Here is a 65,173-nt window from a genome sequence, read left to right as displayed (position 1 = left end):
TAAGGGCATCCTGAAAGAGGGCTCGAGAAGCACCTATGCTCTCAGAGACCTGGCCACATGGTTGGAGGTGAAGGCAAAGGCGAAGAGCATCGCTCACCAGGCCACAATCTCCGCCATAGCCACAGGGGGAAGGAAGGAGTTTGAACGCCAGCAGGGACAGAACAGGCCAAATCCCACTACCATGTACTTAAATAGTGAGGCCGGGGAGGAACCCGGGAAGAAGACCCCTCTCAAGAGCAAGAACATCAAATTCCAGCCTTACTGCCCATATTGCAATAGTAAGGGGCACTTCCTTGGCTCATGCCCCAGAGTAAAAAAGCTCACTCAAACTCAATTGAAGGCCTGGATCACTTCAGGCGAGCGATGCTACAAGTGTGCCCGTAGCCATAAGGTGGAGACCTGCACATTGAGGAAACCCTGCAACCGCTGTAAAGAAATCCATCTCACCGTGTTGCATGATCTATTTCCCCAAGCAAAGAAGGAGCAGAGTATGCTCATGGTAGGAGCTGCAAAGGAGCTGTATCTCGACCAGCAGAACCGATCTCCAAGGGTCATGTTGAAGGTGGTCAAGGTCACTCTGCAAAGTGAAGGGAGAAGCATTGATACATTCGCCATTCTAGATGATGGGTCAGAAAGAACAATCATTCTCACAGCGGCCACCCGTCAGCTTAACCTGGAAGGGACCCCCGAGACCCTTAATCTCAGAACGGTGCGACACGATGTTATCCAAATGAAAGGCTCTGCTGTAACCTTCAGCATTTCACCTTCAGGAAACAGGGGCGTGGCCTATAACATCACCAATGCCTTCACGGCAGATGGCTTGAATCTCGCAGAGCACTCCTGCCCGGTAAGTGTTCTACAGAAACAATATCCTCATCTACGAGGATTGCCTCTTCCTAACCTGGCCAGAGTAGCACCACTTATCCTGATTGGGTCAGACCACCCACATCTCGTCACCCCGACTGAGCCTATACGAGCTGGACCAGAAGGAGGACCCATTGCTGTCCATACATCCTTGGGTTGGGCTGTGCAAGGTCCATCCCATCTACTTCTCTCCACCCAAGCTGTACAGTCACAGCAAGTCCTCTTCACCAGAAGCAATCCAGATGCAGCCACTGACCTCCTTCGGAATGTTGAGATGCTATGGAAGATGGACACCTTCTCCAACCGGAAGCTACAGGAGGTCACTCGCTCGAAAAATGACTCCTATGCATTAGACCTCCTGGAGAAGAGCACCAGCACCACTGAAATGGATGGAGTTCGCAGGTATGCAACCCCACTGCTACGGGTGCCCAACCATCCTCCTCTGGCAACCACGACACGGGCTGTACTCCCACTACTGCGTGGAACAGAGCGACGCCTGGTGAAGAATCCTGAGCTTGCAGAAGTTCATAACCGAGAGATTCATAACCTTGTGAAGGCAGGCTACGTCACTGAAGTGACAGCTCATGAAGAGGGAAACGCACTCCGTGAATCCTGGTATCTCCCTCACCATGTTATCCAGCAACATGGTGGGAAGTATAGACTTGTCTTCAACTGTTCATTCCAAGCAGCTGGTCAAAGCCTGAATGACTGTCTACTCCCCGACCAACCTTAGGTCCTTCCTTGCTCGGTGTCCTTCTCCGGTTCCGGCAGCACTCTACAGCCATCAGTGGAGACATCAAAGCCATGTTTCATCAGATTCGTTTACTGCCTTCCGACACCACACTGCTCCGGTTCATATGGCGAAATATGGAACGAGATGCAGAGCCCACAATCTATGAATGGCAGGTACTCCCATTCGGCACCACCTGCAGTCCTTGCTGTGCCATATACGCTCTGCAGAGACACGCACGGGAGCATCCAGACAGTGACCCAGAAGTATTGGATTCAGTGGAAAATGCCTTCTATGTGGATAACTGCTTACAAAGCATCCCATCCACGGCTGAAGCGAAATCACTCCTTGATAAAGTGCGGAATCTCCTGTCCAAAGGGGGATTTGAGGACCGACAGTGGGCTAGTAACAGAGCGGAGGTTATCCAGCACCTCCCGCCACAAGCTAGGTCCAGTAGCAGTGAACTATGGCTAACGCAGTCTGGTGCTAACCCAGAAGAGCCCACTCTAGGACTGAGGTGGAGCTGCCTACCGGATACCCTGGGGTATAAGCACCGCTCATCCCCGAGTACCGAAACCCCCACTCTGCGCACCGAAACCCCCACTCTGCGCACCATCTATCGGACCCTGGCCAGTCAATACGATCCCCTTGGGTATATCCTGCCATATACAACACGGGCCAAAGTCTTAGTCCAGGAACTGTGGCAGACCAAGAGGGACTGGGATGAACCAATCCACCCAGCTGACCTAGTGGAACGATGGATCTGTTGGGAAACTGAGTTAACGGAGCTCTCTGATGTCCAAATGCCAAGATGTTATGTACCATCCTGTGTTGACCAACTGGGATCATGCCTGGAACTGCATGTGTTCTGTGACGCTTCGGAGCGAGCTTATGGGGCGGTTTCCTATCTTAGAGTGGAGGATAAGGCAGGCCACACCCATGTCTCCTTTGTCATGGCCAGGTCCAGGGTCACACCCAAGAAGCAGTTGTCAATGCCTAGGCTGGAACTTAGTGCTGCCCTTTCCGGAGCCCAGTTGGCCTCTACCTTGCGAGCCGAGCTCACCTTGCCAATCCAAAGGATCATCTACTGGAGTGATTCGACCACTGTATTGACATGGCTCAAGTCGGAGTCCTGCAGGTATAAGGTGTTTGTCGGGACTCTCATTGCGGAAATCCAAGACCTAACAGAAGTCCAGGACTGGAGGTATGTTGATAGTATAAACAATCCTGCTGATGACATTACTAGAGGTAAAACCCTTAAGGAATTGGCTAAACCCCATCGCTGGAGCTTGGGACCACCATTCTTGTCCCAACCAGAGAACGAGTGGCCGACAGCCCCCAGGCGTGCGGCCCTCCGCAACCAACTGAAGCTCATGAGTTAAGGAAGTCTGCCCAATGCTACAGCATTTCTACGGAACCAACAACAGCTCTCCCTGACCTAACACAATCCCAAACACTGCCGGATCTGATCACAGCCACAAACCAGACCTCAGATGGGGTGGCTTCTATACCTACCTCCCTCGCAGCAGAGACACTACTCCTCCAGCAAGCACAAGCAGTTAGCTTCCCTGAGGAGTTAAAAGCTCTGAAAGCCGGTAGGGAAGTGGCTAAGGGCAGCCGTCTTCTCTCTCTTGCCCCAGAATATGATCCAATCCTTGGAGGGATCAGAGTTGGAGGGAGGCTGCGCCAAGCGGAGGTTTTGGACCCAGATGCTATCCACCCAATTATCCTCGACTCCAGACACCCTCTTACCAGGCTCCTCATCAAGAGTTATGATGAGCGGCTTCTCCACCCAGGGCCAGAGAGGGTCTATGGGGAGATGAGGCGGAAGTACTGGATAATTGGAGGACGAGGAGCCATTCGTAAGCACCAATACGCCTGCGTAGAATGTCAGAGATGGCGGGCCGGAGCTACGGTGCCCAAAATGGCAGATTTACCCCCTGCTCGCTTGCGCCTCCTTAAACCACCCTTCTGGTCAACAGGAGTAGATTGCTTCGGCCCCTTGATGATCAAGTTAGGTCGTCGTGTGGAAAAGCGCTGGGGCATTCTATTCAAGTGTATGACAACCAGATGTGTCCACCTGGACCTACTGGAGAGTTTGGATACGGAAGCCTTCCTCATGGCCCTACGGCGGTTTATCTCCCGACGGGGAAACCCTACGAGATCCTGGCTGACAGAGGTACGAACTTCAAGGCAGGAGAAGCCAGGTTGGAGGAAGCCTTCAAAGCCATGGAACCCAGCTTCCAGGATCAGCTGATGGACCAACAAATCTCATTCAAATTTAACCCTCCAGGCGCTCCTCATTTTGGAGGAACATGGGAGCGAGAGATCAAATCTGTAAAGACGGCTTTACGAGTCGTACTAGGGGACCAAACTGTCACTGAAACGGTCTTGAGGACTGTCCTGATAGAGGTGGAAGGGATTCTGAACTCCAAACCCTTGGGATATCTCTCTGCAGACATTGCTGACCCCGATCCGGTTACACCGAATATGCTCTTGATGGGACGCCGAGATGCGTCACTTCCTCAAGCCATGTATGCTGATACCAACCTCGTAGGCAGACGCCGGTGGCGACACAGCCAAATCTTAGCTGACCATTTTTGGGCCCGATTCATTCGGGATTACCTACCAAGTCTACAGCACAGAGGGAAATGGCGGAGAGAAATGGCCAGCCTGGAAACTGGCCAAGTAGTAATGATGGTGGACCCTCAGCTGCCTCGAGCCTCCTGGCCGGTGGGCCGTATAACTAAGACCATGCCTGGGACCGATGGTCGTGTTAGATCAGTGGAAATCCAGGTGAGGAACCGGACATATATCCGGCCAGTTGCCCGACTGATTCCTCTCCCTGAGATGACAGAGGATGGGGAGCAATGAGCCTTTTTGAGGAATGTGGAAATTAACAAATTTCCGGGGTGGCTGTAGAAAAGGCCCATGGAGTTGGTGGAATACTCCTTTAATGAATTGCCATTTACTCAGCTGGGCCAGGGGCGCTTTAATTAGGTCAGGTGGAAATGTCCTACAGATCTCAACTCTATAAAAGGAGGAAATTGCCATCGCCTGATCTCGCTGCTTTCTCTTCCCTAAATCCATCTGATCCAGAAGTTCTGTGCGTCCATGAATCCACGTAAGTCCACCGACTCTTACCTTTCATCAGAATGATCTGTGGTGATCGGGAGAGTGGGCCATTCAGTTATTGTTTATAGTTATCACCGCGGGAGCGCGGCTTGGAGCGCACGCTTGAAACATATTGTGTAATGTGAATTGTTAATAATGACTGCTATGATTTGATCTTTGATTATGAATTTGATTGTATACATGTTATTTGTTTCCTTTGTGATGCAGCACAGACTACCAGTAAATATACCACTATGGTTAAAGGAATTCCTGCCTCAGTCTCATACATTCCTCTGTCACCTGACACGTGACCACCTGTTCACCTTCACTGTCAGTCATCCTACCTGTCCAGCACCCACACAGATTCCACTAATCTTTCAGTGATGGCTTTGTTGTGGAAGGTTTGGGAATCGCTTCCTTTTAAGTGGTTATAGAATTTAACGGCTCTTTTCTGGATTTTGATAATTAGTGGGTATCGGCCTAATTCTGCTGTGCATGCATTATTTGGTGTTCTACGTTGTACACTGAGGATATTTTTGCAGAATTCTGCGTGCAGAATCTCAATTTGGTGTTTGTCTCATTTTGTGAAGTCTTGGTTGGTGAGCGGACGCCAGAGCTCACAACCATAAAGGGCAATAGGCTCTATGACTGATTCAAGTATTTTTAGCCAAATCCTAATTGGTATGTTGACATTTATGTTCCTTTTGATGGAGAGAGAGAGAGAGAGAGAGAGAGAGAGAGAGAGAGATTTTATAAAACCTTTATTTTTTACTCAAGTGTTAACATAAAAACAAATGACACACTGCCCTTTCAGAAATGAAAAAACAAATGTAATTCCTAAATAAAAATAAATACATAACATATACATTCAACTTATTTCATCGACAAAAAATAATTTCCCCTCTTCTACAAAACAAAGCGCTCTTTCGTAGGCCCACTTCTCCTCAAATAATAGGAGATCTTTTACAGCTGAAAAGAACTCAAAATCTACTTTTATTCTTGCTTTTACTAATCCTTTAAAAACACATCTTACATCCTGCCCATATCCCGTTTCTATCTTGTGTTTTCTACTCAGAAAAATTGACATCTTAGCTTGTCCCAAAATAAAATTTAACATTTTCTTTTCTGTTGTTTACTATATTGAAACCCCAAAATAAAAACCGTGTTATTGAAAAATTCCCCTACAGCTTTAAACAAAGATTCCAGCATTTCCAATAGAGGTTTTATCCTCTCACACTCCATAAAACAGTGAAAAATGGTTTCTCTTATATTACAAAAAGGACATCCATCTCTAACATCTGAATTAATAACAGATACAAAAGCATTAACTGCAATGATGCCATGTAAAACCCTCCATTGCATATCTCCAGTACCCTTTTGTAACGGTGGTTTGTACAGTGCTCTCCATGCTGGCTTTACCTTGTCATCAATGCCCAATTTTACCCTCCATGGATTGTCTTTTCTATTTTTCAATTTATCTTTATTCAACACCTTGACACACCCCTATACAAGTCCTTCCCATTCACCTCATCCAAACCCACCTCCTCCAACCCTCTCAAATCCAGCAATAACGCCTTTCTTTCTGACTCTGGGATATTTGGTGTAATCCCTAGTCTTGGAAATGAGACGTCTTCATCTTGTACCTTCTTCTTGTGACTACTAAGCATACCCCATTCTTCCGCTGACAGAGCCTTCCTACAGCTCCCCAGCATTTGTCCGACAATCCTTTCCGACCTCATCCCCAAATGTTCTGCCACCCGTCTTCCATCCATTAAGGCGGGCCCAGCTATGGCCATTAACTGTCTTAAGGTGATGATTTTCCCCTTCACCAGAATCTTGGAGAAATGTGGAACAGCTGCAGTTGTACAATCCAGTCTTGCCCCATACACCAGAGGTTCCTCCAACAGCCAATGCACTGACTCCGCTGAAGTTCGTCTGGACACCTTCATTATGCTCCATACTCTGAGAAGTCCTCTGTAAAACGGAGGTACTCTCTCCCTAGAAATCTGGCTACTATCAACCAGAAATAAAGCCTTCTTTAAACCTAATCCTCCAACCCGTTGTAATATAAGACCTGCCACCCCTCTCCACACCACATTTTCCGGTCCATAAAGCAACCTTTGAATAAACTGAAACCGGAAAGCAGCAGCCCTACTAGCAAGATGTACAAGACCTTGTCCCCCTCTTCTTTTGACAAATACAAAACACTTTGTGGAACCCAGTGATATTTATCCCAAAAGAAATCCACAATAATTGCCTGTATCTTAGCCAGAAGGCCAGATGGTGGTTCTAAAACTGACAACCGATGCCACAGTGCAGATGCAATCACATTGTTAACTATAATAGTGCGCCCCTATATGACATACGAGATAGTAACCAACGCCATCTCCTCATCCTCCCTTCCACCATTTCAACCACCCCACTCCAATTTTTTTCCATAGTCCCCTCATCTCCTAAGTACACTCTAAGATACTTAAAACCTCCCTTACACCATTCTAGCCCCCCTGGCAAAGCCATGATCCCTCCAGACCATTCTCCAATCTGTAACGCACAACTCTTTTCCCAATTTACCTTTGCAGAGGATATTCCCCTAAAACGATCAACAATTAGACTCAAGCTATCCACCTCCGCTTGATTTTTCACTAGCACAACTACATCATCAGCATAGGCTGAGAGACGAATAGGAGGAATATCCTCTGAAAAGCACACCCCTGCAATGCGACTTCTAATGCTATTTAGTAGTGGCTCTATAGCAATGGCATATAACATTCCTGACATAGAACATCCCTGCCTAATACCTCTACACACTTTAAAAGGAGCACTCAAACCACCGTTAACTTTCAATACACTTTCAATGTCACCATATATCACCTTGATCATGGCAATAAAACCAGAGCTGAACCCAAACGCCTCAAGCGTGTGCCATAAGTATTGATGTTCAACTCGGTCAAATGCCTTTTCCTGATCAATTGAAATTAGACCAGCATCCAACCCAATATCCCTAGAGACGTCCAAAAATCACGAATCAGAGAAATGTTATCCCCTATCTGCCTGCCAGGAACACAGTAGGACTGATCCGTATGTATGATTTGCCCCATCACCTCCCTCAGCCTGTTGGACAAAGCTTTTGACAATATCTTATAATCAGTGCACAATAAAGCCACCGGCCTCCAGTTCTTCACCTCCCTTGTCACCCTTTTTGGGCAGTAGGGTGAGGACAGCCCTTCTGCAGCTTATTGGTAGTAACCCTCCGGTTAAACTATCATTAGCTACTTCTAACCAATCCTCTCCCAACATAGCCCAAAAAGACTTAAAAAAGTCAACGGGAAGCCCATCAATGCCTGGTGCCCTTCCATTTTCCATGCCTTTTAATGCAGTGTATAAATCCTGCAAAGACAATGGTTGCTCAAGCTCAACCTGAACTTCTGCAGCCACCTTTGGGAGCCCATCAAAGAACTGCTGTGTCACTGTTTTGTCCTCTTTGTACTCACATTTGTAGAGCTCAGCGTAGAACTCTACTGCCCTCTTTCTAATTTCACTAGGGCTAGTGAGCTCTTGTCCAACAGCTGATTTGAGACAATGAATAATTTTTCTTTGTCCATTCTTTTTCTCTAAACCAAAGAAAAATTTGGATGAGGCATCCATTTCAGATATTCCCTGAAATTTACTTCTCACCAGTGCCCCCTGTGCTCTGATACCCAGCAGGTCTGCCAATGCAGCTTTTCTCCTCTGATGGCCTGAGTATGGCCTCGATCTCCTGTGGTCTCAACCAATGTCATGAGTTCCACTATTTCAATCTCTAGGGCTTTCATTGATCTGGTGATATCTTTAGTGACATTCCTCGTGTATTGATTACAAAATTGTTGAATCTGGATTTTCCCTATATCCCACCACTGTTGAATGGATACAAAACTGGCTTTTTGAGATCTCCACCTCTCCCAAAAAAAACTGAAACAGTTTCTGAAGTGAGCATCACTCAATAAAGTTATATTAAAATGCCAGTATGCGCTTTTGGGTTTTACATCGTTAATGAACACCACCTCTGTTATTAAACAATGATCAGAAAACCCCACTGGAGTTATCACACTTGATTTACAGACCTGAGATTGATGCTCAAAAACATAAAACCTATCTAACCTGGCCATAGAGATGATGTTCTCTCTCACATGCGCCCAGGTGTACTGCCTTGTTCCTCCATGTTGACTCCGCCAAATATCACACAATTCATTTGTTACAATGAGGCGTTTTAAAAACATCCTTGAGGCTATATGAGGTTCTTGGTGATTTCTATCTAAATCACTAACTGTGCAGTTAAAATCCCCAGCAATAAACAAATAATCTTCTTTGTTACATTTCTCAATGGTATTTGATAGTGTCTCTAAAAAACATACCCTCTCAACTGTCATCACTGGGGCATATACATTTATCAGACACATAGTGATGTTTTCATACCTTGCTCTAACTTTTAATAACCTCCCCTCAACTACCTCTTCAACCTCATATGACAACGGCAAAAACCCTTTTGAGAACAAGATAACCACACCCCCACTTTTTGAGTTTTTATGACTACACACCACTGTCCCCCCCCCCCACTCCTGTTGCCACAACTTCATTTTCCAAATTACTATGCGTTTCTTGTAAAAAAATTATGTCACTTCCCTTTCCCCTAATTAACTCATACACCATGGCTCTTTTTTTTACATCTCTTGCCCCATTACGTTTAAAGAAGAAATCTTAAAACTGCTCATGGATAAAAAAATATATATACAGAGGACGATCCAGCCACCACATCTCTTTACAGAGTTAAGACTGCAACTGAACTCTTTCATTTTCTTTAGAATTTACATCACTTATCACTCTTGTGACCACTTTCTTGAGTCTAGCAATTTCAGGGGTTTTCAAACTTCCGCCTGTAATTTTTGACATCAGAAATTTTGCTGATTCAATAAACAATTCACGTTCAGGGGAAAAAATCAGTTACATTGTAATCTTGCATATATTTCTTCCCTTTTGTCAACTTCAAAAATTGACGTATCCTCTCGATCCCATACCTCCCTTCCACCCCATTTATCTCACTATATTGTTGTGACGCGTCAGATGACTCACTCTCACTATCCTCCCCAGAAGAATACTCCACCATCTCTACACCTTGTTCATCTTCAATTGATTTATTAAACTCTACCTTTCTCTTAGAATTAGACCCTTCACCATCCCTTACATTCTTCCTTTTACTCCTCGGTATTTTGAAAACATCCGCTTCCTTTTCCGTTATTTCAATCTCCTCTTGACCTCCAATTTCATTTTCCAGCACCACCTCAGCGACGGCAGTCGCAATCTCGCCTACTGTTTCCCCTCCCTCTTTGTTCTGATCTACCACAATTGCCCCCGTATCCACACTGCCTTCCTCTCCTGCTTTTCCAACCACATCTGCCCACCTTCTCTCTTCTCCTGTACCCTTAGCATGTTCATCCCTTCGCGGTGGTGCGTTAGTTGTACTCGCACTAAAACTACTACCAGGCTCAGCGCGCTCATTTTCGGGACAATTACGCACCAAATGCCCCTCTCTTCCACAGCCAAAGCATTTCATTGATTCAGTAGATGCATAGAAGACATAATCAAATCCATCAATCTTAAAGCTAAACGCTAAATCCAGTTCATCTCCTTCCTTTTTTAAAATCATATGCACTTGTCTCCTATGAGACACGACATGTTTCAACAACGGAGATTTGCATCCAAAAGGAACTTTCTTTATTGTAGACACTATTTGACCATGGCGCGATAACTCTCGCCATAACACTTCATCTCTAACAAATGGTGGCACGTTAGAAAGCATGACTTTCTTCGCCGGATTCATAAGCGGAAATACCGACGTCTGTGTTTCTCTCAACACGACACCCATCTCAACTATTCTATTCACCTTTTCAATTGAATCTAAGAATATCACTACAGCGCTATTCATCCTTGAGGCTGATTTGATGCTATCATACCCAATGATAGCACCCACAGCCAAGCTACATTCTTCCACTGAACACCCTGTCGCAGCAGGAATCTTTACTCCATGCCTCCGACTAAGTTTTTCAAACTCTCCATTTCCACGAGTGGCCATAACAACCAGCCCCACCCGCTGGTTGTGCCCTCGCGAAAAACCAACCTCAAAGATCCCACCACCCCTATACGTGCTTAGTGATAGTTTAAACAAGATACCCTTAAAACAACTAACCTAATCAATATATATATATATATACATACAACAACCCGATAGAGTGAAAAAGAAAAACCATTCGCTCTCACAATCACTCCTGCTTGACGACTCACTCCCAGCATGCACTCCGATGAGAGAGAGAGAGAGAGAGAGAGAGAGAGAGAGAGAGAGATGCAGCTTAAGCCCCACCCTCTTCAACATATATATCAATGAATTAGCGCGGGCACTAGAAAAGTCTGCAGCACCCGGCCTCCCCCTGCTAGAATCCGAAGTCAAATGTTTGCTGATGATCTGGTGCTTCTGTCACCAACCAAGGAGGGCCTACAGCAGCACCTAGATCTTATGCACAGATTCTGTCAGACCTGGGCCCTGACAGTAAATCTCAGTAAGACCAAAATAATGGTGTTTCAAAAAAGGTCCAGTCACCAGGACCACAAATACAAATTCCATCTAGACACTGTTGCCCTAGAGCACACAAAAAAACTATACATACCTTGGCCTAAACGTCAGCGCCACAGGTAACTTCCACAAAGCTGTGAACGATCTGAGAGACAAGGCAAGAAGGGCATTCTATGCCATCAAAAGAAACATACATTTCAACATACCAATTAGGATTTGGCTAAAAATACTTGAATCAGTCATAGAGCCCATTGCCCTTTATGGTTGTGAGGTCTAGGGTCCGCTCACCAACCAAGACACCAACACCAAATTGAGACTGCACGCAGAATTCTGCAAAAATATCCTTCGTGTACAACGTAAAACACCAAATAATGCATGCAGAGCAGAATTAGGCCGATACCCACTAATTATCAAAATCCAGAAAAGAGCCGTTAAATTCTACAACCACCTAAAAGGAAGCGATTCACAAACCTTCCATAACAAAGCCATCACCTACAGAGAGATGAACCTGGAGAAGAGTCCCCTAAGCAAGCTGGTCCTGGGGCTCTGTTCACAAACACAACCACACCCTACAGAGCCCCAGGACAACAGCACAATTAGACCCAACAAAATCATGAGAAAACAAAAAGATAATTACTTAACACATTGGAAAGAATTAACAAAAAAACAGAGCAAACTAGAATGCTATTTGGCCCTACACAGAGAGTACACAGCGGCAGAATACCTGACCACTGTGACTGACCCAAAATTAAGGAAAGCTTTGACTATGTACAGACTCTGAGCATAGCCTTGCTATTGAGAAAGGCCGCCGTAGGCAGACATGGCTCTCAAGAGAAGACAGGCTATGTGCTCACTGCCCACAAAATGAGGTGGAAACTGAGCTGCACTTCCTAACCTCCTGCCCAATGTATGACCATATTAGAAAGACATATTTCCCTCAGATTACACAGATCCACAAAGAATTCAAAAACAAATCCAATTTTGAAAAACTCCCATATCTACTGGGTGAAATTCCACAGTGTGCCATCACAGCAGCAAGATTTGTGACCTGTTGCCACGAGAAAAGGGCAACCAGTGAAGAACAAACACCATTGTAAATAGAACCCATATTTATTTTATCTTGTGTCCTTTAACCATTTGTACATTTTTAAAACACTGTATATATATATAATATGACATTTGTAATGTCTTTACTGTTTTCAAACTTCTGTATGTGTAATGTTTACTGTTAATTTTGGTTGTTTTTCACTTTATATATTCACTTTGTATGTTGTCTACCCCACTTGCTTTGGCAATGTTAACACATGTTTCCCATGCTAATAAAGCCCTTGAATTGAATTGAAATTGAATTGAGAGAGAGAGAGAGCACACCGATACTGGTTATAATGGATAGATGACATTAATGTGAAATGGAATGAAAAGAAAAAGAAGAAAGGATATAATCCCTTTATGATATTTGTAATTAACATTTTGTGGTCTGTGGAAAATGTAAAGAAATGCTTCATATAGGATACAATGTATTACTTGACTCTGATTCAGAGAGTTTGGGCTAAATGCGGTAGACACATTTCAGTTGAATGCATTCAGTTGTCCAACTGATAAGTTGTCCCATTTCACTTCCCTTTCATATGTAGGCTACGTGATATTTCATTTGACTCTCTCCTGGCATTTAGTTAATGCAAGCTCTCTAGCTATCAGGTGTTACTTGATGTAGCCTATAGCCTATATATATTTGTATTGTTTAGTTGTAATGAATTACCTGTAACAAAGTAGCAGTCTGTTTCAATAGTTTTTGTTGTCTTACGAATTAGAACTACAACATGCTTCTACTGCATTCACAAAACCGATATGAACTTCCATGTAGAAAATCTTGTTTGTTTATAAATATTTTATGTTTTTCATGTAGGATTTTCTGTGATGCTTTTAGGTCGAATTATTTATCAATGTTCAAATAATTAACGGTAGGCTATGTCATTATTATTTCTGTCACGAATAAGCTCTTTGTCCAGCCAATATGCTTTCTTTTCTCTTGTCCATAATTCCCAAGTCACCTCTCCCTAAAAGCGCGTGTGTGTGCGCGCGTGTGTGTGTGCGTGTGCCCGCCCGTGTCCCGGGGGACGTGGCAGACGGATGGGTGGTAATGTGGTTGTCTCGGCTCGTCTGGAGGAACACCTGCCCGGTCCGTGGGGAGAGCGTCTGTCCACCGAACACGGAGGGAAGCTCCGGCTCGGACACTGGCCCAGTGCCCCAGACCTCGCCTCTCCAATCTGGAGAAAATATGAAATACCCTGGCGTCACCCACATCGTTAGCAGATTTTTTTGTTTTTCGAAATTCCACCTGAACGTCTATCTATTCAGAATGTCCATACAACACCAAACATTTAAGAATATTTTAACTTAAAAATCTGTTTATTTGATTGAACAAATTCTGTTTATATGTTTCATATCCATGGGTTACTATGAAAGGACGCCCTGAAATGTTAAGCAATCTTTGGAAAGCAGGTATTGGCTACAGTAAACTATGGAGTTTTTGTCACCCAAAAAATGTTAGTCTAACAAAAGCACGAAACCAACAAACTTCGGGACAATCGAAAAATCGAACAATTAAATTATCAGCCTAAATCTGAGACTGTCTCACCATACTAAACGAAATATTGCAATTTCCCTTGCAACCTTTGGACTTAAACAAGGATTTCACATTTTTTGGGGAAAATGTTAAACAGATCAAATCTGATAAAAACTGCAATTAAAGAGCAACAATATCCATATGCATGTGCAAACACCAGACATAAGACATGACACAATGTAAACATTCATTGACAAATAAATAACTTACTAGGCCTAATCCACAACCAACAATGAACACAATATAAAACAACTACTTTCTGTAAATAAGTGCCCAGTTATATTATATTGTGAACATCAGTGCTGATTTCAGCACGTCTCTGCAGCTATAGGTCCTTTAAATCAGCCCTGTCCATGGAGAGAAGTTTGGCCCTGGCAGTAAAGTCTATAAGCTAACAGTACTATACCTTTCAATATTAGGAACATGGGCCTACAAGAAGTAGGACAACCCGACATTATTGCATTTTCTGACACAACAAATTTGGATTGAGGTGACTCAGCAGCAGCACTGAATAAGTCTGTGGGGAAGTCCAGAGGGGCAGCAGTTTCTTTCCATCACAGCACTGTGAAAGACAGAGAGACATTAGGTCCTGCTTTATTATGTGTCCCTGGCCCAGTGGCACCACACCAGGGGACTTCACAGACACAATAGGCACGACAGGGCTCCGAGGCCAGATATGTGGCAACAATGTCCATCTTTCTCGGTCTCCATGGGAAGATTTCAATTACATACTCCTTGCGTCCTCTCTCCTCTCTCCTTGTCTCCTTTTCAAAACCCATTGGAGGAGACGGTCAGAGAGGAGGATCCTCTGGTTTTCTCATCCAATTCGTTTTGAGAAGGAGTAGAGAAGAAAGGAGAGAGGATGCGAAGAGTATGCAATTGAGATCTTCCCCATGTTCAGTCTTCTCTCCTTCACTGACAGATGTCCATCCCTAACGCCTGCTCTATGCGTCCAGCACATGGTTGAGGTAGGTGATGTAGCAGATTGCCAGCCGGAGGATCTCAATCTTGGACAGCTTCTTGTCTGGCGGAAGTGTCGGGAGAAGTTTCCTCAGCTCGGCGAACCCAACGTTGAAGGCCTCAACGCGAATGCGCTCTCTCGTGGCGTGTGCGGACCGGTACTTGTCTGTGGCACGCCGCCGCCTCCTCTTCTCCTCCCTGCTGAGGGAAGGCATGGACAGAGATCGCGCCTTGCCCTGGCCTTCTGCGGGCTCCGCAGGCATGGGGGCACACTCCATCTTGATGCCGTTCAGCAGGGTCTCTGTGGGCAGCCCGGCATCTGGCTGGTCTGGACTTAGCATCATCTTCAAGCAGTCCGTTCTGTGATCAGTTTTCAGATCAAAGGTTCAACAACCCCTGTGTGAGAGATATGGGTTTAGTCTTATAACAGAGGAGAGATCAGGGGTGAGAATATGTTAGGTTTCTGTGGACAATTAGATTTTTAAAAGTGAGAGAATATTTTGGTGAGATGCATGTTCGCACTCCTGTTGTGAACTGTCCTTGGTGCTGATTCTAACAACTCACTTAATTGTCTAGGCCTATTAGGCAGCTCAATTCTGATATTTTTCTGGCCAATCAGATCAGCTCTGAAAAAGATCTGATGTGATTGGTCAAAAGAACAATTAGTGGCAAAAATATCAGAAGTGGACTGCCTGTGTAAACACAATCCATATGGATTGTCTTATCTGGATTTTTAAAACGCGCTATGTAGTAGGGTCTATCGAAATAGCCTATTAGCCTACTACTCATAAAGTTGAGCAATTCTGGCTAGTCTGCCCATTTTAAAATAGTCTCGTCTGGCCATTTCATGGGAACAAATGTCCACAGGCTGCATTCGATTAAAACCGATAGCTGCGAACATACATCACATAACACAGCAGACACGAATTAAGACTTAATTGAAATTAATTATTGGGAGAGCTCTGAATTCACGTGAGCAGCTGACCATCTGTCTCGCAGACGATTCGCGTGCTGTGTAGGCTATGAATGGATGACGCGCGTCTGGAATATGCTGATATACAAACGAGATATCCTTTATGCGCGTTATATAAAGGCACAATATTTATCATGTTACTTTTAGTTTAGAGGGGATAACATAAATAATTATACAACACTGGAATTATTTCCATATCAAAATAACATCATCATATGAAAATGGAAACAGATAGGCCTATAAAACGTTCTTATGTTCTTCCAAAAATGTTTGTTTCAATTGTAGGAATGTTTAAACTCACCTTATACATTTGTTGAACTTTATCCAAGAAGGGTGTACCGCTGAGGAGTTATTTCCACGTTAAAAACTGTGACTCTTGTTGGTTTCTCTAACGATCAAACATTTCCAACCCTTCTCATCAACATTTCACGTTCGAGAAAAACTCAATTTAAAGGTGATGCCATCAAAGGTCTTCAAATGAGATGTTTGACTATTCAAAACTATTTTACGAGCCTATTAACTAGGCTATAACCAGGTGTTAATGTTTTCTTTCACTTTTTCGCAGCATCACTTGATTGTCTGAGGATAAAGATCTTCAGAAGTGTTGTCTCTTGACCTCTGCTAAAGGAAAACAAAGAAAGTTGTCGTCAGGACAGGGTGCGCTCGTGGACAGAACGACTGCTCCTGTAGTCCGTCTTGTTTTTCCGTGATATTATGATCATATCAGATGCACTATAGTAAACTGCATGCCAGGGGCCATTCTTCTGTGAGGGGACCGATTACAGGGAAACCTTCTGCCTCCTCTAGACTTGTCTCTCCTTCACACGTGCTGACCCTCTTGCGCGTGCCATATCGTGTGAGAGATAAGACGAGCGGACCCCTAATAAAGCCTCCCGCGGAGTGACGGCACAAGAAGCAATACATGTGGAATTGTATTGTCTGCTTTTCTCTTCTTACACCCTCCCTCCTTATTTCCTCTGCAGGGATATATGGACACCAATGGTGACATATGGTAGTGTGTATTGGACAGATCCCGGTTCTGGACACACACTTTAATCATTTGACTAAATGTGTTCCTGAGATGATCATGATGTCCATAAGTGACAGGACACCATCTTGATAAATCAGTTTTATTGATGTAATGCAACTGTTTGGTAATGATTTTCGTCTGTTTCTGTGCCTGGTGTGGGGGCACTGTGTGCTTAATTTGTTGTATGTGTTATTGTATGTATGTTTCGAACTGCTTTGCTTTATCTTGGCCAGGTCACAGTTGAAAATGAGAACTTGTTATCAACTGGCATACCTGGTTAAATAAAGGTGAAATATAAAAAAATAAAATGAAAAAATGTGTATCAATATGTCATCTCCAACACACAAATCAACTCCATTACTGAATCAACCTGAAACAGCTGCTATCTTACTGGCCCATCCACTCACACGTAGCTGACCACCACAGTCAAAGCAGATAGCCACCAGCCTGTTTTAGGAGCACCTTTAGTATTGAATAAGTCAAACGGTCTAATGGTCTGAGGCAGCCCAGCCTTGGTGAACATGGTCCTGGTGATGAAAAATGCAGGTTTAACAGCTCAATACGCTCATAGACGGTCTGGGAGCAGTAAAGGAGGAGAGAAGATAGGGTTTTGTCACCTCAGATGCTGTAAAACGACAGAATTACACCTGCTCTGCTATCACTGTCACTTTAATAGGACTGGGGAGTTAATGGAGCTACTCTACAAGGTTTGTAGGGTGAGGTGGAGGAGAGATGGAGGATATATTGGAAGTCACGTGTTTCACTGTATAACCAATGAGAGACGTAAACAGACCAACAGCAAGCTCAATAAACGTTACTCTATTACTTGGACCAGTTTCCTCAAATATCATTATATTAAGCTCATGCTACCACAATACATGTACAATATGCCCACTCACACTCAGAAAAACAAGCAGACTCGAATAAATGAATGAAACCGCATAGATGAGAAAGGAACATAAGGCACCATGGTGTGGCCCCATCCCAGTCAGACTGTGTAGGGGTGTCGTGGGAATAAAGAGGCCATAGGTCCAGCAGCCATACTGCCAGAATGAACACACACTGTCACAGGGGAGGGGTGTGTGTGTGTGTGTGTGTGTGTGTGTGTGTGTGTGTGTGTGTGTGTGTGTGTGTGTGTGTGTGTGTGTGTGTGTGTGTGTGTGTGTGTGTGTGTGTGTGTGTGTGTGTGTGTGTGTGTGTGTGTGTGTGTGTGGGTGTAGGTCAGAAAAAAAGTGTGTGTGTGTGTGTATAGTGCGTGTCCCACAGTAAAACAGCTGTTTACAGTAATTGGAACTTACAGAGGGTAGAGTACTGCACCTCTCACCTTGGCTCATAGGCCAGGGGTGAAGTAGAACAGGACCGAGCCAGACTGAGGGGTGTCATACAAGGCCAGGGGTGAAGTAGAACAGGACCGAGCCAGACTGAGGGTGTCAAACAAGGCCAGGGGTGAAGTAGAACAGGACCGAGCCAGACTGAGGGGTGTCATACAAGGCCAGGGGTGAAGTAGAACAGGACCGAGCCAGACTGAGGGGTGTCATACAAGGCCAGGGGTGAAGTAGAACAGGACCGAGCCAGACTGAGGGGTGTCATACAAGGCCAGGGGTGAAGTAGAACAGGACCGAGCCAGACTGAGGGGTGTCATACAAGGCCAGGGGTGAAGTAGAACAGGACCGAGCCAGACTGAGGGGTGTCAAACAAGGCCAGGGGTGAAGTAGAACAGGACCGAGCCAGACTGAGGGGTGTCAAACAAGGCCAGGGGTGAAGTAGAACAGGACCGAGCCAGACTGAGGGTGTCAAACAAGGCCAGGGGTGAAGTAGAACAGGACCGAGCCAGACTGAGGGTGTCAAACAAGGCCAGGGGTGAAGTAGAACAGGACCGAGCCAGACTGAGGGTGTCAAACAAGGCCAGGGGTGAAGTAGAACAGGACCGAGCCAGACTGAGGGGTGTCATATAAGGCCAGGGGTGAAGTAGAACAGGACCGAGCCAGACTGAGGGGTGTCATACAAGGCCAGGGGTGAAGTAGAACAGGACCGAGCCAGACTGAGGGGTGTCAAACAAGGCCAGGGGTGAAGTAGAACAGGACCGAGCCAGACTGAGGGGTGTCATACAAGGCCAGGGGTGAAGTAGAACAGGACCGAGCCAGACTGAGGGTGTCAAACAAGGCCAGGGGTGAAGTAGAACAGGACCGAGCCAGACTGAGGGGTGTCATACAAGGCCAGGGGTGAAGTAGAACAGGACCGAGCCAGACTGAGGGGTGTCATACAAGGCCATGGGTGAAGTAGAACAGGACCGAGCCAGACTGAAGGGTGTCAAACAAGGCCAGGGGTGAAGTAGAACAGGACCGAGCCAGACTGAGGGGTGTCATATAAGGCCAGGGGTGAAGTAGAACAGGACCGAGCCAGACTGAGGGGTGTCATATAAGGCCAGGGGTGAAGTAGAACAGGACCGAGCCAGACTGAGGGGTGTCATATAAGGCCAGGGGTGAAGTAGAACAGGACCGAGTCAGACTGAGGGGCCAGGGGTGAAGTAGAACAGGACCGAGCCAGACTGAGGGGTGTCATACAAGGCCAGGGGTGAAGTAGAACAGGACCGAGCCAGACTGAGGGGTGTCAAACAAGGCCAGGGGTGAAGTAGAACAGGACCGAGCCAGACTGAGGGGTGTCAAACAAGGCCAGGGGTGAAGTAGAACAGGACCGAGCCAGACTGAGGGGTGTCATACAAGGCCAGGGGTGAAGTAGAACAGGACCGAGCCAGACTGAGGGTGTCAAACAAGGCCAGGGGTGAAGTAGAACAGGACCGAGCCAGACTGAGGGGTGTCATACAAGGCCAGGGGTGAAGTAGAACAGGACCGAGCCAGACTGAGGGGTGTCAAACAAGGCCAGGGGTGAAGTAGAACAGGACCGAGCCAGACTGAGGGGTGTCATACAAGGCCAGGGGTGAAGTAGAACAGGACCGAGCCAGACTGAGGGGTGTCAAACAAGGCCAGGGGTGAAGTAGAACAGGACCGAGCCAGACTGAGGGGTGTCATACAAGGCCAGGGGTGAAGTAGAACAGGACCGAGCCAGACTGAGGGGTGTCATATAAGGCCAGGGGTGAAGTAGAACAGGACCGAGCCAGACTGAGGGGTGTCATATAAGGCCAGGGGTGAAGTAGAACAGGACCGAGTCAGACTGAGGGGCCAGGGGTGAAGTAGAACAGGACCGAGCCAGACTGAGGGGTGTCAAACAAGGCCAGGGGTGAAGTAGAACAGGACCGAGCCAGACTGAGGGGTGTCAAACAAGGCCAGGGGTGAAGTAGAACAGGACCGAGCCAGACTGAGGGGTGTCATACAAGGCCAGGGGTGAAGTAGAACAGGACCGAGCCAGACTGAGGGTGTCATACAAGGCCAGGGGTGAAGTAGAACAGGACTGAGCCAGACTGAGGGGTGTCATACAAGGCCAGGGGTGAAGTAGAACAGGACCGAGCCAGACTGAGGGGTGTCAAACAAGGCCAGGGGTGAAGTAGAACAGGACCGAGCCAGACTGAGGGTGTCAAACAAGGCCAGGGATGAAGTAGAATAGGACCGAGCCAGACTGAGGGGTGTCATACAAGGCCATGGGTGAAGTAGAACAGGACCGAGCCAGACTGAGGGGTGTCATACAAGGCCAGGGGTGAAGTAGAACAGGACCGAGCCAGACTGAAGGGTGTCAAACAAGGCCAGGGGTGAAGTAGAACAGGACCGAGCCAGACTGAGGGGTGTCAAACAAGGCCAGGGGTGAAGTAGAACAGGACCGAGCCAGACTGAGGGGTGTCATACAAGGCCAGGGGTGAAGTAGAACAGGACCGAGCCAGACTGAGGGTGTCAAACAAGGCCAGGGGTGAAGTAGAACAGGACCGAGCCAGACTGAGGGGTGTCATACAAGGCCAGGGGTGAAGTAGAACAGGACCGAGCCAGACTGAGGGGTGTCAAACAAGGCCAGGGGTGAAGTAGAACAGGACCGAGCCAGACTGAGGGGTGTCATACAAGGCCAGGGGTGAAGTAGAACAGGACCGAGCCAGACTGAGGGGTGTCATACAAGGCCAGGGGTGAGGAGTGGGGAGGTTCAGTGCTATCATGTAATTAGGCTGTTTCTCTGTCAAACCAACTTCCCCCTCCCCCACACACACAGACACTGTCACCACTCATCACAGACTCACATATAAACACACTGTTTCCCTGTAACTCTACAATGCATAATATGACAACGGTACCACATGAAAACTAACTTATGAAGTAATTTACTATTAATGCTTGAAAAATACTTGCATAACGAAGCCCAGAGGTTAGGGTTATGGGAGGAGTCATGTTGTGTACTATGAAAAGGAAGTGGCTCAGTTCAGTGGGGATGGATTCTACCAACTTGTGCTCTCTCCAGCGTGCTGTAGCCTACCAACCAGTTAGCCACCCAAACAATGGACCATTATGGGAAGCCCTCATTGTATAGTACAACAGTAACAATATGGCAAATTTATTTTCAAGTATATTTCTGTATGGATAAACCAAAGTAAGACTCTCCCCCTTCTCTTCTTCCTCTGCTCCACTCTCTCTCATTCTTTCCCTCTCTCTCTTCTGGGTACCCCAGGTCTGCTCCACTCTCTCTCATTCTTTCCCTCTCTCTCTTCTGGGTACCCCAGGTCTACTCCACTCTCTCTCATTCTTTCCCTCTCTCTCTTCTGGGTACCCCAGGTCTGCTCCACTCTCTCTCATTCTCTCCCTCTCTCTCTTCTGGGTACCCCAGGTCTGCTCCACTCTCTCTCATTCTCTCCCTCTCTCTCTTCTGGGTACCCCAGGTCTGCTCCACTCTCTCTCATTCTTTCCCTCTCTCTCTTCTGGGTACCCCAGGTCTGCTCCACTCTCTCTCATTCTTTCCCTCTCTCTCTTCTGGGTACCCCAGGTCTGCTCCACTCTCTCTCATTCTTTCCCTCTCTCTCTTCTGGGTACCCCAGGTCTGCTCCACTCTCTCTCATTCTTTCCCTCTCTCTCTTCTGGGTACCCCAGGTCTGCTTCACTCTCTCTCATTCTCTCCCTCTCTCTCTTCTGGGTACCCCAGGTCTGCTCCACTCTCTCTCATTCTTTCCCTCTCTCTCTTCTGGGTACCCCAGGTCTGCTCCACTCTCTCTCATTCTTTCCCTCTCTCTCTTCTGGGTACCCCAGGTCTGCTCCACTCTCTCTCATTCTTTCCCTCTCTCTCTTCTGGGTACCCCAGGTCTGCTCTCATTCTCTCCCTCATTCTGCTCCCTCTCTCTTCTTTCCCTCTCTCTGGGTACCCCAGGTCTGCTCCACTCTCTCTCATTCTTTCCCTCTCTCTCTTCTGGGTACCCCAGGTCTGCTCCACTCTCTCTCATTCTTTCCTCTCTCTCTTCTGGGTACCCCAGGTCTGCTCCACTCTCTCTCATTCTTTCCCTCTCTCTCTTCTGGGTACCCCAGGTCTACTCCACTCTCTCTCATTCTTTCCTCTCTCTCTTCTGGGTACCCCAGGTCTGCTCCACTCTCTCTCATTCTTTCCCTCTCTCTCTTCTGGGTACCCCAGGTCTGCTCCACTCTCTCTCATTCTTTCCCTCTCTCTCTTCTGGGTACCCCAGGTCTGCTCCACTCTCTCTCATTCTTTCCCTCTCTCTCTTCTGGGTACCCCAGGTCTGCTCCACTCTCTCTCATTCTTTCCCTCTCTCTCTTCTGGGTACCCCAGGTCTGCTCCACTCTCTCTCAATATCTCCCTCTCTCTCTTCTGGGTACCCCAGGTCTGCTCCACTCTCTCTCATTATCTCCCTCTCTCTCTTCTGGGTACCCAAGGTCTGCTCCACTCTCAATTCAATTCAATTCAATTCAATTCAATTCAAGGGCTTTATTGGCATGGGAAACATGTGTTAACATTGCCAAAGCAAGTGAGGTAGATAATATATCAAGTGAAATAAACAATAAAAATTAACAGTAGACATCACACATACAGAAGTTTCAAAACAATAAAGACATTACAAGTGTCATATTATATATATACAGTGTTTTAACAATGTACAAATGGTAAAGGACACAAGATAAAATAAATAAGCATAGATATGGGTTGTATTTACAATGGTGCGTGTTCTTCACTGGTTGCCCTTTTCTCATGGCAACAGGTCACACATCTTGCTGCTTTGATCGCACACTGTGGAATTTCACCCAGTAGATATGGGAGTTTTTCAAAATTGGATTTGTTTTCGAATTCTTTGTGGATCTGTGTAATCTGAGGGAAATATGTCTCTCTAATATGGTCATACATTGGGCAGGAGGTTAGGAAGTGCAGCTCAGTTTCCACCTCATTTTGTGGGCAGTGAGCACATAGCCTGTCTTCTCTTGAGAGCCATGTCTGCCTACGGCAGCCTTTCTCAATAGCAAGGCTATGCTCGCTGAGTCTGTACATAGTCAAAGCTTTCCTTAATTTTGGGTCAGTCACAGTGGTCAGGTATTCTGCCGCTGTGTACTCTCTGTGTAGGGCCAAATAGCATTCTAGTTTGCTCTGTTTTTTTGTTAATTCTTTCCAATGTGTCAAGTAATTATCTTTTTGTTTTCTCATGATTTGGTTGGGTCTAATTGTGCTGCTGTCCTGGGACTCTGTAGGGTGTGTTTGTGAACAGAGCCCCAGGACCAGCTTGCTTAGGGGACTCTTCTCCAGGTTCATCTCTCTGTAGGTGATGGCTTTGTTGTGGAAGGTTTGGGAATCGCTTCCTTTTAGGTGGTTATAGAATTTAACAGCTCTTTTCTGGATTTTGATAATTCGTGGGTATCGGCCTAATTCTGCTCTGCATGCATTATTTGGTGTTCTACGTTGTACACGGAGGATATTTTTTGCAGAATTCTGCGTGCAGAGTCTCAATTTGGTGTTTGTCCCATTTTGTGAAGTCTTGGTTGGTGAGCGGACCCCAGACCTCACAACCATAAAGGGCAATGGGCTCTATGACTGATTCAAGTATTTTTAGCCAAATCCTAATTGGTATGTTGAAATTTATGTTCCTTTTGATGGCATAGAATGCCCTTCTGGCCTTGTCTCTCAGATCGTTCACAGCTTTGTGGAAGTTACCTGTGGCGCTGACGTTTAGGCCAAGGTATGTATAGTTTTTTGTGTGCTCTAGGGCAACAGTGTCTAGATGGAATTTGTATTTGTGGTCCTGGTGACTGGACCTTTTTTGGAACACCATTATTTTGGTCTTACTGAGATTTACTGTCAGGGCCCAGGTCTGACAGAATCTGTGCATAAGATCTAGGTGCTGCTGTAGGTCCTCCTTGGTTGGTGACAGAAGTACCAGATCATCAGCAAACAGTAGACATTTCACTTCGGATTCTAGTAGGGTGAGGCCGGGTGCTGCAGACTTTTCTAGTGCCCGCGCCAGTTCGTTGATATATATGTTGAAGAGGGTGGGGCTTCTCTCTCATTCTCCCCCTCTCTCTCTTCTGGGTACCCCAGGTCTGCTCCACTCTCTCTCATTCTCTCTCTCTCTCTCTCTCTCTCTCTCTCTCTCTCTCTCTCTCTCTCTCTCTCTCTCTCTCTCTCTCTCTCTCTCTCTCTCTCTCTCTCTCTCTCTCTCTCTCTCTCTCTCTCTCTCTCTCTCTCTCTCTCTCTCTCTCTCTCTCTTCTGGGTACCCCAGGTCTGCTCCACTCTCTCTCATTCTCTCCCTCTCTCTCTTCTGGGTACCCAAGGTCTGCTCCACTCTCTCTCATTCTCTCCCTCTCTCTCTCTTCTGGGTACCCCAGGTCTGCTCCACTCTCTCTCATTCTCTCCCTCTCTCTCTTCTGGGTACCCAAGGTCTGCTCCACTCTCTCTCATTCTCTCCCTCTCTCTCTCTCTTCTGGGTACCCCAGGTCTGCTCCACTCTCTCTCATTCTCTCCCTCTCTCTCTTCTGGCTACCCCAGGTCTGCTCCACTCTCTCTCATTCTCTCCCTCTCTCTCTTCTGGGTACCCCAGGTCTGCTCCACTCTCTCTCATTATCTCCCTCTCTCTCTTCTGGGTACCCCAGGTCTGCTCCACTCTGTCTCATTATCTCCCCTCTCTCTCTTCTGGGTACCCCAGGTCTGCTCCACTCTCTCTCATTCTCTCTCTCTCTCTCTCTCTCTCTCTCTCTCTCTCTCTCTCTCTCTCTCTCTCTCTCTCTCTCTCTCTCTCTCTCTCTCTCTCTCTCTCTCTCTCTCTCTTCTGGGTACCCCAGGTCTGCTCCACTCTCTCTCATTCTCTCCCTCTCTCTCTTCTGGGTACCCAAGGTCTGCTCCACTCTCTCTCATTCTCTCCCTCTCTCTCTCTCTTCTGGGTACCCCAGGTCTGCTCCACTCTCTCTCATTCTCTCCCTCTCTCTCTTCTGGGTACCCAAGGTCTGCTCCACTCTCTCTCATTCTCTCCCTCTCTCTCTCTCTTCTGGGTACCCCAGGTCTGCTCCACTCTCTCTCATTCTCTCCCTCTCTCTCTTCTGGCTACCCCAGGTCTGCTCCACTCTCTCTCATTCTCTCCCTCTCTCTCTTCTGGGTACCCCAGGTCTGCTCCACTCTCTCTCATTATCTCCCTCTCTCTCTTCTGGGTACCCCAGGTCTGCTCCACTCTGTCTCATTATCTCCCCTCTCTCTCTTCTGGGTACCCCAGGTCTGCTCCACTCTGTCTCATTATCTCCCTCTCTCTCTTCTGGGTACCCCAGGTCTGCTCTAGCCTGGAAACCATCTGTTCCATCATGTAAAAGGATGGAGGGAGCCCCGAACCTTATCTCTCATCTGTCTGTGTTTGTGGAACCAAGTAAATCTGTGGCCCTTAAAATATCGGTCCTTCCTAGGGACATTTTATGAGTGTTGTTATTTTCTATTTTACTGTTGGTTCGTCAAAAAGAGTGTGGAATCAGTTGTTTGGAATGGTAATTTCTATTGAGTATTTATCTAGAAACCACCTTGCTGTTTTGTGATTGGTGGAATGTGGGTGTCAATTTAAAGAGAGAACAGGAAGTAGCTGAGTTCCTGCATGACTGTATCTGTGTGCAGTTGATGATTAAATCTACAAAATAGTGATCAGTCTCATCCCAGTTTATGTCCTCTGTAGAGTCATCCATCCACCATTGAAAGAACCATCAAAATACATATGTGTCATTGTGGAACCAAATAAAATATTCAAGTGTGTGTGTGTGTGCGTGCGTGTGCTCTCCCTGTCTCCCTTGAGTCTAGAGTGTTTGAGGAACATCTGTTACTTTCTATTAAGCCTTCTTTTTCCTTCATTTCACCATTCCTTCTCTTTCATCCCTCTCATCTTCCCTCTCTTCCTCCCTACAGTGTTTTCTTGTCCAAGGTATCGCCAAGGTCTGTATCGCCAAGGTTTTGAAGCCGTCCCATTTCTCTCACTCATATTCTGACTGTTTGCTTGTCTCTGTATCTTTCATTGTTTGAGTGGAGACTCTCATCCACTGCAGATGGTGAAGTACCATGATTGACCAACATGCAGAGTGAAACTCAGTTCAATTCTCTGTTCTCTGTTTTCTCTCTGTCTGGTTGCCATCTGCTGTCATCTTTTGTTTCTGGTGGTCTGGAATCAGAAGGCATCTAATCGATCACCTTTGTAACCATGGCTACTGGAAGACAGGAGAGGAAGGGCATGAGGGATGGAGTGAGAATTCCATTGCTTCACACACACACACACACACACACACACACACACACACACACACACACACACACACACACACACACACACACACACACACACACACACACACACACACACACACACACACACACACACACACACAGTCTGTGCGCAAAAAAACAAACATAATAGTTTTAAAAAATGATAATAATAAATCCTTTTTGCTGTATGTGTGTTGAAAATAATTTGGGTAATAATTCATCCCCTGCTTTTTGGTTCATGCTGAGACAGACTGAGCTCAGGAAAGATGCCTGCAGAAATCAATACAAATTATTCCAAGGCTTTCCATGTTATATTGATCCGATTCGGATTGTAGTTTTACAGGCAGAGGTATTTTATTTATGGACTAATACTAGCCCACCTGTATGGCTGCTAGATGTCACAGACATACACACATTGTGTGTGTGTGTGTGTGTGCGTGTCCCCACAAACTTCCCTTTAGTCATCTCCTCTCACCTGAAGCAACATTCCCCACCCCTCTGACTAAGAATGACAGGAATACAATAGAATATAGAAAATAGTACAATACAATACTGTACAGTAGTCCATCCATTCCATGTTAGCTTTGAAATCCACTCCAGTTTTTCACCCAAGCTTCCTTCCACTTAATTCCCACACTGAACAGTGATTAAAAGACAAGCAAGAAAAAACAACAACAAATCAGCAGAAAAACAAACGCTTAACAAATGTGTAATTGGTTCGGAGAAGGGTGAATGGAAAAGGAGAGGAGATGTATTCGCTGTGGGCAGAACCACACCTGAGACTGAGAGCATCACTGCTGGGCATCCCCATGTATGCATGACTGTTGGTGAAATGCTAATGTTAGCTTCCCCATTAAAAAATCCATCCACTTCAATTAGCGACGCACGCTAAGCTGCTAAATGCTACGCAAATCTCAGTGATGTATTGAAATAGGCATCAGACAGGACACCTGTTTCTGGTTTACAGGGTGTTCAGGAGGGAACTGGATGGGTATGTCAATGTCACAGGGGTTCCTCTGAACTGAGACCTGTAATCAACAGGAGAGAACTGGATGGGTATGTCAATGTCACAGGGGTTCCTCTGAACTGAGACCTGTAATCAACAGGAGAGAACTGGATGGGTATGTCAATGTCACAGGGGTTCCTCTGAACTGAGACCTGTAATCAACAGGAGAGAACTGGATGGGTATGTCAATGTCACAGGGGTTCCTCTGAACTGAGACCTGTAATCAAAGTGAGACCTGTAATACACAGAAATGGAGAAAGAGAGAGTGAGGAGAGAGAGAGAGAGAGGTTAGAAAGAGAGATTACCACTTGCCTCTATCCAACCATAATGACCCATAGTGTCACAAGGAGTGACTCTGAACAACATATGTCAGGATCAATGAACTAGTATATGGTAGATCTGTAACATGCTACTGTAATGTACAGACCCACACAAGATACTTTCACCAGAATGTCTATTATAAACACCCTCTGTGTTGGAGCTCTCTCTGTTATGGATGAGTGAACATCACTTCAGCCCCTTGGCCCTGTGGGATTATGGGTAAAGAAAACAGAAAACATCCAAAGATGGGTGCCCAATCATCCTTGAGAGGAGAAGAAAAAGGCAGAGAGGAGTGAAAGGAGATGTAGGGAGGAGGCAGGAAAGGAGTGAATAGGAGAGGAGAGGAGTAAAGCAGAGGACAGGAGATAAGGAGAGTAACACACTCCCTTGGAGGATGTGAGTGACCTTTCCACTATACGACTATGCAGTAAACTCAGGGTCTAATGCATTTATTCAGTCCTGACTGTGACACACTGTGCTCTGAAGGTCGTCACGCAGCTCAGTATAATCTATACAGGCTGACATCACTTACCGTATGTGTGCTGCACTGGGACATGCAGAATGTGTGTGCGTGAATGTGTCTATATATATGTGTGTGTGTGTTTATATATATATGCGTGTGTGTGTGTGTGACTGTGCAACAGGACCACTCTTGTCTGTTTGCTCACTTCCACAGATGTGTGTTTGCCTGTAAGCTCTGAGTGAGTCTCTGAGTGAGTCTGTTGTGTCTCTGTCTCCATAGATGCTCATCTCTCCCTCTAGGGATCTATCCAATTTTCCAGACACTGATTAAGCCTAGTTTAGGACTAAAGCATTGAAAGAGCTTTTTAGTCCAGAACTTCACTGAACCTAAATGGTTCCATATAGAACACTACATGGTGCAATTTATGAATTATGGCTACTACTATAAAATAGTCATATTTTGAGCTAAGAATGTATTCTAATAAACAAATAATGGACAAATGTACACCAGCATAGTTTTCAGAAGTTATTGTCATTACTTGCGTTGGTGGCTCGGGGGGAATCTCTTTGTTTGAATAATGGCCCTCGTCAATACATGTTGGTCATTAGTTACAGTGAACAGAAATGTATCTTCTGCTCATTAGTTGCCCCAATCTAGTACTGGGTCAAACCCCCTTTGCCTGCAGAACAGCTTGAATTTTTGGGGGGAATGGAAACATTGCTGAATAGGTATTAAGAGACCTTTCCTGTGCCAGGAAAACTTCCCCACACCATTACACCACCACCACCAGCCTGTACTGTTGACACCAGGAGGGATGGGGCCATGGCTCATGCTGCTTACGCAAAATTCTGTAACAGGGATTTGTCAGGCCAGGCAATGTTTTTCCACTCAACTGTCCAGTGTTGTTCTTCTTGTTTTTAGCTGATAGGAGTGGAACACGGTGTGGTCGTCTGCTGCAATAGCCCATGTGTGACAAGGACCAACGGGTTGTGCATTCCGAGATGCTGTTCTGCACAACACTGTTGTACTGCGCCATTATTTGCCTGTTTGTGACCCACCTGTTAGCTTGCACGATTCTTGCCATTCTCCATCGACCACTCATCAACAAGCTGTTTTTGCCCATAGGTCTTCTGCTGACTGGATGTTTTTTGTTTGTGGCAGTCTCAGTAAATCCTAGACACTGTCAGGAGGCCGGCCGCTTCTGAGATACTGGAACCGGCTCATTAGGCACTGATGAACAAATCACGCTCAAAGTCACTTAGGCCACTAGTTTTGCCCATTCTAACATTCAATCAAACAGTAACTGAATGCTTCAATGCCTGTCTGCCTGCTTTATATAGCAAGCCATGGCCATGTGACACTGTTTGTAGGAGCAAACCATTTTGTGAACGGGTGGTATACCTAATAAACTGGCCACTGAGTGTCTATATATGAACCTTTTTTAGTAGTGTTCTTTAATCCCATCCAAAGAACCAAAAGGTTAGAATCCCACAAAAACGGTTTTCTAAGAGTGAATACACTATTTTCTGGGCTTAACCTGTTGCTAGGTAACCCTGGGTCACAGCTGTTGGCTAAGTCAGACCCTTATTCTTCCATTATGGTAAATCTGGGCCTAATGTATTAGTCTGATACAGGCAGGATGAGCCAGGATGAGCTTGTACAGGAGTAGGGCCTTGCAAAAAGCTACTGCACAACTCAATGCTATACCCAATTTCTGCTGCATTTCTTATGAAACTGTAAAGACATTCTATTTAATATGGACTATTTATGGAGATAAATTGGACCTTCTACCTGTCTGACGAGGACCTAAAGTATATCTGCATATCTGTCTCACCCAGCAGTCTGCTTTAGACCGACTCCCATGGTGATGTTGTTAGCAAGATTCGATGTTTGTGACATGGGGAAACAGGGCTTCGTGCCCTCTTCTATCTCGATTGTCTGTGTATAATTTACACACATAGGCCTACCACAGGACGATTGATTATGGGATGATGAGGTCACACTAACCCGAGGGAGCGCCAAATAATTCATCCCCATGGACAGCACGCAGTTATTGGCTCTACTGAAAGATTGACGAAAATTGAGCTCAAAATCAGCACCATGGACGAGCATTGGTGTGGCTCCACGAAGCTGTCCATGGTCTTGAATTGTAGTTTAAATTGACAGCTCTTAAAAGTGTCCTGCTGTGACATCCATCAATTTGAGGTTTGGACATATTTGGTAGGACAAAATGTCATGAACACTATTAAGTGGTGGAACCAATCAATCCTCCCGTTTTAACTCCATGATTTAATTAGAGAGCGTGGATGCTCCAATTAAGTAAACACGCTTTTGAGAAGTTGCTCTTCTGGTGAGAGGATCGTTTTTTTGATGCTTTAAATCTCGGACAGTTCTGCTAGGCCGTTTTTGATCAAAACCCAACGCACCTGCACTTCTAGAAACAGTCTCTCCCTCGAGACCCGGGGGCGTAGTCTCCCCTGGCTTGCGCCTCAACCTAATTACGCGCCATCTGCCCATCTCCTCGCGCCTCCACCAAAGCCGTGGCTGATTGTTATAATATTATACGGAGCAAAGGGATGCAACTGGGGGACAGGGAATGAAGAGTGACGGAACGGGAATTAATCGAATCTAGCAGCAGAACCCGAGCCATTCCCTTCAAGGATGGATGGACGGACCCGAACCTGCCCAAAAACCAATCCCATTATTTATAAACCCACAGCTGTTGACCGAAGGATGGAAAATTAGGGTTTGTTTGGACATTTTAACTGTTCTTTTTTCTTGGGAAGTCCACACACTGTGGAATAACACATGCAAATCGATTGCTCAGTTTGTGCGTTGAATGTGATTTACCAGGTCTAGTGACAAAAAAATGTGTTGAAGTTAACTATAGGACAAGAAAATCTCATGGTTCCCTACCATGCCTAGCCAAGATATAGGCCTACATACAGACCTCATAGGCAGCTTTTTTTGTCTGCTCGTAAGCCTACATTATTGGATGGTGTCACGAGAACAGAAGGATTTATACTGAACAAAAATAAAAACGTAACATGTAAAGTGTTGGTCCCATGTTTCATGAGCTGAATAAGAGATCCCAGAAATTGTCCATACTCACAAAAAGCATATTTGTCTCCAAATTTGTTCACATCCCTGTTAGTGAGCGTTTCTCCTTTGCCAAGATAATCCATCCACCTGACAGGTGTGGCATATCAAGAAACTGACTAAACAGCATGACCATTACACAGGTGCAGCTTGTGCTGGGGACAATAAAAGGCCACTCAAAAATGTGCAGTTTTGTCACACAACACAATGCCACAGATGTCTCAAGTTGAGGGAGCGTGCAATTAGCATGCTGACTGCAGGAATGTCCACGAGCACTGTTGCTAACATCGTTTTAGAGAATTTGGCAAGACATCCAACCGGCCTCACAACCACAGACCACGTACAACCACGCCAGCCCAGGACCTCCACGTCCAGCTTCTTTTCCTGCGGGATCACCTGAGACCAGCCACCTGGACAGCTAATGAAACCGAGGAGTAGTTCTGTCTGTAATAAAGCCCTTGTGGGGAAAAACAAATTCTGATTGACTGGGCCTGGCTCCCCAGTGGGTGGGCGTATGCCCTCCCAGGCTCACCCATGGCTGCACCCCTGCCCAGTCATGTGAAATTAAAAGATTAGGGCCTAATGACTTTATTTAAATTGACTGATTTCCTTATATGAACTGTAACTCTGTAAAATCGTTGAAATTGTTGCATTTATATTTTTGTTCAGTATATATATATATACACACACAAGCCACACCAATAACGTTGGAATCCATCTCAAATAAAACCGATAATTTAACACTGTTTGACAGCATTGCAAGGAAACGATAGACAACGAGACCACATCTAACGCCTCTATTGGAAGTTGTTCCATGTAGCCCGAGCATTTAATCGGAATTTCCTTATAATGTAGCCTGTGTGTTCCCAATACATAGGCCTAAGGTTGGGGAGTAGCTGATTATTGATATTGGATTAGTTTTACATTTAGAAACTCAAAAAGGTACATTACTGATTACAGTTTTGGAAAGGTAACTAGCACAAAATAAAAAGGCATTTTAATTAAATGAAGAGTCCCTTGGTCCTCCTTTCTTTTTGAAAGTAACAGATTGCATTTAGAAAGTAACCTACCCCACCCAGGTCGAGCCTACAGTATTATAACTGCGATATTGCCACCATCAGAATATACACAAATGATCAATGGATGGCTCAAAACAGTAGAAATGCTAATAAAATAAGTGAACCACCATTAATGGATGCTGCACCTGGTACCAGGCAGTCGAACTTCAGTTTACATATTGTACAACAGCTTTTGAAACTAGTGTCATTTCCTGATTGAAAATACATTATACACAGCATCTTCTAATCAGCAGGTTTGCATGGGCAGGAATTTCAGCTTTCCATGGTGACATCCCAATGTGGTAAATTGGTTAATAGTTCCAAACCTCTGCCACTGAGGGCTAGTTCTCCTCGCCACTCAATCTACACCCCAAATAGCCCCAGCAAAATTCTTGCTTGAGAATACACTAGTATGTGGACACCCCTTCGAGTGGATGCGGTTATTTCAGCCACCCCCGTTGCTGACAGGTGAATAAAAGCAAGCACACCGCCACACAATCTTTATAGACTAACATTAGCAGAAGAATAAACCGAACTGAAGAGCCCAGTAACTTTCAAAGTGACAGTCACAGGATGCCACCTTTCCAACATATTCCTTTGACCTTTGCAGTCAAATTTCTGCCCTGCTAGACCTGCGCCAGTCTGTAAGTAGTGTTATTGTGAAATGGAAACGCAAGCAGCAACGGCTCGGCAGCAAAGTGGATTGGCCACACAAGCTCACAGAACAGGACCGCCGAGTCCTGAAGTCCACACCATCTGGCAGTCCGATGGACAAATCTAGGTTTGGCGGCTGCCAAGACAACTCTACCTGCCCCACGGAATAGTTCCAACTGGAGGAATAATGGGTCAGACTAGGCACCTTAGTTTCAGTGAAGGGAAATGTTAACGCTACAGCATATGACATTCTAGACGATTTTGTGCTTCCAACTTTGTCACAACAGTTGGGAAGGCCCTTTCCCATTACAGCATCACAATGCCCCCGTGCACAACGCGAGGTCCATACAGAAATGGCTTGATGGGTGCGGAAAAACTGGCCTGCACAGAGACCTGACCTCAACCCCATCGAACACCTTTGGGATGAATATGGAATTCAAGCCAGGCCTAATTGCTCAACCATATTAAAATCATGATTTTGCAATTGTGTTTGATGAGCAACTTTTGGACATGTAGTTATGCTGAAAAGCCATTTCTGGCAAATTTAAATGGAACTCAAACCACAGTAACGTACTCAATTGTCACCCAGAAATTAAATTAGCTGCATTGAACCTTAGATGGTGTATGCGGGTTCCCAGATGCTCCTCTTATGAACCACACATGGGACCCGAGAACAGAATTCTGCTCCTTGGTGGATAAAGTGTGTTATGACACCATGATGTCAGCATGACTGATACTTGCAGCACAGTAGTCAGTCCAACAGGTGTAAGACTGACCTGGTTGACCATAATAACTGAAATGACAAGATTGTGGACTCTTAAGTAATGTACATTGAAGGTACAATCTTTGGTCACTTATGAATCAATAAAGTGAATGCACCATCACCACACCTTAACCAGTCAGCATTGGCTGGTCATTTTAATTGGTTTGCTACCCAAATGAGCAATGTGGTGCCAGTGCTAAAGGAGTAACAGTAAATCGTGTTCGTTACTGTGATTAGATCAGTGACATTAATTTGGTTTACGTTTTGTGTTTGTGTGCCTTTGAGGCACCGTGTCCTCCCAAAATACAGCCACAACTCATGGACCGCCATCTGGGATGCTCATCATTCACATTCAATGAAACATGTCAGACAATGGGAAACCAAATGAGTCAACCATGAAGTCTAAGATTATTACAAACAAATCAACTGGCACAGCAGGCTGACATCTGCCTCCATCTAGTGGAGGAGTGGCAGCAAGAAGCCCATCATGCATTCTGCTGGCCATCAACATCAAGCCAGTGAACCACCTCCAAGCAAAGACAAAATAAAAACACAGCACCCAGGTAGGTAGATAAAATGCATTGCTGCCAGGTTTATATGAATTTCAGTTAAAGGTTGAGGGTAAAATCACTGGAGTAGGTATTGGGCTTGTTCCTCATGTACAGGACGGTTACCAGAATGCCCACACAGAGAAGGCCCAACACCATTACCAATCCCACCACAACTGCCTCTGCAGAGACACCTAGGATACAAAAGGACTGGGATTTAACATGATCAAACAATGCTCAGGCTACATGGAACAGTTCATGTTCAGATTAACACAACTCAATTAAGGTAAAGTTTGTGTTGCAGCATAGTTACCTGCTTCAGATGGATCCTCAGCCAACATATGAGAGTGCTGTGCTTCAGCCTGCACTTGCTGCTCTCCAGCATGTACTTCCTGGTCCCATTTCAGGTAGGTGTCTTGGATAAGGATTGGCCCCAGCATAGCATCCTCTTCCCACACTACATCTGGAGAGAGAAGAACAGTCACACAGCTCTTGTATAAGGCTAATTTAGCCATTGAAATCACTTAACCAACTTCACCATATAGGTCAGATTCATTCTAGCACAATTATGCTTTTCTACATCTTCAAGCATTCCCCTGCTCCGATGTTGCATGCATACCATGTCGTTGGTCACCAGATTGCTATAACATGTTATTTGACATGCAAAATACCTACCAAGGCATTGTAAGATCTGACATGCATCAACAGAATCTGAGGGGGAACACAACCATACCTGTATCAGAGGGCAGACTCCTCCCCTTCCTCTTACCACAGGAAGTCTGACAGCAGCCACACACCGCATCATCCCCGTCAGCTCCTACCCAACTGAAGAGTGGAAGGGATTATGACGCTATACCATTGATAGGCCTCTAACAATACCAATGCCAAAGAGAAGCCCATGCATACCGGTTGGATCCAGAAGAGAAGGAGCAGGCCTTGTGCTCCATGTCTAGGGGAGCAGTTGCTACAGTGGCCTTCAGGCTACAGGTGATGTAGATCTATGAGAGATTGCTATTAACTAGTGGAAATTTAATGTGGACTCCACATACCATATGCAGTGCATACATCCCAAGTCAGATAAGTCACCTTTGTTTCTAATATTTACATTAACAGTCCTAAGCCATGCATACATATGGGCCCACATTCAATGAGTCTCAGAAGTGCTGAACTAGGATCAGTTTGACCTTTGAAACAACGAATTTGAGAGAAGACTTCATTCTAGATTAGAATTACTTAAAAACACACTGAATACAGGTCCAGATTTGGCATGTTTTAAGTAAACACCATAATGGTATAACCCCATGAAAGGCCTGTCCGCAGCCCAGACAAAGTAACTCACATTGGGGCTGGTCTGCTGCTGGAAGCGGAAGGCCTCTAGCTGGAGGTGGAGTCTGTCCAGCTGAGAGCGGACCAGGAACTGGGAGACAGAGCCTGTCTGCAGGGCATCAGTTACACACCTGGAGGGACAAAGGTAGGTTAGGAGGGTAGTGGGACATCCTGGTCCCTGTTGGTAGCTACTTGCGTGCTACAATAGCTATATAGGGATAAGGGGAAAGATTCACTTAGTACAAGAGTGAGGTGTGGAAAGCACTCATTAGGGAAGTCTAAATTCAAGACTGTTGCAGGAGGGGGGTTAATGCAAATTTAAATACAATAAAATAACCTTCCATATTGGCCCTTACCCGTGGTTCTGTATGAAGTCATATTTGGGAGCAGAGTTTGTGTCAGGGACCAGGGTGGCCACACAGCTGTCCACAAATACACGCATGGGCACATGGTGATACTGCTGCACAGACACGGCCAGATGAATAATGTCTCCCAGGAAGTAGACATTAGATGACCGCTCATACTTCCAGTCGTCTATGAAACATTTTAAACAGATGCACTCACTGTACAGTAAACAGAGCAGATGTGCATAGATGGATTAACAGTAGGCGTGCTCTATTGAGCCCAGATGATTACCCACCATTCATGAGTGCGAGGGTAAAGGTCAGGGAGTCCTCAGCTACTTTGGTAGCACTATAGGGAAGCCAGGTGGGCCTCAGGGCATTGCTGCTCACATTGAGTCTCCTGGGGTAGGCAGAGGGTAAGGGATAATGTTTCCATTGAGATCATAGTATAATGGTACATTAAGTCTGGAACTATAGTACGCCACACACCTCAGATAGTGGCACTCAATGCAGACTGTGGCATCATTGGTTCTGACAATGGAATTGACACCTTCTGGTGTTGGGGTGTAGATCAGGGTGAAGGCATAGACAAGGTAGTCCTCTGTCATCTTAAACCCCCCAAAAAAGTCAGACATTACACCATATTTAAGTAACCTTTCTGCAGTGGAAGAAATCACAGTACATGTAGAACCATATGAAATTACTAGCTAGGTATTCCAAACACTGAAGCCCTTACCTTCAGCACACTTCCACAGGTGTGCAGTTCCGACTCAAACAGCAGGACCTGGGCTGAGAGGTCCAACTCCGTGGAGACGCAACCTCCCAGGGAGACATCCGCCGCCTTCACTAGCTGGCCCGTCCCAAACAGGTCCAGTTTGGCCTCCACCCGCACCCTGCTCTCCCCACAGCGGGCCCCCACACTCCTGACAAGCTCTGGAGGGGTCAACACCACCTTCACAACAGAATGGGGATCAGAAGGCCGGGCTGTGACCTGGGGCCTGGTTTGGTCCTGCTCCCTAAGCTCAGGTTTAGTTGGTGACACATCATCGTAGTTCAATGAGACCAGTTGTCTAGCAGGCCCTCTCTGTGAGTTCCAATGTGCTTCACAAACCAAACCCAAACAGAGAAGCACAAATAAATATAGAGATCCTCGCTCCAGTTGCCCCATGATGTTGATGATGATGATGTTGATGATGATGATGATGATGATGATGATGATGATGACTATGGTCTGCTTTACAGCAACCACAATAAAGACCTCTCTGTACTAAGAACATCTTTTATAGTTACATGGCTCCTCCCTGTTTCTCGTTTAGTGAATTGCCTACCAGCTAAGATTATTACACACACCTGTCAGCATTGTTTAAACACACTGATTGGCTCTGTTCTTACACTTTGAAAAAGCCTTAGTATTTTTTCCCTTCCTTGAAGTTCTCACTGATTTAGCACAATCTAAGATGGTTGAAAACAAGGGGTCCATCACATAGCTTTTACCAATCCCGTCATGGGAGATCAGTCATTACTCACACTTTCAGCGCAGATAATATCAGCATCTTTGTCTTTGTAAATGGATTTCAAATGTAACAAGTAAAACATGAAAAATGTATCAATGTTCCTATAGTAAATTGTTCCATTCAGTATTTACACCAAGGTTGAACCCATTGTTCGTTTTCATAAAATGCACTGGAACACTGTACAATTACCACATGATGGCAGTAATACCTCCCATTTCCCAACCCTGAGCATCATTGGCGCTTCTGGAATCAAAATGTGTGTGTACATGAAAGTGTTTGCGACATCTGTTCACTCTGTAAACTGCATGGTCTGTGATATACTAGGGGACCTTTTAAAGGTGGGCCGCAGATGTTTCCTTCGTGCAGTTATAAACCCCTGGAGCCTGTGTGCCCCAGTCTGATATCTAACCTTACACAACACCAGTGGTGTAAAATACTTGAGTAAAAATACTTTCAAGTACTTAAGTATTTTTTTGGGTATCTGTACTTTACTTTACCATTTATATTTTTGACAACTTTTACTTCACTGCATTCCAAAAGAAACCTTTTGCTCCATACAGTTTTCCTGACACCCAAAAGTACTCGTTACATTTCAAATGCTTAGCAGGACAGGAAAATGGTCAAGTTCACACACTTATCTAGAGAAAATCCCTGGTCATCCATACTACCTGATCTGGAGGATTCACTAAACACAAATGCTTTGTTTGTAAATTATGTTTTAGTGTTGGAGCATGTCCCAGATCTCAGTAAATTAAAACAACAAGATGGTGCCATCTGGCTTGCTTAATACAAGGAATTTTTAATTATTTACACTTTAACTTATGATACATTTGAGCAATTACATTTACTTTTGATACTTAACTATATTTAAAGTATCTTTTAAACTTTTCCTCAAGTAGTATTTTACTGGGTGACTTTCACTTTTACTGGAGTCATTTTCTATTAAGGTATCTTTACATTTACTCAAGTATGACAATTGGATACTTTTTCCACTACTGCACAACACAGTGAGAAATACAGTGAGCATAACAAACATTAGGAACACCTCCCTAATAATGAGTTTCACTCCGCTTTTGCCATCAGAACAGCCTCAATTCATTGTGGCATGGACTCGACAAGGTGTCGAAAGCGTTCCACAGGGATGCTGGCCCACGTTGACTCCAATGCTTCCCACAGTTGTGTCAAGTTGGTTGGTTGTCCTTTGGGTGGTGGACCATCCTTGACACAAAGGGGAAATAGTTGAGGGTGTAAAACCCAGCACCGTTGCAGTTGTTGACACAAACCAGTGAGCCTGGCACCTACTAACATACCCCGTTCAAAGGCACTTAAATATTTCATATTGTCCATTCACCCTCTGAATGGCTCACATACACAATCCATGCCTCAATTGTCTCAAGGCTTAAGCATCCTTCTTTAACCTTTCCCCTCCCCTTCATCTACACAGATCTAAGTGGATTTAACAAGTGACATCAATAAGGGATCATAGCTTTCAGCTGGATTCGCCTGGTCAGTCTGTCATGGAAGGAGCAGGTGTTCATAATGTTTTGTATACTCAGTGTGTACCCCCCAGCACAACACATGATATAGGCAACACTCACAATAAACATATCCCCAGACAAAACATATGACATACATTTGAAGTCGAACGTTTACATACACCTTAGACAAATACATTTAAACTCAGTTTTTCACAATTCCTGACATTTTATCAGAGGAAAAATTCCCTGTCTTAGGTTAGTTAGGATCACCACTTTATTTTAAGAATATGAAATGTCAGAATAATAGTAGAGAGAATGATTTATTTCAGCTTTTGTTTCTTTCATCACATTCATCACAGAAGTTTACATACATTCCCAGTGGGTCAGAAGGTTACATACATTCCCAGTGGGTCAGAAGGTTACATACATTCCCAGTGGGTCAGAAGGTTACATACATTCCCAGTGGGTCAGAAGGTTACATACATTCCCAGTGGGTCAGAAGGTTACATACATTCCCAGTGGGTCAGAAGGTTACATACATTCCCAGTGGGTCAGAAGTTTACATACATTCCCAGTGGGTCAGAAGGTTACATACATTCCCAGTGGGTCAGAAGGTTACATACATTCCCAGTGGGTCAGAAGGTTACATACATTCCCAGTGGGTCAGAAGGTTACATACATTCCCAGTGGGTCAGAAGGTTACATACATTCCCAGTGGGTCAGAAGGTTACATACATTCCCAGTGGGTCAGAAGGTTACATACATTCCCAGTGGGTCAGAAGGTTAGTGGGTCAGAAGGTTACATTTCCCAGTGGGTCAGAAGGTTACATACATTCCCAGTGGGTCAGAAGGTTACATACATTCCCAGTGGGTCAGAAGGTTACATACATTCCCAGTGGGTCAGAAGGTTACATACATTCCCAGTGGGTCAGAAGTTTACATACATTCCCAGTGGGTCAGAAGGTTACATACATTCCCAGTGGGTCAGAAGTTTACATACATTCCCAGTGGGTCAGAAGGTTACATACATTCCCAGTGGGTCAGAAGGTTACATACATTCCCAGTGGGTCAGAAGGTTACATACATTCCCAGTGGGTCAGAAGGTTACATACATTCCCAGTGGGTCAGAAGTTTACATACATTCCCAGTGGGTCAGAAGTTTACATACATTCCCAGTGGGTCAGAAGGTTACATACATTCCCAGTGGGTCAGAAGGTTACATACACTCAATTAGTATTTGGTAGCATTGCTTGTAAATTGTTTAACTTGGGTTAAATGTTTTGGGTAGCCTTCCACAAGCTTCCCATAATAAGTTGGGTGAATTTTGGCCCATTCCTCCTGACAGAGCTGGTGTAACTGAGTCTGGTTTGTAGGCCTCTTGCTTGCACACACTTTTTCAGTTTTTACCCCAAAAGTTTCAATGGGATTGAGGTCAGTGCTTTGTGATGGCCACTCCAATACTTTGACTTTGTTGTCCTTAAGCCATTTTGCCACAACTTGGGGCCATTATCCATTTGGAAGACCCATTTGCGATCAAGCTTTAACTTCCTGACTGATGTCTTGAGATGTTGCTTCAATATATCCACATAATTGTCCTTCCTTGTGATGCCATCTATTTTGTGAAGTTCACAAGTCATCATCATCATTCATCCTTGCTGAGCGGCCTTTCAGGTTATGTCAACATAGGCCTTGTTTTACTGTGGATATAGATACTTTGTACCTGTTTCCTCCAGCATCTTCACAAGGTCCTTTGCTGTTGTTCTGGTGTTGATTTGCACTTTACGCACAAAAGTACGTTCATCTCTAGGAGACAGAATGTGTCTCCTTCCTGAGCGGTATGACGGCTGCGTGGTCCCATGTTGATTATATTTGCGTACTATTGTTTGTACAGATGAACGTGTTGCCTTCAGGCGTTTGGAAATTGCTCCCAAGGATGAACCAGACTTGTGGAGGTCTACAATTCTTTTGATTTTCCCAAGATGTCAAGCAAAGAGGCTCAGAGTTTGCAGGTCGGCCTTGAAATGCATTCACAGGTACACCTCCAATTGACTCAAATGATTTCAATTAGCCCATCAGAGGTTTCTAAAGCCATGACATCATTTTCTGGAATTTTCCAAGCTGTTTAAAGGCAGTCAACTTAGTGTATGTAAACTTCTTACCCACTGGTATTGTGATACAGTGAGTTCTAAGTGAAATAATCTGTCTGTAAACAATTGTTGGAAAAATTACTTGTGTCATGCACAAAGTAGATGTCCTAACTGACTTGGCAAAACTATAGTTTGTTATTAACAAGAAATTTGTGGAGTGGTTGAAAAACAAGTTTTAATGACTCCAACCTAAGTGTATGTAAACTTCCGACTTCATCTGTGCCTTACCTTCACAACATACTGAGCATGATACATGTACCTTTACAGTGAACTGAGAAACATTCCAGTAAGAGTAACACATGATACACAATCAACAGTCTGAAAACACATCAGCATGGGCCAAACATACACTGAACAAAAATTTAAATCGCAACAAATAAAAAGTGTTTATCCCATGTTTAATGAGCTGAAATAAAAGACCCCAGAAATGTTCCAGACACACAAAAAGCTTATTTCTCTAACATGATGTACACAAATACACCTGACAAGTGTGGCAAATCAAGAAGTTCATTAAACGGCACGATCATTACACAGGTGCAACTTGTGCTGGGGACAATAAAAGGCCACACTAAAATGTGCTGTTTTGTCACACAACATAATTCCACAGATGTCTCAAGTTCTGAGGGAGCATGCAATTGGCACGCTGACTGTGGGAATGTCCACCAGAGCTGTTGCCAGAGAATTTAATGTTAATTTCTTTACCATAAATCACATTCAACGTTGCTTTAGAGAATTTGACAGTATGTCCAACCAGTCTCACAACAGCAGACCACGTGTATGGCGACGTGTGGGCAAGCGGTTTGCAGATGTCCACATTGTGAACAGAGTGCTCTATGGTGGAGGTGGGTTATGTTATGGGCAGGCATAAGCTACAGACAACAAACACAATAACATTTATCGATGGCAATTTGAATGCATAGAGACACGGTGAGCAGATCCTGAGGCCTATTGTTGTGCCAGTCATCCACCGCCATCACCTCATGTTTCAGCATGCTCATGCACAGCTCCATATCTCAAGGATCCGTACTGAATTCCTGGAACCTGAAAATGTCCTGCATACTCAACAGAAATGTCACTCCATGAGCATCTTTGGGATGCTCTGGATTGATGTATGGCAGCATGTTCCAGTTCCCGCCAATATCCAGAAACTTTGCCCAGCCACAGGCCATAATCAACAGCATGATCAACTCTACGCAAAGAGATGTGTCATGCTGCATGAGGCAAATAGGGGTCACACCAGATATGGACTGGTTTTCTGATCCATATCCCTACCATTTTTTAAAGGTATCTGTGACCAACAGATGCATATCTGTATTCCCAGTCATGTGAAATCCATAGACTAGGGCCTAATGCATTTATTTCAATTGACTAAGTTCCTTATATGAACTGTAACTCAGTAAAATCTTTGAAATTGTTACATGTTGTGTTTATATATTTGTTCAGTGTATATCTTCACACTGGACTGCTACCATCTTGCAATGCCCTGTACCAGTCCACACATACCACACACAAAAAGACTCCCCAAAAAAGGAGGTCTGTACTGACGTCAAGCAAACTTAGAAATAGAGATAGATAGAGAGAATGGCATGACAAACCGAACCCATATGTCTCACTCATGTTCTGGCTCATTCTGTGTTTCCATGCATGCATACCCAAGTGCTAATGTGTAGCAGTTGTTCCTTAGTACCCCCATGGAAACAGGGTTAGTGTGTGTGTGTGTGTGTGTGTGTGTGTGTGTGTGTGTGTGTGTGTGTGTGTGTGTGTGTGTGTGTGTGTGTGTGTGTGTGTGTGTGTGTGTGTGTGTGTGTGTGTGTGTGTGTGTGTGTGTGTGTGTGTGTGTGTGTGTGTGTGTTTTCAGATGCAGGCCTGCCGAGGCTTTGTTGTCTTTTCCGTGTCGGTCAGAGCTCCTTTTCATGAGACCGCATCCCGTGAGTCAGTTTAATGGCAGAGAGACCACTGCCTGGAGAGGGGAAGTATAACAACATTACAGGAGCAACACAGCACAGTAAAGTGCACAACTATTCAATCACATCTGCACATAGGGTTGCACAACCACAGGTTATTTACCAAAGTTACCAGTAGTATAGATTGATTGCTTTGATCCATTGTTTGTGCTCAGACTTCTCATGCAGGCTGTTCGACACCTAGTTCCTCCACAGACACATTATCCCCCTTGTCAAGTGATTTAGACCTGAGATCTCCAGGAATCTCCATAGACATTCCCTTCCTAAACCAGACAATATTCTCTCTCTCTCTCTCGCTGACAATAAGAAGATATCCTTTACCAACAGGCTACTCAATGTCTTATAAGCCTATCATGCAAACAAACACTTATTACTCATTACGTTTGTACAAAAACAAAAATTGCAATCAATCATTCACTGGTGTGTCGTCATCACTATAATTACATGTATCCATCGCAGTGCCATTCTATACCATCGTTGTAAAGTTCTACGTCATTGTACATACCATATGTAGGCCAGTGGCGGTCAGTGCCGTTTAAGATGAGGGAGGGCGATTTTTTTCTCTCTCCATGAGCAAGGCCTTATTTCTATTACAGCATATTGGATTACTCTCATTCATATTCCATTGTAATATAGATAGGTTTAGTGTCACACCCTGACCATAGAGAGCCATTTCCCCAGCCCGGTATGTCGGTGCCAGCTCCCTGCACTCTCCCTGAAGTGCGTGTCACCAGTCCGGTGCCACCTGTGCCGGCTCTATGCACCAGGCCTCCAGCTACCCACACCCGGCCTTCAGCTCCCCACACCCGGCCTTCAGCTCCCCACACCCGGCCTCCAGCTCCCCACACCCGGCCTCCAGCTCCCCACACCCGGCCTTCAGCTCCCCACACCCGGCTTCCAGCTCCCCACAACCGGCCTCCAGCTCCCCACACCCGGCCTACAGCTCCCCACACCCGGCCTCCAGCTCCCCACACCCGGCCTTCAGCTCCCCACACCCGGCCTCCAGCTCCCCACACCCGGCCTCCAGCTCCCCAAACCCGGCCATCAGCTCCCCACACCAGGCCTCCAGTTCCCCACACCAGGCCTCCAGCTCCCCACACCCGGCCTCCAGTTCCCCACACCCGGCCTTCAGCTCCCCACACCCGGCCTCCAGCTCCCCACACCCGGCCTCCAGCTCCCCACACCCGGCCATCAGCTCCCCACACCAGGCCTCCAGTTCCCCACACCCGGCCTCCAGCTCCCCACACCCGGCCTCCAGCTCCCCACACCCGACCTCCAGCTCCCCACACCCGGCCTCCAGCTCCCCACACCCAGCCTCCAGCTCCCCACACCAGGCCTCCAGTGTGCCTTCCCAGTCTGGTACGTCCTGTGCCAGCTCCCCACACCCGGCCTCCAGCTCCCCACACCCGGTCTTCAGTGCGCCTCCCCAGTCCCCCTCCTAGGCCGGAGCATTCCTCTACACTGGTGCCCAGTCCAGGCACGGTGTCCAGTCCCGATCCACCCCTAATCACGCATAAACAGAGTTCACTCTCATAACAGCCACATTGTATTCCTTCTCTTCTCTTCGCTTGTGGACTTCAATACACAACACATCGGCTGAATGTGACCAGGTGAAAAAAACTTTCCAAACCATGTCATAACCGCTACACACAGCCTACATCTTTTGTCACCATATTAGCTAAAGTAACATCATAGTCAGCATAGCTAATCGAACTAACGCATTAGTAAACCCGCTACAATCTTGCAGTAACGTTACTGTACGTTTGCAATAAATTAGTAATACCTTGACTTGAAGAGTTCAAAATATTACCTTGACTTGGAAGAGTTCAAAAGCTTAGTTTGACTTGCAAGAGTTCAAGTGTTGTGTTGGATAGTCATAGCTAGTTAGCCAACATAGCATCCCTTTGTATGAGCAGGGCGTTTCAGTACGCTAAACTAGCTAGCTGAATTTTCTAGCTAAGTAAGTGAAACTGAAAAATAATGACAATCTCTCTTGCTTCTCCTTAATTTTGGATTGAATTAATTTGTTAAACTGTTCAACTATTGTCTTTCTCTCTATTTGAGTCAACTACTCACCACATTTTATACACTACAGTGCTAGCTAGATGTAGTTTATGCTTCCAGTATTAGATTAATTCTCTGATCCTTTGATTGGGTGGACATGTCATGCTGCAAGAGCACTACTCCAGATGTTCAAATCAAACATTATTTGTCACATACACGTGTTTAGCAGATGTTATTGCGAGTGTAGCAAAATGCTTGTGGTTCTAGCTCCAACAGTGCAGTAATTTCTAAAAAGTGATATCTAACAATACACACAATCTAAAGTAAATTAATGGATTTATGAATATATTATTTTTGGACGAGCAATGTCAGAGCGACATATATTAACACACAGTAGAATAGAATTCAATAGAATACAGTATATACATATGAGATGAGTAATGCAAAATATGTAAACATTATTCAAGTGACTAGTGTTCCAATTATTAAAGTGGCCAGTGATTTCAAATATATGTATATAGGGCAGCAGCCTCTAATGTACTAGTGATGGCTATTTAACAGTCTGATGGCCTTGAGATAGAAGCTGTCATAATTACTGTGTAAGTCTATGGAAGGGGGTGAGAACCATGAGCCTCCTACGTTTTGTATTGAAGTCAATGTACCCAGAGGAGGACAAAAAATTGCTGTACTCTGGCTACACAATGGTGCTACCCTACAGAGTGCTGTTAAGGCTACTGTAGACCTTCTTTACAAAATAGTGTGTTTTAATCAATTATTTGGTGACGTGATTATAGTTAGTATAATTTTATCACGTTTTTTTATTTTTAAATATTTTACAATTAAAGGTTTTATGAAATTCATTGAGGATGGTCCTCTCTTTCCTCCTCTGAGGAGCCACCATTGATGTAGGACATATGAACTTCATCCTTAACAATTCCGATGATTTTGGAGCTGTATTGGACTGAAGCCAACACATCTCTCCCTGTCTTCCCAAACCGACTTCCGAAGACAAGGTTGCATTTACTTTCCCATAAAGCATTCTTGTCACAACCACCGCTCTGAGACCCAGGGCTGTTGCCTCGCGGATTTGTTCCTCTATCCACCATCTAGAGGATGTTTTCATTGCTTCTTGAAGACTAGAACTAGCTAGCTGGTAAATTAGGCTTTTACCCAAAGCCCGTTGGCAAGACCGCTAATATACAGTACATCCTCCCCTCACACAAAGGCTGGAAATGCTTCAAGTTACTCCTATTTTAATTAAATCCCTGGTCGTTACTATGTGGCAGTGTCATCTCTCTATCTTCTTTTCAGAAATCTCTATCACTGAGTTGTTTTCCCTACAGTTTTAGTTAGCCAGATAGTCTAACTTTATCTTGGCTCTAGTGCAGCGTAGCAAATTGACGAGGAAGCATGGGGGGCATTGCGCATGCAAATAGCGTGCATATGAGAACCAATCAAAAATTTGCTCAAAATTTGAGCTATCCTCCCCCTTTTACAAGCCAGAATTTCCAGACCAGTGAGTCGCAGCTCGCGCATCAGCCAGGCAATGTACCTGCGACTGCTTGTTGTGTAAAGCCTTGTTCAAGTCCTTTTTGGGGTTTTTCATAATCTAATGTGGAAGGACCACTAGAGGGCAGGCTGGGCTCATGGATAGTAGCCCAACAAAGCATGGGAGACAAGGTAACCAGAGGCAATTAAGCACAGCTGACGGTACTAATGAGATACTCTCCTTCCCCTATAAAAGAGAGAATGGAACCAGCAGAGAGGGAGAAAACTATCTCTGGAAGATGGCCACAGAGAGAGAGAGAGAGAAGCTGTGCTGAAAGAACCACGAAGACGGTGACAAACCCGTGATTTATGTTTGCTGTAGTTTAAAGATTATCCTATTGTGTTCTTGTTTCATCTGGAGAAGAAGATGTGTGTTTTTTTCCTTGGAAGATTTTTCATTGATTATGTTAATGTTTTTGTTGACAAAATACACTCAATAGAGAACCGTGTTCAATCAGAAAAACCTACTCCTGACTCGTTTATTCCACCTTCCCGCTTTAGAGTGACGCCTAATTACTTGGTACGCTCACATTGGTGGAGGATTCGGGCATTAGGTGGACGAGTGACACAAGGATAAGTGAGTAAATTAATATTCTTCCAGAAGACCCGGAGGAACCATTCAAGAACGATGGATAACGCCCTACTACAACAATTGATCACGGCACAGCATACAACCATAGAACTCCTGCAACAACAGCTGAGTCGACGAGAGAACCTAGAGTTAGGCCAAGAGCGGCTGCTCACGCCATCTTACCTCGTCTCTCCAAGGAGGATGATATTCCTCATGACCTTCGAAAGGACGGCCACCTTGGAAGAGTGGCCGCCCACAGAATGGGCTAGCGCATTAGCTCCTCTTTTGACAGGGGTGGCTCAGGAAGCCTATTTTGATCTGGATTCCCGTGAAGCTGTGGACTATGGGCGACTAAAAACCGAGATCCTGTCCCGGTACCAGCTGACTGCCAGAGATAGGGCTGTAAAGTTCCATCAATGGACCTATACAGCTGATCAACCCGTCCGTGCCCAGATCTTCGCCTTAATACGACTGACGAAACAGTGGCTAGAACCTGGAAAAGGAGTAGGACATGTGATAGAGACTCTCGTAGTGGACAAGATATTGAGAGAATTACCCAGTGACTTAAAAAGGGTTGTGGGGCAAGCCAACCCGTTGTCAGCCGACGACATAGCCCAGGCGGTGGAAACATATCGGTCTACAGGGGAGCTGTTAAAAAGTGACAAGGAGGAACGGAAGGAGTCTTCCAATCCCGTACCACGACTCACCCCGGCGCGCCCGCCACCGAAACGTCCAAGCCCCCCCCGGAGGTGGGAGAAGTCAGCCACCACACAGCCGGGTTGGTGTTATAAGTGTCAGTCTCCCAACCATTATGCCCCACAATGTCCTAGCAAGGATGAGCCCATGGTCACGGAGTCGTCACTGCCTACCCCCACACATCCCGTTTTGAGGGGGCAGGATCAACACTGTTGGTTAGCAGAGATAGCCCCAGCCTCAGAGATTCCGGTGCGAGTTGAAGGACAAGATGTGGTAGCTATTCTCGACTCGGGAAGTATGGTTACGTTAGTAGAGGATCGGATGGTGCCCTCCGCAACACTGCTAGCAGACAAAGTAGCCGTATCCTGTATCCATGGAGACACCCACTATTACCCCACTGTGAATCTGCCTATTCTCACTCCAAAAGGAAGGTGTACAGTCAGGGCAGGGAAGTGCCCCAGCTGAAGGTGCCATTATTGATCGGGAGAGACTGTCCCCTATATAAGGAGCTTCGGCAGATGACGTTATGCACAGGAAGAAGGGGGACAGGAAAGAAGAGAATCTCCAAGCCCGAGGTAGTAGTACTACAAGGAGATGTAGCCGCGTCCTCGTCCTCTACTGCAGAGGAAGAAATAGCGACCCAATGTTTACGACAGATATTCCAGGAAACCACCGATGAAGACACCTGTGAAGGGTTATACACAACGCAGGAAGGAAGGAGCAACCAGGCACTAAGGGATATATTTGAAGCTCCATCCGAGGAGGGAACCTGGAAGGGATTCTCCTCGGTCTCCCCTGATGGGGATGTGGAACAACCTCCACATCCCTCTACTGAGGTTGACCTGCCCCAGGAATTAAAGGGACAGTTCGGCACCTCGCAGCATAGAGACCCAGACCTAAGGGAGGCCATGAGGAAGGTGAAGGTGATCGACGGGAGGAACGTCGACGGATCAGGTGAGCCCCCTCTTCCTTACTATGCAATCAGGCAGGGTCTCTTATACTGGGTCGTACGACGAAGGGGGGAAAACCAGGAATTACTAATGGTGCCTAGACCATACAGGGATACAGTTCTACAGTTAGCCCATTCCCACGTCCTAGGAGGACACCTGGCACGAGACAAGACTGTTGACAGAATCATGCAGAGATTCTATTGGCCCCGTGTCACCCGAGATGTGGCCAGGTATTGTAAGACGTGTGATCAATGTCAACGTACAGCCCCACGGCCACACCTACGTAACCCTTTGATTCCTCTCCCCATCATAGAGACTCCCTTTGAACGCATAGCTATGGACCTCGTAGGACCCCTCCCAAAATCCACCAGAGGACACGAGTACATCCTAGTGGTTATAGATTATGCTACCAAGTTCCCGGTGGCCATACCCCTGCGTAACATGTCGTCAAAGGGAATTGCCAAGGAGTTATTTCTGATGTTCTCTCGTGTGGGCCTTCCCAAGACAATCTTAACCGATCAAGGAACCCCGTTCATGTCCCGGTTGATGAAAGACTTGTGTCGGTTATATCAGGTTCAACAGATACGTACAAGCATATTCCACCCTCAAACAGATGGGTTGTGTGAACGCTTGAACAAAACAATTAAAAGCATGTTGAGAAGAGTGGTGTCCCGAGACGGGAAAAACTGGGACATGCTTCTCCCACACTTAATGTTTGCCCTGCGAGAAGTACCCCACTGGATTCTCTCCGTTTGAATTTCTCTATGGCAGACCCTGTCGAGGAATCCTCGACTTAGCCAAGGAGACCTGGGAGACCCAACCATGCCCCTTTCGATCCACAATAGAACACGTTACCCTGATGAGAGACCGCCTGTCAGCAGTGTGGCCCATAGTCAAGGAGCATATGGAGAAGGCCCAAAGGACTCAAGGCCGGGCCTATGATAAATCTGCGACCCCCCCGTGAGTTCACCGTGGGAGAGAAAGTGATGGTGCTTGTACCCACGGCCGAACATCTCTTCCTGGCGCAGTGGAGGGGGCCCTACGAGGTAATGAAAAGGGTCTCACCGGTCAATTACCTCATCAAGCAACCTGACAGGAGGAAGAAGGTCCAACTCTATCACATAAACCTGCTGAAGACGTACCATGGACGAGAGGAGGAGGTGGCTTTGATGGCCCTGGAGGGCAAAGAAAAAAAAAGGCTCTACCACAGGTGCGCCGTGGCCAAACTCTCCTACCGGAGCAGTCAAGACAGCTAGACAAGCTGATTATGAACTTTGGTCGAATATTCTCTCCATTCCCAGGACAAACAGATGTCCTGTTCCACCATATCCACACTGAACCCGGCAAGAAAGTGCATATCCGCCCTTACAGGATTCCTGAGGCTCGCTGAGTCATCGCTAAGAAAGAGGTGAGGGAGATGTTGAGGAGGGGGCGTGATCGAGCCCTCGACGAGCGAGTGGTCCAGTCCCATAATCCTGGTCCCCAAAGCCGATGGTAGTATGAGACTCTGCAACGACTTTAGGGGCGTGAATGCCATCTCTACATTCGATGCGTACCCCATGCCCCGCGTGGATGAACTCTTGGAGCGCTTAGGAAAGGCCAAGTTCATCACTACCCTGGATTTGACGAAGGGATATTGGCAAGTGCCGGTGGCTCCGGAGGATCGCCCAATGACTGCCTTCGCCACCCCAGAGGGGCTTTTCCAGTATGTGAGGATGCCCTTCGGACTGCACGGAGCCGCTGCAACCTTCCAACGCCTCATGGATGCCATTCTACGGCCCCATCAAGAGTATGCAGCGGCGTACATAGACGATGCGGTCATCCACAGCGAGGACTGGCATAGTCACCTCCTGTGATTACGGGCGGTGCTCGTGAGTTTGGAAGCCACAGGGTTGACAGCCAATCCAAATAAATGCTGCCTGGGCCTGTCCGAAGCGGAATACCTGGGGTATACCGTGGGGAATGGGAAAATACGCCCGCAGGCAGAGAAGACCAGGGCAATTCGTGACTGGCCTCGACCCCGGACCAAGCGAGACGTTCGGGCCTTCTTAGGGATAACAGGATATTATCGCCGTTTTATCCCGGGATATGCAACCATTGCCAACCCCCTCATAAACCTCATCAGGAAAAACCTGCCAAACCAGGTAGAGTGGAAAGACGAGACGGAAGAGGCCTTTCAATTGTTAAAAGATGGCCTGTGTTCTGATCCCGTTCTACAGGCTCCGGACTTCTCACAAGAGTTCATTGTGCAGGTCGACACCTCGGATACAGGGCTCGGGGCCGTACTAGCTCAGGGTGAAGGTGAAGCAGAGAAGCCGATTCTCTTCATTAGTAGGAAACTCAGCGATCGGGAACAGAGGTATGCGACCGTAGAGAAAGAGGCCTTAGCCATCAAGTGGGCCCTCGATTATCTCCGGTACTACCTACTGGGTCGGAGGTTTGCATTAGTTACTGACCATGCGCCTCTCACGTGGATGGCTGGTAAGAGAAACAATAACAACAGAATAGCCAGATGGTTTTTGTCTTTACAACCGTTTTCTTTCCATGTCATCCACAGGGCCGGATCGAGGAACGGGAATGCAGACGCGCTGTCCCGACGCGACCAAGACGGTGCGTCTGGCGCCCGACCCTCCGGTTCGGTCCTGGGGGGGGGAAGGTATGTGGAAGGACCACTAGAGGGCAGGCTGGGCTCATAGATAGTAGCCCAACAAAGCATGGGAGACAAGGTAACCAGAGTCAATTAAGCACAGCTGACGGTACTAATGAGATACTCTCCTTCCCCTATAAAAGAGAGAATGGAACCAGCAGAGAGGGAGAAAACTATCTCTGGAAGATGGCCACCTAGAGAGAGAAGCTGTGCTGAAAGAACCACGAAGACGGTGACAAACCCGTGATTTATGTTTGTTGTAGTTTAAAGATTATCCTATTGTGTTCTTGTTTCATCTGGAAGAAGATGTGTGTTTTTTTCCTTGGAAGATTTTTCATTGATTATGTTAATGTTTTTGTTGACAAAATACCCTCAATAGAGAACCGTGTTCAATCAGAAAAACCTACTCCTGACTCGTTTATTCCACCTTCCTACTTTGTGATGCCTAATTACTTGGTACGCTCACACTAATCTGTTATGTTTCCTGCAGTCTGAACAGCCAAAAAGCATTTCCGGACAGCCAGTCCCAGAGCCCGGCTGTCCGGAAGATCACATCTGGATCTCTCAGGGAGCAAAACTACAAATATCCATTCAGAAAAACATTTCTGGCACTGTGTTAGAAGCTGGAGCAACAGTTGTGAAACACACAAATCAACAGAAGTTTTTAAAGGCACTGGTTGAAAATATCCAAAAGGAACCAATAGTAACTCAAATTAAGCACACAGTAGAACCTACAGTGACTCTGACATAGTAGACCCCTTACAATGAGCCAAATCAATGTATTAAATGGATATGACACTTTTAAGAGCAGTAACTATTTATCAGGGGAGAGGTTTGAATGTATGTTTATTAGATAATGCAGAAATGAACCATATAAGTGTGCTGTGATTGATCTGTTTTCCGCTGGCCATGGGGTGTTTTGACTGGGCAGTAAATTAGTCCCTCTGTTTGGGCCAGACATGAAAAAGGGTTCGCAACAGGTCAGTCATTAAAAATGATGAACTGCCACAGCAGGCTACCAGGAGACAGAGAGAGATGACAAATACAGAGTGAAGCAGAGATGGCGAGAGAGCAATGGAGTGGAAGAAAGAGATGGGGCGAGTTGGGCAGGAGTGGACTGTGAGGGAGAGAAAGTGAGAGAGAGAGTGGGAAATGGAGGTGAAGACTGAGGGAGATATATATGACCCATGTGTTATCCTTTCACTCTGTAAGAGGACACATTAAAAAAACAATCAATTACCACCTGTGAAAGAAAAGCAGGGGCTGTGTGTGCGTGCGTGCATGCGCTTGTGTACAATGTGTACAGTATGTTACAATGTCTAGCTGCCCTCCTGCTCCACCTCAAATGAATAGCTGGTGAATAGCATGCTTTTCTCATGCTTAAAGTCAAGGTCAGAATAATCCTAGAGAGAAGTGCATAAAAGGGAATCCCCCTTAGACTTTAGTACTTTTAAGCTTCTAACACACTGCCTTTTGGGTCAGAGCTCAGCAGGTGGAGAGCTAAACCTAACATACTGAGATAAACATACAGTACGACTCTCATAAATTGTGGAAGTGACTCACTAAACTGTCGGTTATCAACACACTGTATCTACAGTATATCCCATCTTTGAACCACACTCTATTGTGGTGAATTCAGACACATACGTCAATGTTGTTGTCTGAGGCTATCTGGAACATATCCCAGTGGAATTAGCGTGGAATTAGATCTGTCGGACCAGCATTGAACAGACCTGAGCACGGGCGTAGACCTGAGCACGGGTATTTCCTGTTTTAGTTTTCGTCTATAGGCTGGGAGCAACAAAATGGAGTCGTGATGAGATTTGCCAGAAAGGAGGGCGAGGAAGGCTTTGTATGCGTCGCGGGAAATAGAGTAGCAAGAATACAGAATTTTACCAGCCAGGGTCTCGCATTCAATATCCTGATCAAATTTAGGGAGCCTTGTTTTCAGATTAGTCTTGTTAAAATCCCCAGCTACAATAAATGCAGCCTCAGGATATGTGGTTTCTAGTTTACATAGAGTTCAATGAAGTTCTTTCAGGGCCGTCGAGGTGTCTGCTTGGGGGGGGGGGGTATACACGGCTGTGATTATAATCAAAGAGAATTCTCTTGGTAGATAATGTGGTCGTCATTTGATTGTCAGGAATTCTAGGTCAGGTGAACACAAGGACTTGAGTTCCTGTATGTTGTTAGGATCACACCACAACTCGTTAATCATAAGGCATACACCGCCGCCGTTCTTCTTACCAGAGAGATGTTTGTTTCTGTCGGCACGATGCGTGAAGAAACCGGGTGGCTGTACCGACTCTGATAATGTATCCTGAGTGAGCCATGTTTCCATGAAACAGAGAATGTTACAATCTCTGATGTCTCATTGGAAGGCAATCCTTGCTCAAATGTTGTGTATCTTGTTGTCAAGAGACTGGACATTGGTGAGTAGTATGCTTGGGAGCGGTGAGCGATGTGCCCATCTATGGAGCCTGACCAGAAGACCGCTCTGTCTGTCCCTTCTGCGGCGCCGTTGTTTTGGGTCACCTACTGGATTCCGATCCATTGTCCTGGGTGGTGGTCCAAACAGAGGATCCGCTTCGGTGAAAGTCTTATTCCTGGTCATAATGTTGATAAGTTGATGCTTCTGTCATGTTTGTCATTTATTATCATGTCTTGTCCCTGTGCTCCCCATTCTGTTCGTTTCCCTCTGCTGGTCTTATTGGGTTATCCCTTAACTCTCTCGATTTCTCTGTCGGGCTCCCAGCTGTTCCTATTCCCTAATCATCATTTAGTCTTCCCACACCTGTTCCCGATCCTTTCCCCTGATTAGAGTCCCTATTTCTTCCTTTGTGTTCCGTTCCTGTCCCGTACGGTTCCTTGTTTAGTATTCACCGTGCTGTTGTGTTTCGCCCTGTCCTGTCGTGTTTTTTGCCTTCATCAGATGCTGCGTGTGAGCAGGTGTCTCTGTCAACTACGGCCTGCGCCTACCCGGCGCAGTCTGTGGCCTCTTCTCTTGTTATTCCCCTCTACAGACTAGAGGATTTCTGTCAGGACTTGAATAAACTCAACTGTTAAGTTTTTGGGTCCTCTATCACCAGCATGACAGAAGGAACCGACCAAGGAATGGACCCAGCGACTTCAGACGCTCGTTACACTGAAGATCCAAGGAGCCATGCTCGATTAGACACGAGCAGGAATTGTCTGCTGCTCGCCATGCCGTGGAGAACCTGGCCGCTCAGGTTTCCGACCTCTCTGGACAGTTCCAGAGTCTGCTCGTGCCACCTGTTACTTCCTGGCCTGCCGAGCCTCCAGAACCTAGGGTTAATAACCCACCTTGCTACTCCGGGCAGCCCACTGAGTGCCGCTCCTTTCTCACGCAGTGTGAGATTGTGTTCTCTCTCCAACCCAACACATACTCTAGAGAGAGCTCGGGTGTTTCGTCATTTCACTCCTTACTGGCCGGGCTTTAATGGTTCCAGAACTTTAAAGAGGAGATGATTGACTTTTTGGTAGGGAGGCTTCTAGGGCCCTGGCTTCCTTATGCCAAGGTGAACTCCATAACGGATTATTCTATTGAGTTTCGTTGCCTCTAGTGAGTGGCACGAGCCGGCGCTGCTGCAGGTTTCTGGAGTGGACTCCACGCAGTGGTTAAGGATGAGATTCTCTCCCGGGAGGTTCCTTCAGATGTGGACTCTTTGATTGCTCTCGCCATCCGCATAGAACCCCTTCTCATGCTGAAGAGAGCTCGCATCAACGCCCTGCTCCGCATCGCAGATCTCCCTCCTCAGCTTTGAGACTCCCATGCAGCTGGGAGGATATCTACAGGAGAGTCACCAACCGCCTGTGCCTAGTAATGGGAGTTAATTCATGTCCAGTAAGAGGCCAGAGCCCATCAGTAAGGGAGGGCTACTGGTGAGCGCTACTACTCAGGTCTGATCTTGTCACTGTCCCATCTACGCTGGACCGGTCTCTCAATTCAAGGGTTGTTTCATGGACGAAGCATGGGTTCTGCATAACATTCCTTTCAGACCGTTAGACAAGCCTACGCCCATGTTTGCCTTAGATGGTAGTCATCTTCCCAGTATCAAATTTGAGACACTACTTTCTGTATCTGTAACCACAGTGAGACTATTTCTTTTTTGATTTTCCGTTCACCGTTTACACCTGTTGTTTTGTCATCCCTGGCTAGTATGTCATAATCCTTCTATTAATTGGTCTAGTAATTCTATCCTATCCTGGAACGTTTCTTGTCTGTCTGTTTGTCTGCCATCCTCCTTTCTTCTGTCCCTACTTCTCAGGAGGAACCTCTTTGACAGGAGTGCCGGAGGAATATCATGATCTGCGCTCTTCAGTCTCTGTCTGTCTTCCTCCTCACTTGTATATTGTCTGATCTCTGTCTCTGTCTCTGTCTCTGTCGGCTCCCGAACGTCTCTTATTTGTCTGTGTCTCTTGACGCCGGTACCATAGTGCCTTCTTCTTCTCCGGCCGGGGCGGGGTTCTTTTTGTTAAGAAGAAGGACTGTCTCTGTCTGTCTGTCTGTTAAGAATCTGTCTGTCTGTCATCAGCCTTCGAGATTCTGTCCAGGTCTGTCTGTTGGACTGTCTCTCTGTCTGGAAAACGGCGTCACTCCGTCATTTTGAGTACCGGGTTTTGTCTCGGTCTCGCCAATGCGCCAGCTGTTTTTCAGGCATTAGTTAATGATGTTCTGAGAGACATGCTGAACATCTTTGTTTTTGTCTATCTTGACGATATCTGATTTTTTCTCCGTCACTCTTCATGTTCCACTATTTCTAAGAGAATTGTCTCTACGTAAAGGCTGAGAAGTCTCTTTTTCATGTCTCCTCCGTTACTTTTCTGGTTCCGTTATTTCCGCTGAAGGCATTCAGATGGATTCCGCTGGTCCAAGCTGTCTGATTGGCCCGCCTGGTCACGTGTCTGTCAGCGCTTTTTAGTTTCGTCTATCGGCGTCTTCGTCTGTCAAGTCTGCTCCTCTCACAGCTCTTACTTCTGTCAAGACGTGTTTTAAGTCTCCGGTTCCGCCCAGGGAGCTTTTGATCTTCTAAAAGAACGTTTTACGTCCGCTCCTATCCTCGTTACTCCTGACGTCTCTAGACAATTCATTGTCGAGGTTGACTCTAGGCGTCCATTCTATCCCAGCGCTTCCAGTCTGACGATAAGTTCATCCTTGTCTTTTCTCATCCTGTCGCCATCTGAGCGCAACTATGATGTGGGTAACTGCTCTCCGCTGCCCTCTGGCGACAGTGGTTGGAGGGGCGACTGTCTTTTGTCGTGTCTTGGACAGACCATAAGAACCTTGAGTACATCCGTTCTGCCAAACGACTTAATGCCCGTCTCTGTCTTGTTTTTCTGTCTGTGATTTCTTACCGTCCGGGTGCAAGAACACCAAGCCTGTCTTATCCCGTCTGTTTAGTTCTTCTGTGGCTTCTCTGATCCCGTCTGTGTTGTCTTAACAGTCTGTCTGTCTGTCTGTCCTGTCTGTCGTTCCTGTTTCCACTGTCTGGCTGTTCTTCTGTCTGTCTGGTCATCCCGGTGTTCTCTTGCGTCTATCTCTCTTGGTGGCCGACTCAGGAGCGTGACACGCGCCGTTCGTCTGCTTGTTCGGACTGCGCGCAGACTAAGTCGGGTAACTCTCCTCTCTCGTCTCTCAGACCGCTCCCATTCCTTCTCCATGGTCTCACATCGCCTTAGGCTTCATTACCGGTCTGCTTTGTCTGCGGGGAAGACTGTGAGAGCCGCCAATAAACGCAGGATTAAGAGTCCAAGGTATTGTTGCTCCAGAGAGTGTGGCTTTCCACTTGTCTTCTCTTACGACAGCTCTTTGTCTGTCTCCGTCTGTCTCCCAGGTCTCAATCCTGTCTGTGCGACTCTCTTCCGTCATCTTCTCTCCATCCTGTCTTCCATGTCTCCTGTGTTAAGCCCTTTCTTCTCTTTGTCTTCCCTCCCCCCTCCCGTCTCAACCTATTTACAAGGTCATAAGATCATGGACATGTTTGGGACGGGGAAACATGTTTGGGAGGGTTTGTCCTGAAAGGAGAGGAGTGGGTTCCGTCTCGGGACGTGCTGGACCGTAACTCAAACAAAAGTGAAATAAACCCGAGTAAAAGGAGGCGCTGAACATGTTTGTCAATTATCATGTCTTGTCCCTGTGCTCCCCATTCTGTTCGTTTCCCTCTGCTGGTCTTATTGGGTTCTTTCTGTCTATCCCTCTGTCTCCCCTCCCCTTCACTCTCTCGCTCTCTCTTCTCTCTCAGCTCCCAGCTGTTCCTATTCCCCTAATCATCATTTAGTCTTCCCACACCTGTTCCATCCTTTCCCCTGATTAGAGTCCCTATTTCTTCCTTTGTGTTCCGTTCTGTCCCGTAGGTTCCTTGTTTAGTATTCACCGTGCTGTGATTGTGTTTGCCCTGTCCTGTTTTTTTTGCCTTCATCAGATTCTGCGTCTTGTCCAACTACGGCCTGCGCAAGTAAGTCTATGGCCGCTTTCTTGTTATTCCCCTCAGACTAGAGGATTTCTGTTATTCCCTGTTTGGACTTGAATAAACTCTGTTTCTGTTAAGTCGCTTTTGGGTCCTCTATCACCAGCATGACAGCTTCTCTGATATCCAATAGTTCTTCCCGGCTGTATGTATTAAGACTTAAGATTTCCTGGGGTAACAGTGTAAGAAACAATACATAAAAAACTAAATACTGCATAGTTTCCTAAGAACGCAGAGCGAGGCGACCATCCCTGTTGGCGCCATCTTCTTCCAAGTTCAGGGTATCAACTGTATTTTATCCTCTGAGGAGTCACACATTCTCAGCCCAGACCCCTGACAGATCCTTTAGACCATGGATTAAGATCGATACAGCCCAAAGCACACTCACACGGTAATTCCGGCTCTAATGAATGTCTCGACATCAGCCTGCATTGGCCTCCATTCCGGCTCTGATGAATAGAGTGCCAAGCCATAAGGGGCTGACATGAGACAGCGACGGGCTGTTTCATATTTAATGGTATGGTGTGAGTTGACTGAGAGGCTCAGTGTTGGGCTTGGTGGTTGGGGGTAGGGCAGGTTTGGAGTGACAGGGTTAAGACTCGAGTCAGCCATTAGACTCCTCTCTAAAGCCCCACTATGCTGAAATGAGAAGCAGACCTCCTCAGACAGATCCCTACTGCACTATCTACAGCAGAGTCTGGGTAGCAATGGGAGAAACAGGCAGCCACATGGGGAGCACTGTCTGTCTGTCACTGTCCCCCTCTCTCTCAATACAATTCAAGGGTCTGCCTGCCTGCCTGTCTGCCTGCCTGTCTGCCTGTCTGTCTGTCTGTCTGTCTGTCTGTCTGTCTGTCTGTCTGTCTGTCTGTCTGTCTGTCTGTCTGTCTGTCTGTCTGTCTGTCTGTCTGTCTGTCTGTCTGTCTGTCTGTCTTGTCTCTCTCTCTCTCTCTCTCTCTCTCTCTCTCTCTCTCTCTCTCTCTCTCTCTCTCTCTCTCTCTCTCTCTCTCTCTCTCTCTCTCTCTCTCTCTTTGTCTGTCTCTCTCTCTTGTCTCTCTCTCTCTCTTTGTCTGTCTCTCTCTCTCCTCTTGTCTCTCTCTCTCTCTCTCGCTCTCTTTGTCTGTCTCTCTCTCTCCTCTTGTCTCTCTCTCCTCTTGTCTCTCTCTCTCTCTTTGTCTGTCTCTCTCTCTCAAATTCAATCTAAGGAGCTTGTTTGGCAATGGGAAACATATGTTTATATTGCCAAAGCAAGTGAAATTGATAATAAACAAAAGTGAAATAAACAATAAAAAAATGAACAGTAAACATGTCTGTCTCTGTCTGTCCGTCTCTCACTCTCTGTCTATCTCTCTGTCTGTCCTTCTCTCTCTCTCTGTCTCTCTCAGAGAGACAGACGGTATTCTGCCACTGTGTACTCTCTGTTTAGGGCCAAATAGCATTCTAGTTTGCTCTGTTTTTTTGTTAATTCTTTCCAACGTGTCAAGTAATTATCTTTTTGTTTTCTCATGATTTGGATGGGTCTAATTGTGCTGCTGTCCTGGGGCTCTGTGGGGTGTGTGGTGTGTTTGTGTTTGTGAACAGAGCCCCAGGACCAGCTTGCTTAGGGGACTCTTCTCCAGGTTCATCTCTCTGTAGGTGATGGCTTTGTTATGGAAGGTTTGGGAATCACTTCCTTTTGGGTGATTGTAGAATTTAACAGCTCTTTTCTGTATTTTGATAATTAGTGGGTATCGGCCTAATTCTGCTCTGCATGCATTATTTGGTGTTCTACGTTGTACACAGAGGATATTTTTGCAGAATTCTGCATGCAGTCTCAATTTGGTGTTTGTCCCATTTTGTGAAATCTTGGTTGGTGAGCGGACCCCAGACCTCACAACCGTAAAGGGCAATGGGCTCTCTCTCTCTCTCTCTCTCTCTCTCTCTCTCTCTCTCTCTCTCTCTCTCTCTCTCTCTCTCTCTCTCTCTCTCTCTCTCTCCCTCTCTATGTCTGTTTAAGGGGCTTTATTGGCATGGGAAACATATGTTTATATTGCCAAAGCAAGTGAAATTGATAATAAACAAAAGTGAAATAAACAATAAAAAATAAACATTAAACATGTCTGTCTCTGTCTGTCTGTCTGTCTGTCTGTCTGTCTGTCTGTCTGTCTGTCTGTCTGTCTGTCTGTCTGTCTGTCTGTCTGTCTGTCTGTCTGTCTGTCTGTCTCTCTGTCTCTCTCTCTCTCTGTCTCTCTGTCTCTCTGTCTCTCTGTCTCTCTGTCTGTCTCGCTCTCTCTCTGTCTATATCTCTATGTCTGTCTCTGTCTCTCTGTCTCTCCTCTCTCTCTATGTCTGTCTCTGTCTCTCTCTCCGTCTGTCTCTCTCTCTCTCTCTCTCTCTCTCTCTCTGTCTGTCTCGCTCTCTCTCTGTCTCTATGTCTGTCTCTGTCTCTCCGTCTCTCCTCTCTCTCTGTCTGTCTGTCTCGCTCTCTCTCTGTCTCTATGTCTGTCTCTGTCTCTCCGTCTCTCCTCTCTCTCCCTCTATTTCTGTTTAAGGGGCTTGATTGGCATGGGAAACATATGTTTACATTGCCAAAGCAAGTGAAATTGATAATAAACAAAAGTTAAATAAACAAAACAAATTAAAGGCAAACATTACATTCACAAAAGTTCCAAAAGAATAAAGACATTTCAAATGTCATTATTTCCATACACAGTGTTGTAATGAAATGCAAATAGTATTGGTATTTGTTATAGTATTGGTATTTGGTATTTGGTATTTGTTCTTCACTGATTGCCCTTTTCTCGTGGCAACAGGTCACAAATCTTGCGGGTCTGTGTAATCTGAGCCAAATATGTGTCTCTAATATGGTCATATATTTGGCAGGAAGTTATGAAGAGCAGCTCAGTTTCCACCTCATTTTGTGGACAGCGTGCACATAGCCTATCTTCTCTTGAGAGCCAGGTCTGCCTTCGGCAGCCTTTCTCAGTAGATTTTTTTTTCTTAGCAGTTTTTGTAAATTCTTTCCAGTGTGTCTTGTAATTATCTTTCTGTTTTCTCATGATTTGCAGAATTCTGCATGCAGCTTCTCAATTTGTTGTTTGGCCAATTTTGTGAGTTTTTGGTTGGTGAGCAGACCCCAGACCTCACAACCATTAAGGGCAATGGGTTCTATAACATTAAGGGCAATGGGTTCTATAACTGATTCAATTATTGTTAGCCATATCCTAATTGGTATGTCAAATTTATGTTCCTTTTGATGGCATCTCTCAGCTCGTTCAAAGCTTTGTGTAAGTTACCTGTGGCGCTGATGTTTTGGCCAAGGTATGTATCGTTTTTTGTGTGCTGTATGGCAACGGTGTCTAGATGGAATTTGTATTTGTGGTCCTGGCGACTGGACCTTTTTTGGAACACCATTATTTTTGTCTCACTGGGGTTTTACTGTCAGGGCCCAGGCTTATCCATACTTCATCTTTTTGGAAAGATAACTGTTCGTGTTGTTGTTTGTTTAGTTTTCCAATTTCCCCAGAAGTGGTTAAATGCAATGGATTCTTCATTTACATTGAACTGATTTCTGACGTACTGTTCCATCTTTTTCCATAGCATATTTCTGTATTGTTTTAGTGATTCACCATAGTGAAGGCGTAGGCTCAGGTTTTCTGGGTCTCTGTGTTTTTGGTTGGATACGTTTCTCAATGTATTTTTTAGGTTTTTGCATTCTTCATCAAACCATCTGTCATTGTTGTTCATTTTCTTAGGATGTCTGCTTGATTTTGTTTTAGATTTGATAGATATTTTCGGTATTAGCTGAGGGAATCTGAGAGGTCAAACATACTGTTTAGGTTTTCTACTGCCAAGTTTACACCTTCACCATTACCTTTTGTCCAGGAAATGATCTAGAAGGAATTTAATTTGTTGTTGCCTTTTTGTATTCATTTTTTGGGGGGGGGGGGTAGAGTTCTGCACTATTTTCCCTCCATCTATAGCATTTCTTAATATTAATTAGTTCCTTTGGCTTTGATGCCTCATGATTGAGCATAGCTCTGTTCAAGTAGAGTGTGATTTTGCTGTGATCTGATAGGGGTGTCAGTGGACTGACTGTGAACGCTCTAAGAGACTCTGGGTTGAGGTCAGTGATAAAGTAGTCTACAGTACTACTGCCAAGAGATGAGCTATAGGTGTACCTACCATAGGAGTCCCCTCGAAGCCTACCAATGTTAAACTGGCGCCGGAAAGAAATGACAGCAGTTTTACGGGCACCTAACCAATTGTGCTATTATGTGTTTTTCCCCCAAATTATTTGTAACTTATTTTGAACATAATGTTTCTGCCACCGTATCTTATGGCAAAAAAAGAGCTTCTGGATATCAGGACAGAGATCACTACCTCTGATTAGACAAAGAGCTTCTGGATATCAGGACAGAGATCACTACCTCTGATTAGACAAAGAGCTTCTGGACATCAGGACAGAGATCACTACCTCTGATTAGACAAAGAGCTTCTGGATATCAGGACAGAGATCACTACCTCTGATTAGACAAAGAGCTTCTGGATATCAGGACAGAGATCACTACCTCTGATTAGACAAAGAGCTTCTGGATATCAGGACAGAGATCACTACCTCTGATTAGACAAAGAGCTTCTGGATATCAGGACAGAGATCACTACCTCTGATTAGACAAAGAGCTTCTGGATATCAGGACAGAGATCACTACCTCTGATTAGACAAAGAGCTTCTGGATATCAGGACAGAGATCACTACCTCTGATTAGACAAAGAGCTGGATATCAGGACAGCAAATTAGACAAAGAGCTTCTGGATATAAGGACAGAGATCACTACCTCTGATTAGACAAAGAGCTTCTTGATATCAGGACAGAGATCACTACCTCTGATTAGACAAAGAGCTTCTGGATATCAGGACAGCGATCACTCACCTCTGATTAGACAAAGAGCTTCTGGATATCAGGACAGAGATCACTACCTCTGATTAGACAAAGAGCTTCTGGATATCAGGACAGCGATCACTCACCTCTGATTAGACAAAGAGCTTCTGGATATCAGGACAGCGATCACTCACCTCTGATTAGACAAAGAGCTTCTGGATATCAGGACAGAGATCACTACCTCTGATTAGACAAAGAGCTTCTGGACATCAGGACAGAGATCACTCACCTCTGATTAGACAAAGAGCTTCTGGAAATCAGGACAGAGATCACTACCTCTGATTAGACAAAGAGCTTCTGGACATAAGGACAGAGATCACTACCTCTGATTAGACAAAGAGCTTCTGGATATCAGGACAGAGATCACTACCTCTGATTAGACAAACAGCTTCTGGAAATCAGGACAGAGATCACTACCTCTGATTAGACAAAGAGCTTCTGGACATCAGGACAGAGATCACTCACCTCTGATTAGACTAAGAGCTTCTGGATATCAGGACAGTGGTCACTCACCTCTGATTAGACAAAGAGCTTCTGGATATCAGGACAGAGATCACTCACCTCTGATTAGACTAAGAGCTTCTGGATATCAGGACAGTGATCACTCACCTCTGATTAGACAAAGAGCTTCTGGATATCAGGACAGAGATCACTCACCTCTGATTAGAAAAAGAGCTTCTGGATATCAGGACAGAGATCACAACCTCTGATTAGACAAAGAGCTTCTGGACATCAGGACAGAGATCACTACCTCTGATTAGACAAAGAGCTTCTGGAGATCAGGACAGAGATCACTCACCTCTGATTAGACAAAGAGCTTCTGGAAATCAGGACAGAGATCACTACCTCTGATTAGACAAAGAGCTTCTGGACATCAGGACAGAGATCACTACCTTGGATTAGACAAAGAGCTTCTGGACATCAGGACAGAGATCACTACCTCTGATTAGACAAAGAGCTTCTGGATATCAGGACAGAGATCACTACCTCTGATTAGACAAAGAGCTTCTGGATATCAGGACAGAGATCACTACCTCTGATTAGACAAAGAGCTTCTGGATATCAGGACAGAGATCACTACCTCTGATTAGACAAAGAGCTTCTGGATATCAGGACAGCGATCACTCACCTCTGATTAGACAAAGAGCTTCTGGATATCAGGACAGAGATCACTACCTCTGATTAGACAAAGAGCTTCTGGATATAAGGACAGAGATCACTACCTCTGATTAGACAAAGAGCTTCTTGATATCAGGACAGAGATCACTACCTCTGATTAGACAAAGAGCTTCTGGATATCAGGACAGCGATCACTCACCTCTGATTAGACAAAGAGCTTCTGGATATCAGGACAGAGATCACTACCTCTGATTAGACAAAGAGCTTCTGGACATCAGGACAGAGATCACTCACCTCTGATTAGACTAAGAGCTTCTGGATATCAGGACAGTGATCACTCACCTCTGATTAGACAAAGAGCTTCTGGATATCAGGACAGCGATCACTCACCTCTGATTAGACAAAGAGCTTCTGGATATCAGGACAGCGATCACTCACCTCTGATTAGACAAAGATTTTTTTCTTCAACTGCGAACACCCAACAAGGCCGACATCCCCGTTATTGGCAAGAGAAAGAGACTCAGGTCATGAAGACACAGAGCGGGGTGCCTCGTAAGGATCCGGAGAAGGCGAGTGGGAAATCAGCCGTTACCATCAATATTACTCGCCAACGTACAATCATTGGACAATACATTAGACGAGGTAGGCTCACGAATATCCTACCAACAAGACATTAAAAACTGTAACATCTTATGTTTCACAGAATTGTGGCTGAATGATGACTTGGATATTCAGCTAGCAGGATATATGCTGCACTGGTAAGAACAGGGAGAGCGGTCTGTGCATATTTGTAAACAGCATCTGGTGCACGAAACCTAAGGAAGTCTCTAGATTTTGCTCACTTGAAGTAGAGTATGTTATGATAAACTGTAGACCACACTATTTGCCAAGAGAGTTTTCATCTATACTGTTCGTGGCTGTTTATTTACCACCACAGACAGATGCTGGCACTAAGACCGCACTCAGTCAGCTGTATAAGGAAATAAGCAAACAGGAAACCGCT

At 45.7% G+C, this 65,173-nt stretch overlaps 3 protein-coding genes across 3 annotated transcripts; 1 reads left to right on the top strand and 2 right to left on the bottom strand.

Moving 5' to 3' along the window:
- Nucleotides 1-13,765: 13,765 nt before the first annotated feature.
- Nucleotides 13,766-16,708, bottom strand: LOC124042979 (helix-loop-helix protein 2-like). The gene is made up of 2 exons (XM_046361145.1): nt 16,170-16,708; nt 13,766-15,291 (listed from the first exon to the last, which is right to left on the bottom strand). Exon 2 carries the CDS (start codon nt 15,237-15,239, stop codon nt 14,880-14,882), a length of 360 nt encoding a protein of 119 aa, XP_046217101.1. The 5' UTR covers nt 15,240-15,291; nt 16,170-16,708; the 3' UTR covers nt 13,766-14,879.
- Nucleotides 16,709-34,474: 17,766 nt separating this feature from the next.
- Nucleotides 34,475-37,364, bottom strand: LOC124042978 (zona pellucida sperm-binding protein 3-like). Its single transcript, XM_046361144.1, has 9 exons — nt 36,863-37,364; nt 36,616-36,734; nt 36,423-36,526; nt 36,139-36,316; nt 35,796-35,913; nt 35,363-35,454; nt 35,190-35,281; nt 34,770-34,919; nt 34,475-34,650 (listed from the first exon to the last, which is right to left on the bottom strand). The coding sequence occupies exons 1-9, from the start codon at nt 37,292-37,294 to the stop codon at nt 34,517-34,519; spliced, it is 1,419 nt and encodes a 472-aa protein (XP_046217100.1). The 5' UTR covers nt 37,295-37,364; the 3' UTR covers nt 34,475-34,516.
- A 6,623-nt stretch (nt 37,365-43,987) lies between these two features.
- Nucleotides 43,988-44,671, top strand: LOC124044453 (putative protein TPRXL). Its single transcript, XM_046364086.1, has one exon. It carries the CDS (start codon nt 43,988-43,990, stop codon nt 44,669-44,671), a length of 684 nt encoding a protein of 227 aa, XP_046220042.1.
- The last annotated feature ends 20,502 nt before the right edge of the window (nt 44,672-65,173 follow it).

Source organism: Oncorhynchus gorbuscha, linkage group LG09 (genome assembly GCF_021184085.1).
Source record: "Oncorhynchus gorbuscha isolate QuinsamMale2020 ecotype Even-year linkage group LG09, OgorEven_v1.0, whole genome shotgun sequence".
In the NCBI taxonomy this organism is placed as follows: domain Eukaryota; kingdom Metazoa; phylum Chordata; class Actinopteri; order Salmoniformes; family Salmonidae; genus Oncorhynchus; species Oncorhynchus gorbuscha.
This window is presented reverse-complemented; position numbering and strand designations above follow the sequence as displayed.

Coding starts and splice junctions, on each gene's coding strand:
- LOC124042979 (XM_046361145.1), bottom strand. CDS start 15,239: ATGATGCTAAGTCCAGACCAGCCAGATGCCGGGCTGCCCACAGAGACC.
- LOC124042978 (XM_046361144.1), bottom strand. CDS start 37,294: ATGGGGCAACTGGAGCGAGGATCTCTATATTTATTTGTGCTTCTCTGT. Junction 36,735..36,862: donor CCTGTGGAAGTGTGCTGAAG/GTAAGGGCTTCA, acceptor GGGGGGTTTAAG/ATGACAGAGGACTACCTTGT. Junction 36,317..36,422: donor TACCCTCGCACTCATGAATG/GTGGGTAATCAT, acceptor AATGTTTCATAG/ACGACTGGAAGTATGAGCGG.
- LOC124044453 (XM_046364086.1), top strand. CDS start 43,988: ATGCACCAGGCCTCCAGCTACCCACACCCGGCCTTCAGCTCCCCACAC.